Raw genomic sequence first — 72,089 nt, 5'->3', positions numbered from 1 at the left:
GAGCTAAACCATTTCAAACCCCATTCTGTATAAAGACATAGGCCTTGGTAATAAAACGAGAGCTGTCAGGAGATATTTGAGTTATAAAAAGAATTTTGACAAAAAGGAATCCATGAAGGTCATCATTTTGTTCTTCAGTTAAACTTTCTGGAACAGAACGTTATAGGAATGGCTTCTGATATTTGTACAGGCATTAACAGAGTTTAACAGGAATCACTGCAGAGGGTATCTATTTTTGGCATGCTCTTTCTCTGTGCTTTTGTCACTGTTACCACACAGATCCCACAGTTTTCATGTTGTAAAATATTTTTATGTCCTTTGCCACATGGGTTTTTTCTTACAATATGTACAAGTGGGTGTGAACATGATAGATTGGATTGCAATAAGAAACTATGTGCAGTACTCAGTTAAAGGCGAAAAGATGAATTCGCAGAGTTAAAAGCAAGAGTCAATAGAAAGCAGCAGACCAGTCAATGGGCTTACTGGTACCTGTAGGATAGAATTCCAAAAGGCTGCTACCCTCACAAGGACATCAGATCAGTGCATGGCTACCACACTGAAGGAGTGGGGTGAGAAAGGGAAACTACAGAGCACAAGCACCCCTAAAAAGGACTAGATTCTGCCCGGCCCATGTAGGGGGCCGGGCAGAATTGTAGTTCATGTGGTCTGCTCTGCATCTACTTCCCCAGAACGTAAAAAGTATCAGAATATTTGTACAATTATTAAAATTAAAAACAAAACAAATAAAAGTGAAATGCAGCTCTCTAGTGGATGGATCTCCTAGTGTGGAATCCCCAGATAACCCTGGATGACCAAAATATTTTTAGCTAATACTTCAATGTTTCCAGCACACAAGACACACACACTATCTTTCTCCCAGTCCCTCCTCACATCTTGTTCTGCACACTCCCTTGGTTTGAAGTTCGAACACTTTGTAATATATTAATTGGCTATAAGAATATAAGAATGGCCATTCTGAGTCACACCAATGGTCCATCTAGCACAGTATCCTGTCTTCTGACAGTGGCCAATGCCAGATGCCCCAGAGCGAATGAACAGAAAAATCAATCATCAGGTGATCCATCCCCTGTCATCTACTTCCAGCTTCTGGCAGTCAGAGGCTGATGCTTGGAGCTTCATCTCTGACCATGTTGGCTGATAGCCACTGAGGAATCTATCCTCCACGAACTAATCTATTTCTTTTTTGAACACCATTATAGTTTTGGCCTTCAAAACATCCCCTGGCAAGAAGTTCCACAGGTTGATTGTGTGTTGCATGAAGAAGTACTTCCTTATCTTGGTTTTAAGCCTGCTGCCTATAAATTTCTTTGGGTGACCTCTGGTTCTTGTGTTACGTGAAGGAGTAAGTAACACTTCCATATTCATTTTCTCTATGTATGTCATGATTTTATAGACCTCTACCATATCCCTGCCTAGTCGTCTCTTTTCCAGGATGACAAGTCCAAGTCTTTTTAATCTTGCCACATATGGAAGCTATTTTTTTCCTTAATACTTTGTTGTCTTTCTCTGTACTTTTTCCAACTCTAATGTATCTTTTCTTGAGGCAGGGTGACCAGAACTGCGCGTAGTATTCAAGGTGTGGGCGTACTATGATTTATATAGTAGCCTTATGATATTTTCTGTCTTATTATCTATCCATTTCCTAATGGTTCCTAACGTTCTGTTTGCTTTTTTTGACTGCAAGGGCATGCTGAGTAGATGTTTTCAGAGAACTATCCACAATGACTCTAAGAGCTCTTTCTTGAATGGTGAAAGCTAATTTAGATCCCATCATTTTGTCTGTATAGCTGGGAATAGGTTTTCCAATGTGCATTACTCTGTATGTATCAACATTGAATTTCATCTGCCATTTTTTTGCCCAGTTTTGTGAAATCCCTTTGTAACTCTTCACAGTTTGTCTTGAGCAATTTTGTGTTGTGTGCAAATTTTAGCACCTCACTGTTTATCCCTTTTCTCAGATCATTTATGAACATGTTGAACAGCAATGGTCCCAGTACAGATCCCTGCGGAGACATCACTATTTACCAATCTCCATTCTGAAAACTAACCATTTATTTTTAACATTTTTTTTTTGTCTTTTAACCAGTTACTGATCCATAAGAGAAATTCCCTCTTATCCCATGACTGCTTTCTTTGCTTAAGAGGCTTTGGTGAGGGACTTTGTCAAAGTCTTTCTGAAAGTCCAAGTACACTATATCCGATGGCTCACTCTTGTCCAGATGTTTGCTGATCCCCTCAGAACATGTGAGGCATGGTTTCCCATTATAAAATCCATATTTGACTCTTCTCCAACAAATCGTGTCCATCTACATGTCCGATAATTCTCTTCTTTACTATAGTGTCAACCAATTTACCTGGTACTAAAGTTAGGTTTACCAGCCTGTAATTACCAGGATTGCCTCTGGAGCCTTTTTTGAAAGTTGGTGTCGTGTTACTTATCCTCCAGTCATCTGGGACAGAAACAGATTTAAGTGCTGGGTTACATACAACAGTTACACAAGTATATATTTTTCAATGCCGCTACCGTTATCTGGATATATATATAAGAATTAAGAATCAGAGGGATTGGATAGTTCATGGGATTTTACTACGTTATGCAGCCTTTTATCCTAGATAGCTAGTTCAGCTCTGGCTTAGATAAGTAGTAAGCATAAATAGTAAGAAAAAGTTGTCATCCCATAGCAATTTGGTGACCTATATGAAATCAGCTGGAAGTCTCAGTAGTTAACAGTCACTAAACCATGACCGCAATTGGAGCAAGTTTGTAACTATATTATTGAAGATGGAGATTAAGAGCCTTATCTGAAACCCATTAAAGTCAACGGGTGTTTTTCCATTTACTTCAATGGGCATTTGATTAGATCCTGAATGGGGTTGGAAGCAAATGAAATGACACTTATCTTTCTATGGACAAGTTCTCAGGTTTGAGTCACATTAACAGGACATTGTTGAGAAGCTTGCACTAATTCTGTCCATGCTGTAGCTAATCTGTGGATAAATAGAGGACTTCAGTTACCAGAGCTGGAGTCTAGTGCTGGCATGTCAACAGTAATGTCACTAAAAAAAGGAAGGAATTAAAAATCACCCAGGAATATCAGAATGAAGCGTTCAGCTAATTTTGGAATACCTTATTTTCATGATGGATTATCTTCAGTTTTCTCTCCTCAGCTATTTATGTTGTGTGGTGCCTTTACAGCAACTAAAAAGTATTTTCCTTCTGAAAATTTTCTTTCCAGTACATAGCTAATAAAATGAAACAAAAATACAACTGAAAGGCCAACGTTAAAGTGTAAATATTCTTTGTTTTTTATGCTATTTTTTGCAAAACCTGCTCCCACTGGTTCCACATGGGACTTTTAGCATATTAACATTATCTCATCATGTAGAAAATTCAGAAAAAGAGGGTTTTTTATTTTTAAGATGTTTATAGTTGCAGCCAAATCCTAATGCATGTCTGAAGGAAAGGTTAAGTGCAGGCAACATTAATCTCTCTTTTTTTAATCTTCATTGGTGAAAAGTGCCTATTTGTTTTGGGGGAGGATGTCCTTAAGTTCTCTGTTGCTATAGTAAGCTCATAAGTATTTTGAGAAAGACATATTTGCAGTAACCTGGAAAATTTCTTTTAAAGAAAAGTTTCTTTTTATAAAAAGGTGACAGATGTTTCCTACTGATCTCACATTTGCTGGAAATTTAGTTTTTTGTGTCCAGAACACTTTTCATTTACACTTGTTTTAGAAAAACTTTGGTAACATAAAAATACTAGCTTGATCTTTTTCCAGCTATGAAACCTAAAATTACAAAATCAGCCCATGGTACTCCAGCAGATTAAACTGGGTTACATGGGATACTGACATTTCAGATGCTCTTCACCTCCTTCCATTAACTAGTTCTCCTTTTTGAGAGGCAGTGCTGAAAAATGGTATGAATCCTCAAGCCTTTAAATAGCCCCACCCCATCTTTTAAAAGCTGGAAAAACTGATGCCATTTAGAAACTTTGTCTGACACCTCAGTTTTAAGGAAAGCACGGGACTCCTATTTCTGTGTTCCTTTTCTCCAAAAGCTTTTCATTTGTGAGGTAACAAGATAGTCTTTCAAAGACAGAGGACCTGTTCTATATCAGGCCAGAAACGGTGTGCTAGAGAATTGGAGGATCTATATTTCCCGGATGTCCTAGCCAAGTGTATATCCTTTCATAGCTTTTGTAGCCCCAAAAGACTCAGCCTCAGATCAATACGTGACCTGTCACCTAGATCAGAGATATATGTTGTGGTTTCCTGAACCTTACCAGTTTAGATGTTCCACAAACTATGTTGCCTGGATCATCTTGGTGGAGTCTATGAAGCACTCATTTTTCAGATGTGGAGGTTAGTGAGTGGTTTTCTCCCTGAATAACTTCTTTTGTGAACCCCTGCACTGGAGATAATTCAGTTGCTGGCTGGTACTCAGCATTGTTCATAGTATCTGTCAGTTCTTGTCTTTGATATACACATCCCTATTCTGGAATGTTTTTCAAAGAAAGAATTGCAGTAGCTTGGAAAACAGACTAGACAGTGTATAGTACATTGATCTAGTCTTGGAAATAAAGTCAAAGTTTTCCATCTACCATTTCTGGAAATCAGAATGATGGGGTCAGCTCACCACTGACACCTCCTCATGGCCAAGCATGATGAGGCAGCTTTCTCTACTGAGTCTGCTGCTGCTGGCTGCTTTGCCTCTGCAGCAGCCTGCATCTTCTGGTGACTTGGCCCTCTGGTTCGGTCACTTCCATATGCCTCCCCTTCCAGGGAAATCAAGAAACAAAAAAGAAAAGTGAAATTAGCACCAGCTAACTGAGTTAGCAAGAGAATGGAATACCTCCTTCTCAGGGCACATTAGGATCAGGGTTTCCATTCCCTTCCCTTTTGGCAGGTGTCGGGGAAGATCCTGCCTTCCCTTATCCCTTTCCTTGGGAGCTGGGGGTTGAGGGTCTGTTCTCTTCCCTGGTCAGCCCATAAGTGAGCCCTTTTGCATCTATTTTAACTCCTCCTCCAGCTTGTGCATGTTTTGCAGTTAAGGCAGGGCAAGGCAAGGCTAGGCTGGCTGAGGCCAGAGCAGTACCTTAACCCCATCTTGTCCAGTATGAGGCTTGTATGCCTATTACATATTATAGAAGAGGAAAGTAAAAGAAGCATAATTAGAGAAAAGGGTTAGGAATAGGGAGAGCTGTTTTCTATTCTCTCTTCCTGCACTGACGTGCTTTATGACCATGCACAAATCAATGACACTTGTTGTTCTTTTGTTTTCTGATCTGTAAAATGGGGGAAATACTATTTACTCACCTTTGTAACGTGCTTTGAGATACTTGACAGAAAGGTTTGAAGTCAGTGAAAAGCAGTCTTGTTCTTTATTATACAATGTATGACAAATCAGAGCAATTGTTCCTGCAATGACAAAATGTACCTGTAGGGAATCCCAGCAGAAGCAGCACATTGCAAAGAGGACATTGCTAGATGAAGACATTCAGAGGGCTCTTTGATGTAACAGACCAAGGCATAACAAAATCTAAATGCCAGAAGTTGATGCTAGAAACATTCAAGCTGGGAATAAATGATGAGGGCAATTAACCATTAGAATAGATTGCCAAGAAATGTAGTAGATGCTTGATCACTTGGAGAGTTTAAACTAAGACAGGAAGTCTTTCTCAGAGATATGCTCTAGTTCATCTACAAGTTATTGGGCTCACTTCAGGAATTGGTTGGTGAAGTTTTATGGCCAGGAGATCAGAGTAGATAATTAGTGGTCCCTTCTGTCTTTAAAATCTATTAGTCATTGGGGATTTTAACTCTCACCCCAAAACTTTTGGTACATTTGAGATTTTATACCTGCATAAATCAGAAGCAGAGGAAGTTCTGTTCCTGAATTAGAAATCAGTACCATTATAATTTCTTATTTCTTTTAGGAGGTGTCCCCTTTAGGCCCCCTTTTTTTCAGCCCACCTAGCCTTTTTCTCCTCTTGGAGGAATAGTAGGAAAGAATGTGTCTGGTCACATGTAACTTTTATTTCACCCCTTTTATTAAGAGATCTCCTTCTCTGGCCTGTTTTACTATTAGTGAAATGAACTTTTTAATTGTAATATGATAAATGTATCCAGGCAGTAATTACTCTTTATCCATTATTTACATCTATGAGGGGGTGGATGACAGTGCCAGCTCTCTATTTTCCTTGAAGTCATTTCAGCATAACCCTAGGGGACATTCAAGAAGGCAAGTTAATAGTTTAGGATTTCCTTCATAGTTGAAGAATGCTATGTTCACCTTGGCCAAGTGCCAGAAACTAAATCTGAGAAGACATAGTCTGAATTTAGCACCTTCATTACATTTAGCAGTGATTGTAACATCAAGGCACGCCACTTTCATGCCAAACCATAGCTGTGGCTTTATTTAAAAAAACAAAACAAAACAAAAAAAAATCCACAGCCCTTTATTAGTTCATTAGCTCTATTACCAAGACCCAAAGGATAATGGAAAAACAAATGCCTTCAAGGCTGCTTATTTCACAGCTGGTACACTATTTTAATGCCATAATGGGAGATACATAGTTTATACTTTTTCCTCAAGATTTTATCTGTCACCATACAGAAGTGGCAGATTAAAAGAACCAGAGGTCTTGTCTACATAGAAAATTAGAGCACAGCAATGTCACTCTACAGTTCACTAGCTTGCTGCACATTGACTTGCCATGTAGATCTTGCTACCATAAACTAAAAGTTCCACAGTATGTTTTGATACACTTCAAAGAAAAGTGCATAAAAGCATACTACGGAACTTTTGGTGCACAGTTGCACTGTCCACAAATCAAGTTAATGCATGGTAAGTTAGTGTACTGTATATTCATACCATTGCTTGCTGTGCACTAGCTGACCATGTAGACAAGCCCTAAGAACATCAGTCAGTCTTTAAGTGTCCTCCATTAAAATTGTCAAGGTTTTTCCCCCACTTTGAACTTTAGCGTCCAAAAAGTGGGGACCTGCATGATCACTTTTAAGCTTAATTACTAGCTTAAATTTGGTACACTGCCACCAGCCAAAAATATAGTGTTTGGCACACTTCCTGTTCCCCCAAAACCTTCCCTGGGGAACCCAAGACCCAAACCCCTTGGGTCTTAAAACAAGGAGAAATAAACCATCTCCCCTCCTATCCCCCCCCAGACTTTCCCCTCCCTGGGTTGCCTTGGGAAGCTACACAGATCCAAACTCCCTGGATCTTAAAACAAAGAGGAATTAACCATTTCCTTCTTTTTCCCCCCACCAATCCCTGGTGAGTTTAGACTCAATCCCTTGGATTCCAAAACAAGGAAAAATCAATCAGGTTCTTTAAAAGAAAGCTTTAAATTGAAGAAAGAAAAGACAAAAATTATCTCTGTAAAATCAGGATGGAAAATGCTTACAGGGTACTCAGATTCATATAGCCTAGAGGGACTCCGCCTACCTAGCCTGAGATTCAAAGTTACAGCAAACAGGTAAAAATTCTTCCAGCAAAAGACACATTTACAAATTAAGAAAACAAACATAAGACTAATCTGCCTTGCCTGGCTATACTTACAACTTTGAAACATGAAAGACTGATTCAGAAAGATTGGGAACACCTGAGTCCGGTCCCTCTTAGCCCCAAGAGCAAACAAAGAACAAAACAAACAACACAAACAAAGACTTCCTTCCACCAAGATTTGAAAGTATCTTGTCCCCCCATTGGTCCTCTGGTCAGGTGTCAGCCAGGTAAAAGAGACATTAACCCTTAACCATCTGTTTATGACAAAGATCCTTATCAATTCCTATTTAAGTCAGTAGCAAACCTCCCATTGACTTCACAAGTGTTCATAAGCAGTGTGTGCAGTTCTGGTTTAAGAAAGATGAATTCAAACTGGATCAGGTGCAGAGAAAAGTTACTAGGATGATCCAAGGAATGGAAAACTTACCTTATTAAGAGGAGATTCAAAGAGCTTGGCTTGTTTAGCCTAACCAAAAGAAGGCTGGGAGGAGATATGATTACTCTCTGTTAGAGAGAAAAATAGAAGTTAAGTGCCAATGTGAACACAGGAACAAATGGATATAAACTAGACATCAACAAGTTTAGGCTTAAAATTAGACAAAGGTTTCTAACCCATCAGAGGAGTGAATTGTGGAACAGCCTTCCAAGGGGGAGCAGTAGGGGCAAAAAAACTAACTGGCTTCAAGATTGAGCTTGATAAGCTTATGGAGGGGATGGTATGACAAGACTGTTTACAATGGCATGTAGCTGATCTGCAACTGCTAGCAGCAAATATCTCCAGTGGCTGTTGATGGGACACTAGATGGGAGGGCTCTGAGTTACTACAGAGGATTCTTTCCCAGGTGTCTGGCTAGTGGGTCTTGCTCACATGCTCGGGGTCTAACGGATCACCATATGTGGGGTTGAGAAGGAATTTTCCCCCATATCAGAATGGCAGAGACCCCGGCGGGGGGAGGTTGCCTTTCTCTGCAGCGTGGGACATGAATCACTTGCAGGTTTAAATTAGTATAAATGGTGGATTCTCTGTAACTTGAAGTCTTTAAATGGATCTATTGCAGGAGTGGGTGGATGAGGTTCTATGGCCTGCAATGTGCAGGTCAGACAAGATTGGACCCTTCTGACCTTAAAGTCAATGGGTCTAAGTCTCAAATTTAGTCAACAGCAAATTTTTCCCTGCTGAAAATGATGGAAAATATTGCAAGTGCCCTAGTCTAAATCAAGTATTTTCACTAAAAAGATATATTCTCTTTTGAAAAATACATTTGTTTGAATGGAAAACTGGTGGAATTCTAAATCAAGCCACAACATTTTGTTTTTTGACAAAAACTATTAAAATGGAACTTCAACTTTCTGTTTGGTGGCAGTATGCCTTCCCTCACCTCTCAAGCTCCAGTGTTCATGAGAAGTAATTTGAGGGTTCCCTCTTTGGCAAAGTTTTTATAGAAAAATGCTGGAAATGTTTATAAAATTGCCTAAAACTAAATCAGTTTTTGCACACCATGTGCATATTTTCCCTTGTAAAACAGGTTTGCCATAACAAGGAATTATAGAAATGAGAGACAAGCAGGACTTATTAGGGGATCCTGTCATTTCCCTACCAGTGCAGAATTGTTCTGTACTATACAGTATAATTTCAAGTGCCTCGTCCAGTCTAATTATAAAGTACTGACTTAACTTCCTTTTGGAAACAATTCCCTAGACTAGAGATCTCACATTTGGGAAAAAAATTCCTGATATTTAGTCTAACATTTCCTTTAGTCTGTTTAATTTTCTCATCTGTGCCTGGTGTTTATACCTTGCAGTTACTTGTGGACAATACTATGCCTCCATGTATTCCTTGTTTAGACAATCATGTAATTATTTGAATCTTTCTTCATAATTCAGGCCTTTTTGACTTTTAATACTTTTGTAGACGTTCTCTGAATACATAGAGACAGACAAAATACAGAAGAACAATCCCCCTCCAAAAGCAAGCTATATGGTAGGGCACTGAGTACCCAGGCCACTATAGATTAAAGCTGTAAGAACGGAAAACAGCCCAGATACTCCCAGTAGATAGTGTTTTACTGACGGCAATGTGAGTTTGTCTGAATAAAGGCTAAACCCAAACATTATGTTGAAGTCTAGAATATCTGTTGAGTGAGCGTGAAGTGATCGAAATAGCTACAAGCGTAATGGAGAGTTTATTTTCTTTGGAGTATCAGATTCAATCATCATGGATTTGTGGTCTGTTACTATGTAATTTTTAAGTTTTCAACCATTGTTGGCCTTTAAACAATACACCACTTTTGTTGGTCGTTTATTCCCAATGGCTAATCACTCTCGCTTAAAAATTTCTAACTGGTCTGGTTTGAACTATTGTTCCACCTCATTATCTTGATCCAAGTGATTAGATAGCCATGCAGTGGGTCACAACAACATATATGGTCATGCCCGCTCAATACTAAAAGGAAAACATTTTATGAAAAAATAATCTCTTTACCCCGTTCAATTCTCTTCACTGCTGCATGGTTTCCCCTGGTTTCTTGTTGCCATGGATCTCTGCCCATCCAGTCTATAGGTTAAAATGGCAGAGCAGAATCTTGATGTTTTACTGCTGCACCATACTGTATCTCAGTTTAATCAAGAGAAGTGTTTTCTCCCAATGCTCTCAGATTGAATCTCTGTATTGAATTTAGCTCTTGAGAATGATCATTACAAAGTAAATACTTGTATTTTAATAGGGAAACCAGCACTAAACAGGAAATACATTAATTTCCTCCTTTAGAGTTTTAAATGGCTTTATTGGTAATAAGAGCACAGGCAAAATGTGAAGCTTAATACTAGTGAACAATCGTTGACATAGATTTCTTTTACTACATATGCTGACCCTGAAATGCACTTTATTTATCCTCTGCTTCTTACAAGTAAATCCAGCTAAATATTACTCTTTTTATATTAAAGAAGGATAAAATCCATTTTCTTAATGATTCTGAAGCAATTTAATAAGGATCTCTCCCCTCCTTCTGTCCATTCTGCACACAGATAGATAAAAGAGCTTTGGAAAGTTGGAAACCTAGTTTGTATTTAGTTTTCATTTTTCTTCTAAAATTCTCATTATATGGTTGCAGAGCTGTGGCTCTGGTTTGTCTCAAAAAGTGAGGGCAAAAGAATCTCCCTATTGCAAGCAGCAATGTGAATGAAAGAGTGGCAAATTTTTTTTTTCATCAGTAATGACAAATTTGTGGATAGTTCTGTGAAAACATCCTCTCAATGTGCAGCAAGAATCAAAAAAAGCCAACAGAATGTTGGGAATAATTAAGAAATGGATAGATAATAAGACAGAAAATATCATATTGCTTCTATATAAATCCATGGTAGTTCCACATCTTGAATACTGCATGCAGATGTGGTCGTCCCATCTCAAAAAAGATAGATTTGAATTGGAAAAGGTTCAGAAAAGGGCAACAAAAATGATTAGGGATATGGACCAGCTTCTGTATGTGCCAAGATGAAGAAGACTGGTACATTTCATCTTGGAAAAGAGGCGACTAAGGGGGATATGACTGAGGTCTATAAAATCATGACTGGTGTGGAGAATGGAAATAAGGAAGTGTTATTTACTCCTTCTCATAATACAAGAACTAGGGGTCACCAAATTAAATTAATAAGCAGCAGGTTTAAAACAAACAAAAGGCAGTATTTCTTCATACAACACACAATCAACCTGTGGAACTCTTTGCCAGAGGATATTGTGAAGGCCAAGACTATAATAGGGTTCAAAAAAGGGCTAAATAAATTCATGGAGGATAGGTCTATCAATTACTACTAGCCAGGATGGGCAGGAATTGTATCCCTAGTCTGTTTGCCAGACGCTGGAAATGGGCGACAGGATGGATCACTTGATGATTACCTGCTTTGTTCATTCCCTCTCGGGCACCTGGCATTGGCTATTGTTGGAAGACAGGATATAGGCTAGATGGACCTTTGGTCTGATCCAGTATTGCCACTCTTATGTTCTTATGGAATCACTCTTTCAGAACAAGTCACAGATTGTAAATGTTTAACCAGAATTCACTAAATGCCTATGAATTCAGGGAAACTAATTTTCTAGGCATTAAAAAAAGGTTGATTTCAGGTGTAAAATTCCAAATTCCTAAAAAGAAAATTTTTTCTCCACTCAACACAATTAGCCTGTGGAACCTGTAAGATATCACTGAGGCCAAGGCCTTAGCATCAATTAAAAAAGGACTGGACAAGGATAACAAAAATAAGCAGAATTATAAAAGTAAATATTGAAAAAATAAACAAGAGTTTGGGAAAGGATCTAAATTCTCAAGCTTCAGAGCAAACTAACTAATCAGGGTTAGGAGAGGTCTGCTTATCCCTTAACTGCCTAATTCATGTTCCTTTAACTACCTACTCTGGCTGAGATTGGCCACTGTGAGCCATAGGTATATTAGATGGACCCTTGGTAGCATCAAGCCGGGCAATTGTTATATTTCATAGCAATTGAATTATATAGTCCAAGGGTTTAAAAAAAATGGATGCCTAAAGTTAGGCTCCTGCATCCATATTTAAGTGTGTAAATATGTGTCTACACTCTCTTCACTCTCTGGCAACGATGCCCACTTGTTTTTCCTGAGTTGAGAAAGTTAATTTAGAAACCTGCAGCAAATCGTATTGGTATGTATGTATGTACTCCATAGAAAGCAAAGACGGACAAAATAAAGAACAGCCCCCCTCCAAAAGCAAGCTAGTTAGTAGGGCATTGAGTACCCAGGCCTCTATAGACTAAAGCTGTAAAAAAGGAAAACAGCCCAGATACCCCAGTAGATAATGTTTTACTGATGGCAATGTGAGTTTGTCTGAATAAAGGCTAAACCCAAACATTATGCTGAAGTCTAGAATATCTGTTGAGTGAGCGTGAAGTGATCGAAATAGCTACAAGCGTAATGGAGCGCTTTTTTTTCTTTGGAGTATCAGATTCAATCATCATAGATTTGTGGTCTGTTACCATCTAATTTTTAAGGTCTCAACCATTTTTGGCCTTTAAACAAAACAAAATTGTGTGTGTATGTGTTTTATGACTTACACCTGTGAGACAATATGGGCTTTCAGCCACTAATTTTACATATAAGGGGGGAAATTTTCAGCAGGTTTAAACTTGTATAGCACCATTGACGTCACCAACTGAGGATTTAACACTTACACTTCATCTAAAAAAGGAAACCTCCAACATCACAGCATCTCTTAACTGTGGTACCAGTTTAGTGTCGTCTCAAATGAAAAGAACCACATAGTGACTCATCAACACCATTTCCTCAAACATCTAAGTTTTCTTTGGAGGTCTTTCATCCTACTACCTACCCACCTCAAACATGCTTACTGTGGGATTCTACAAAAACCCACGGTGGAATGGCCTATTTATATTATGGAAAAATATGTAAATTCCAGTATATTTTCTGAAGATTTTTACTCTCTAAATCGGGTCACTTGCACTAGTGTTAAGGGTGTATTTTTGACCAGCTTGGCACACCCATGAAATGACAAATAGGAGAACACAGAACAAGGCCTGTAGAAGGTTAGGATTCCTGCAGGGATTTCTCCAGCCACATCCCCCTACACGTAAAAAGTCTACTGTCTGAGCATGTATCAGAAGAATTAATTTAGTCCTCTATATTCCCCAAAGCATTATTGATAGTCCTGCTGGAAACAAACCAGTGGCATCTATAGCATGAGAGTCTCCTGCAAATGGATATTTATGGGCAATGTCAGATGTCCACTAGTTCCAGCATGATTTTTGTGGATTACAATGTACTGGCAGCATTCAACTTTATGACAGGAATTACTCATTGCCATTTTATTATGCAGTCATAGGCTGATAAAGAGGAAAGTTTCTCATCCTGGTAACTTATTGATATATCTTTGCTGTAAATTAAAACACCAGTATTGAACACTTTTATACATATGTTTAGCTTTATTCATGTAAGAAGTCCTACTGTATTCAGTAAAGGATGGAGGCCTTCTAATGTCCCTCTGCAGCATGTATGGACTCGGGTCTCACAAATCGGTAGAGAAACCACTTTTTTGAGCGGAAAGCCCCCAGCTGGGGCTTCTTTATTAGTTTATAGGCTCACAGTCTCACAGAAAGTTCTGCAAGGTACAACTTAAAATGATCTCACATGACTTCTTATTGCTGGTTGTTCATATGGACTCTTAAAAGCTTTCTGCCACTCCTATTCCTTATGCTGGACAACTGGATTCCCACCTCCCCTGGAGTTCCCTGGCAAATGAGGAGCTTAAACAGTCCTTCTCATTCCAAGGTTCAACTCAGGCCAAATAATTATAACCCACCCCACCTTGGCTTCTATCTTCTCCAGGAGATTCTGGCAACAATTTCCAGCCACCCCTGCCTAAACTTCTACTCCAGGCAGTTCTGCCTCTCAGACCCCAAGGATAGCCTGCAAAGAGCTTCCTTTACTCTCCTGAATGCCTCTTCATGCAAAATGCTCTGAGCCCCACCGCAGCTGGGACTGATAGCTCCAACAGAATTAGTCCAAGCTGTACTCAACTAGGCTACACTGGCCCCACTGAGAAGCAGCTACCTTGTTTCAGATAACTAGTCCCAGTCCTTATCAGAAGGAACATGCACCCTGTGACATAGTGAAATGTGGCTATTCACATGAGTAAAGTTAATTTCTTGCATATGTGTTAGCAGGATCAAGGCCAAAGACTGGAGAACTAGAAAGCGCAAACTCCTTCAGTTAATCGACGCCTTTTGGAAATCAAGATATTAATTACTCAAGAAGATTAACTACAAATTACAGGTATCAGTAGGTGTTTTATTGTCAAACAAATATAAACCGGTACTTTCAATCCCTGATTTCTTGTTTTGAATATAAAAGCTTATTTCCTTCATCTTTTTTAAAGTTGTAAATATGGGATTATAAAACAAAACCCAAAATCACAGCAATAAATTAAGATAAAGAAAAGGAAAAAAAGTAAACAAACCACCCAGAATAAGAAGAGTTAGAAGTAACAGCAAAATTCTAAAGTGGATTCAAAGTAAATTTTCCTTTAAAAAGGGATTTTTTTTTTTGCACAGAGAATAAAATAGCAGCAAAGAAGGAAGATAAATACAAGTGCACTCATGTCCCTTTGGAACTTCGTTTTATTAACCAAAACAGTAGTATTCATCAGACTCAATTTTGGAATGTTTGTGCAGGGTCTGTGAGTCCTCTAGAATAGAAGTATCAGTGAACTGTTCCATATCTGAAGGTGTGTGGTGACCTGGGACGTCATCCACCAAAGTGTCCAGGTAACTCCCCACTGATATTCCATCCAGTCCATCACTACAGTCTTGTAAACTGTTATAGCTGCCTTGCAGGGAGGTCTCCTGACTTTCCAGCAAGCTGCAAAGACTTCCACTCAAACTACTATCTCTGCTGATGATGGCTGCCTTCTCTTCAATCACCCACTTGATTGATTCGATGCTTTCGTTGATGATGAGCAGCTGGCGCATGAGCCTGACATCAGTGGCTCGGAGATTAACCTACACAGTAAAACAACAACAAAAATCAATTTTATTGTATTTTTTAAACAAATGGGTGTGAAATCAATTTAAATAATAGCAGGCTGTAACCAAAAGGAGAGGTGAAGAGTAAATGATAGCAGATTTCATGCTTGAAATCCAGATTTGATATTTTTAATAAAGCAGTAGTGAATATTAACTTTTGAGAGATATTATTTCCATGTCAATATTCCACTATCACATACTTACAATCAGTACTTTTGCACTTTGTAATTGTCCTGGGCTATACCAGAATACAGGGCCCAATCCAACTCCAGCTGAAGTCAATGAGATCCTTTCCATTTACTTCAGTGGGAGTTAAGCCCTTATAGACATTTAATAGAAACTAATCTTACTTCATTTTTAAATTAGTCCACTACAGGACTCATCAGAATACTGGTGAAATGTTATTGGAAGAGCCACTATCATTTAAAGGAACGGTATTTTTGAGTGTGTCTTCATTTTCTTCTGGTTTCAAAGAAACAGGACATAAATTCAACCTTTTACCTATAAACACACTAAATGTAGGCCACTTATGATATTACAAAACTTGCATTCTCCTGCACGCTATTTATCCAGAGCCTTTCTTATTGGTACTGTAACAGAGTACTGACTAAGTCCTCAACTGGGCCTAAGTTGTGAGGAAGGCATGCAGCACATTGACACTCAAAGCATATCTGAGTTCAGGTTGCAAGTTTCAGTATCAATATTTCAGTTAAAAAACTGGCTTAGCTGGGCTGCGAATCCTAAATTAATTATGTAATCTCAGTTATTGCCACCAGACATGCACAGAAACACATACATACGCCAAAGACAGTACCGTTCTGTGACTTACAAGCAGACAAACGAGTTTTAAGTTCCGGAAGCCGCAAGAGAATGGAACTAAACAGCTTTGCTGAGTAAAGCAGGAGAGGGAACAAAAATTGAGCAAAGTTTCCTTAGTCTATGAAACTTATCACCAAAAAAGAGACAGTATCACTCATTGGATAGGCCACTGCTACTGGGTCAGGAGTTCAGGTTTTAATTCCTGGCTCTGCCACTGAACTGTTGCATGACTTTGGAGCCTGAAGTCATTTTTCCTCTTTGCCTTTCAGTTTCCCCTCTCACCTTTTGTCTCTTACTACATGTATGTACAGTGCCTAGCAAAATGGTGCCCCAACCAGGGCTGGGGCCTCTAGGCACTACATAACACACACACACAATGCCAAATAAGTAACGGAAAGTAAAATACTTAAATTGCTGGCCTTGCAGATTATTTTTAAAATCAGGTCAAGTGAAGCTTATTTATCCAGCAGCTCACTAGTGATGGATTTAAACAAAGTAAATAAAAAGCCTGCATGGCATCTTATCTATGCTCTGACAACAATTTAACTGTATTGGTTGTCACAAACTATTGAAATGTCCGTGGCTGAAGCACAATGGACTGCTGTACCACTATAGTGGAAATATCAACGGTTAGTTTCTTTGTTTCCTTAAAACCCCATTAAAAGTTACAATTATTGTTTGAATGCAGGAATTTGAGCAATCCAGGGAATTATGATCTAGCACAGGAGTTTGTTGCCTTACCATGAGAGGGGTTGTTAAAAACAAAACTATATTCCTTGCCAGGACTGATCAGAACCAGAATCAGGGTTGCCAAGAACTGCAAGATTCTTCTTCACTTAGAAATAATAAAACCGCAGTTGTCACATGAAACAGATGCACTGAATATGAGGGTCAGAGACGCCAACAAGACTTTAGTCTATTTATCCAGCACCTCTAAATTCACGGGCACCTGACATTATCAGAACTGTCTTTCCTAACTTCATCCAACTGATATTTCCCAGATGATACCATGAAGTTGGCCTATACTGATAAGTAATAATATTCGTGACAGGTCAGGTGGAGGGGGAACAGTATCTGATAGTAACAGTTCCTGGAAATATCAAATATGATAGCAAGGTTTCAGGTTGCAGTAGGGTAGGCTGGCAATTTCAGGGATGCCTACATGCAAAGCAATCCTCGGGTGGGCCAAATTTTCCACTGCCTTACACCCTTTGTAGTTATTTACAATTGTACAAAATGAGAGGACAGTGGTTTTAAAATGCTACTGATCACAATCTATATACACCAGTGAGGTGATTCTCTGCTTCCCTAAAATGTACTACTTGGATTTTGAGCTATCATAGAGACCCTGTCTCCAGCCCAGTATAAGAAAGGTGTCTGGAGGTATAGTTAGGTAAAAATTTCTCTATCCTGATTTTTGGCCTCAGTGTCTGGGTAAGATTGAAATAATTGGTTTGTGTAAAGCACAGAAGTCCTCAGTTTCTCCCAATTCCTGTATTAATGAAATGTAGGCGTGGGCAAACTACAGCCCGTGGGCTGCATCTGGTCTGTCAGACATTTTAATCTGGCCCTTGAGCTCCCGCTGGAGAGCAGGGTCTGGGGCTTGCCCTGTTTCGGTGCTCCAGCCGGAGAGCGGGGTTGGGAGCTTGCTCCGCATAGGCTGTGGCTCTGCGCAGCTCCCAGAAGCAGTGACATGTCCCCCCTCTGGCTCCTACACATAGGGGCAGCCAGGGGACTCTGCACAAGCTACCCATGCCCCAAGTGCCACCCCCACAGCTCCCATTGGCTGGGAACTGTGGCCAATGGGAGCTGCAGGGGCAGCGCCTGGTGCACAGCTGCCTGGCCAGTGCTGCACCTCCATGTAGGAGCTGGAGCGGCGACATGTGCTGCCCCCGCATCTCCTGGAAGCAGCAGCCTGTGGACAGGGCAGCGCACAGAGTCGCCTCAACATGCCACCATGTAGGAGTTGGAGGAGGGACATGCTGCTGCTTCCAAGAGCTGTTTGAGGTAAGCATCACCTAGAGCCTGCACCTTTGACCTCCTCCCATGCCCCAACCCCCTACCCCAGTCCTGATCCCCCTCCTGCACCCCAAACCTCTCATCCCCAGCTCCACCCCGCACCTCAAGCCCTTGCCCCAGCCCAGAGCCCTCTCCCACACCTTCAACTCCTCATTTCTGGCCCCACCCCAGAGTTAGAATCCCCAGTTGGAGCCCTCACCCCCTCCGACACCTCATCGCCCAATTTTGTGAGCATTCATGGCCTGCCATATAATTTCCATACCCAGATGTGGCCCTAGGGCCAAAAATTTTACCCACCCCTGAAGTAATTAATAGTACTTCCCTTGCAAAAAATTAGTATTTCCCTTGTAAAGAAACATACATTCTTAAAACTATATTTTAAAATACTCTTCATATAATATAAAAATATTCTACATATAAAATCACCTCATTTCATGTTGTTATCTGTGAAAGTTTTGTGAGGTTTTGATGGTTCTCAGGATGCCTAGGACTGAGAGTCACTTTGTTACCACCGGCCCTCCACCGTCCCTCCGCTGACACTGCCAGCCCTTCCCAGCCACCCAAACTCTCTTCTCTAGGTTATGCCATCTCTTTCTTTGCCTTGCAGGTTAACAGGTGTATCTCAGTGCCCAAGCCTCTTTGTATTCAAGCCCCTGTAGTATTCAGCCCTTTATCCATGAACACTCACAGAATTACCAGGTCAGCTGTCCCCAAAAGGAACAGTGTACACAACAGCATGGATGCTTTAATTCTGGATCAGCTTCTTGTTCAATATTACGGCATTTAAATATGTTTAAAGTTAAAACAGTAAGTTTATTAACAAAGAACAGAGATTCAAAGATTCAACTGAGTAGGGATAATGGAAGCAGAAGGGTTACATATAAACCAAAATCATAAATTTAATCTCGAGAAAGTGTGTTAAGTTAACAAGCTAACCTTCTATCTAAAAAAGTTTTATCTGACCCCAAATGTCTTTTGCAGAGTTTCCAACCAAGGCTGATTGGAATCCTGTTTTCATGAATGTAAATGCACCATCCATTTACTTCTTTGGTGCAGGATAAAGGGGTATCTTCTTGCCTTCTGCTTACATCCCCAAAGTTCATTATCTTTGCACATAGCCAGACTAACCCCTATGGCTTGTTTCCAGCACTCCACCCTTCCCCCGCACTCCTTTCCTGTTGGCTCCATATGCAAAGGGTGCTTCCACTGTGCTGCTTACAATGCTTATCTGTATGGCTGACATAGAGACAGGTGAATGAACATCCTTTGACCTGAAATCTGTTTGTTAGCTCTGCCTTGGACACAGATTTATTTATGCAACTCCTTAAATATCTTCTGTACATACACCTCACAACAGTTATGGGGATCAATATGATCTAAGATTTTATTCAGAGACCTCACATGACATCGTTTATGGATAAATACCATGGGTGTGGTGTTGTAGGTGTAATGAATTTGCCAGGCTGGCAAAGCTTTGCAGAACAGTGAACCTTTTTCTAGCTGGAACCCATGGGCCTTTGTCAGAGGACTCTTGCAGGTAAAGCACAGATAGACTCTGAGGATCTGGGTTCAGTCCTTGGTTGTGCCACAAACTTCCATGTGACCTTAGAATTTAGGTAACTTGGCTTTCTGTAAAATGCAGAAAATAGAGAATTTCCTTACATGCTGTGAAGATATATTCCTTAATACCTGGGCAGTGCTCAGATTCTACAGTGAATAGGGCCATATAAGTAAATAGATAAATTAAAATTTATTCCTAGATTCCAAGGCCAGAAGGAACCAATGTGATCATCTAGTCCAACCTCTTGTATAAGTCCTACAGGCCATAGAAGTTTGCCAAAATAATTCCCAGAGCATAACTTTTAGAAAAACATCCAGTCTTGATTTAAAATTGCCTGTGGAGAATTCGCCACAACTCTTGATAAATTGTTCAAATAGTTAGTTACTCTTACTGTTAAAACTTTGCATCATTTCCACTCTGAATTTGTCTAGCTTCACTCCTGCCATTGGATCATGTTATACCTTTCACTATTAGGCTGAAGAAGCCATTATTAAATATTTGCTCTCCAGGGAAGTACTTGCAGACTATACTCAAGTTACTTGTTAATTTTCTCTTTGTTAAGCTGAATAGACTGAGCTCATTGAATCAATGACTCCTGGTTTTCTAAAGTTTTCTCATAGCTCTTCTCTGAACACTCTCCAGTTTATCAACATCCTTCTTAAAATGTGGAGCCAGTGGAGATAGTATTCCAGCAGCAGTTATACCAGTGCCAACAACACAGGTAAAATAACCTGTCTACTCCTACAAGAGACTCCCGTTTCTTATGCATCCAAGGATTCCATTAGCCCTTTTGGCCACAGCATTGCACTAGGAGCTGATGTTCAGCTGATTATCCACCACGATTCCCCAAATCTATTTCAGAGTCACTGTTTCCCAGAATAGAGTCCCACATTGTGCAAGCGTGGCCTACATTCTTTGTTCCTAGATGTCATATTACATTTTGCCATACTAAATATATATTGTTTGGTACATAAATGTAAAGTGAGGTTTTCAGAAGCACTCAGCATTGGCCTTACTCTGGTCCCATTGAAGCTGGTCATTCCCATCAGCTACAGTGGGATCAGAGTTAAGGTGAGGTGAAAGCTTCTGAGAATCCCAACCATTGCATATTGCAGATAGAAGATTTGTGTATTTACAGCCATATAGGTCCTTGATTCTGGAAACATATGCATATGTTTAATATTGCACTCACATGTGAGTAGTCTCACTGATTTCAAGTGAACTAGTCATGTGGGCACCAGGGCCATAGTTCATAAAATATAGTAGGCATAAGAATCCCATGCAACAGATAAAAATCTACTAAAAACAAATAAAGGAAAATGTATAAAATATTAGTACATTGATAATAGTCTATATATATAAATTATGTTTGTCACATTGAGTTTAGTATCATTTACCAAATAGGTATATACATGTATATATTTAAAATATTAAGAAATATATTTAGTGAAAATGTACATTTTTATACACTGTAAGTGTGTTTCCTCCATATGATTTAACATGTCAATTTCTGTGATGGTTAATTCTGAAATGATATATACTACTGTCTGTATATGTCCATATTTAAAATAGAGTTTCATTCAACTAAGAAATAAAAAAGAAAATGAATAAAATCTGTCATGCTGGGCAACAGGGATTTTACCTTGTTCTCCAGACTCATAATTTCTGTACAGGAATATCGCATCACCACTGTTAATCCACAACAGCCTGGAAAGGAATCCATACTTTGAGGAATAGAATGCTTTATCTTATTTTTTCAAGGCTACTTTCTGGACTTGATTTTTCCATATATATATTTTTAATTGCAAATCCTTCAAAATATACTAAGTTATATTACCTTGATATACTTGCTCAAAACCCGCCTCTTTCAATAAATCCTTGTTCTGTTAATACAACAGACATTTCAAAAGCTTCTCTAGATCTTATATCCCTGAATTTCAGAGCCTGTTTAACTCTTATGCACTCCTCCCCACCCTCCCCCATCTTAGAATGACTTTTGAATTATCCTCATGGCAGTATCACAAGCATTATTAAGTTAATGGATCTGGGATTCTGCAAGGCAACATTGCCAATCACAACTTTAATCATATTTTCCACCCATCATTATTTTTATGTGATGTTTTGAAATCAGAGATTCATGATTTCCCAGCCCTCCTGCCTAAGCAGTCTCCTCCGCTCCCACCAATAAATCACTGCAAGACATCTGCCTGGACTACTGGGCTGCTATTGTGACAATAGCAAATCACCCCCCATATGCAATGCAAGCTTGTTGAAATGGAGCAAATTTAGGAAAAAGGAATTTCCCTGATGGCTAGTTAAATACAGTGCCAAACAACACAAACATCAATAAAGTTACAAATGTAATGGTTTCTTCCTGATAATTAGAAGATTTATGTATTTCAAAACTAGTTAACAGGAAGCCCGTTGTTGCCATATTTACATCCACAGCTTCAGCATTTGTGCAGAACAGCCTACTTAGTAGCAATTTTTTGTATTCTTGCTGACTTGTACACTCTCCCTACAAACCACCACTTACTCCCAGGTGGCTCATACCAAGGTTGTACTTTTCCCAAAGCAAGCACAAAAGGTGGCCCACACAATACTTTCTTTCCTCAGTGGGGTTTATTTCATCAGATAACAGTGTGCTACCTATGGCATTCTTGCCACTTATATCTATGTTAGTCCAGACAATCACATTAGTTTGTATGCAGTCATGTGGTTTTAGCCAATGTAACTATAGTGGTAAACAAATGAAATGAAAGAAGATTCGATTAATGCGACTAAAGGTAATATAATCTCATCATGTTTGACAGCTCCATTTATTACAACGCTGTAACAGATGCATTTCACAGAGAAACTGAACAGTTTGGATTCATATCTAAAACTACTTTAGAAAAGCTTCTACAGCTGCTCTCACGAGTTAACAGCAGTGCATAGCCCGGGCTGGGAAAAATTCGGATGAGTGGGTACCAGTTTTCTGGCAAACAGTTGTTGTCTTGTCCTCCTCTATAGCATGCAACCAGGGCTATAGGCTGGCCCTTATGCCCTATCACTTAATTTGATGTCATTCCCAGGGAAGGCTCTTCAAATCAGCCAACATCAAAACAGATACATGAGCTGGAGGGAGTAACACAAAATTATGAAAAACAAACAAACAATCTGGTGACTCCCTTCCATTTTCAGTTTAAGCCACTCACATATAAGACTGAAGAAAATCTTTCATTGCAGAACAATGAGAATATATATTTTTAAAGGGTTTATAAAAGAAAACTATTATTTCTGCTGGAAAGTGAGCTACAGTGAGTTAGGGATTGATTCTGATTATATCAGTTTTAAAATCAAGTTCATAATGTCTACAGCTGCTAGAAAAGGCCATTGGCAATCAGTGCTTAGCCTATGGTTTTCTGAATACAGCACACTACAAATTCCCTTCTGTACATGGCATTACTAAATCCTTAGAAATATTTTTGACCTTTTTAATATTCTACCACTCCTTTGTTTTGTTGATGAAGTGATGTGACCCTCTTTGCCAAGAGCAGAGTTACAGTAGTATTAATGGTAGCAATAACTGTACTTTAATTACAAATAATTTTAAAATGTTTAAATAATGTTTAAATTTCACAACACTTGGCTTTATTGTGTGTGCCCTATAGCATGGATGGCAAGTATATAAAACAGGAGATGGGCAAGGAAGTGTGACACCATGTTGCCCTAAAGCCAAATCCTCTGCCCAGAGTGCATCCCAAGTAAATCAGGTGAGTGTTGGGGAACTTTGTAGGGATATAGGGGAAGGAAACACATCACTGGCCTACAGCTGAATAGTACCAGTCCTGTTCCTTATAATTTTGGAGAGACATCCCACATTTTATGAAGGGGGAGGGAAAGATGAGCAAAACATGGTGGCTGGTTAAAAGCAGATCAAAGGGTTGGAGTGTGAGAAGTAGTTCTAGGGAGAAGGATCAGTGGACAGAGGGGTAGGTAAACTGGACACAGATGCAATTTTCTTCCATTTTGAGAAATAGTCCCAGTTCCAATGACATTTCCCATTTTATGTACAGAGAATCTCAAACCAACAGAATCTTTCAAAAATAGAAGCAACATTTTAAATGCAACCACTGTAGTTATCTCAGTTAAAGTATTAGAATTAATTATGGTAGTTTTCTTCTCATATTTTTTCTTTCATGGTGGGTGTAAAATACGTGAGTCTCAACTTTCTTACCCTAATTGTTCTAGTTCCTCTGTTATCCATATTGAACAATTTTCTGGCACCATTTATAGATATCTCCCTCTTTACTTTTTCTACTGGGTTAGCCCTGCTTTCCTTGGAATTGAATCTCAATATATTTCAAGTCTGCCAAGCCTTTAAAAAATATTTTAACAATAAATCAACATTGAAAAAGTTACCTTACTCTGAGCTTTATGAGTCTTCTCCATCTTCTAGCAAAACAATTAAGCATACTCTGTTTTTCCTGATATTAATTTTCCCACTACAAAAATTCTCATGTGGTAGCAATTTAGCGTAGTTTAGTTCATTAAAAGACCAACCACAGACAGCATATCGAACTCACCAACAGCAACACAAGCCAGTCCTTGGCAGACTATGTATATCACAAATTGAATTCTACAGAAATTAATAGACTCAAATTTAGACCCAGTGTATGTGAGTACAATTCTGTTGAAGTCACTGGAGTTACATTTGTTTAGAACAAGGATGAATTTAGCCAATAAATCATGAAACCAGCATTCTTCATTTACAAAGTGACAACCACAAGCATGGCACTAAATCCTGTACTTGTAGGTGAATGGATTCTGTGAGTTATTGTTTAATATATTTATACTACAATAGCGTCCAGAGGCACCGGTCAGGAGAGGTTCCCCATTGTGCTAGGTGCTGTACAAACACAACCACTACATCCTGTACAACTTATAGTGTAGGAGGTCTTACCTACCTTTCACTATTATGATCCAACTGTGATTCTATTACTAATATCTCACTACGTAATATAGTCAGCTGAGTCGCTCCCCTTTCCCCACAGAATGCTGAGTGCATTTGTATAGTACATTACATCTGAGGATCTGAAACCACTTCACTATCTTTAATTAATTTAGCCTCATAATGCTCATGTGAGGTAGAGAAATATTATTATCCCTTTTATTACTTATGAAAAAGGAGGTATGGAGATTTTAAGCATGAAAGTTAGTCCCTTAAGTTAGGGTACCAGGTACATGAGCAACCTGATTTTCAGAGGAGCTCCTGGAACTCCCGGCCACTTGAACACATCAGTAGTCTCATTGACTTTAATGGGACCTTGCTGAATCGAGGTCTTAGTGTTGATTTATGTGCCTAAACTCATACTGCTGCACCGAAATCAGAGGTCTAGATTTTCAGGAACACAGTTCCTTTTTAAAAATATCAGCCCATTATTTAGGTGCCAATATACAAATGAAGGTGCCTAACATCTCACCCTTAAGCTTGAAAATGTTCCCCTTTGCCATCTTCCCAAGATCACACAAGAATTCTCTGTCAGAGGTGCAAACAGAATGTTTCCTGGCTCCTCTTCCTGTGAAAACCAACCTTCCCCACTAAAACTTGAATTGGTGTCATTTAGATAAATTTTGCATTTCTTTCTTCTTGTCTTCTGACCTAATCTATGTTATGTTGCATGGCTAACAGTATTTTTTATTTCCTTATCGCCTTGAGTTTTTTAGATTTACAGTAGATCTTATTTCATTTTTGAGGGCTGTAGTTCATACAAATTACATTTTTAGTGAAAGATGGGTGGGCGTTGGAGCTGCTAATCTCTTGGGCATTGTCCATTATCAACCGTACTTTTAAATAACATTTATAATTACCCATATTTAAAATATTTTGGCAAATCAGAGAAGCATATAATCCTTGCATTTTTTTATTACCTTCTTTTCATGTAGTAAGAATGATTATGGTGAAAAAAATAACAAGAAAATATTGGGAGAAAAAAAGGGAGTGAGCAGCTTCCATTTCTTGCCTTTTAATGCTTCTTTTCTTTTGAGCCCCCAAAGTACCCAAAATAACGTTAGTTGATGTTACCCAGCACATATCACAATCAGTTCTAAGTTGCAGCTCCTTTAAAATGAGCAGTCATTAAAGCTTCACAGTTGCTGTCTGAGCCCTTGACCTTGCTGGTTCAGAGGGAGACCACAGCCTTGTGATGATCTCCTTTCAGTCTGCTGCAGTTCAAGAGAAACTATACATTCAAAGCTCACAACGAATGTTTCTTTAGGACTCTTGTAACATACTGTAGCAACATAATGAAACTTTGCTAAGAGTGGCCTTTAAACACGAGAGAGAGAGACAGCAAATGCTTTGGCTTCAGTTTATTGAGAGATTTCTTTTTTAAACTGTAAGCAGAAACCCACTTAAAGGCAGAATAAGAAAACAGAGCACTTGAAAGTGGCACAGAACCAAGCATCTGTCATTTTTAATGAGGAAGTGTACATGGCAGGTCAGACTGACTACTTTTACACTAAGCAGGCAAAGCAACTTGCTCTATGAAGTGTTCTTAAGTGCTCAAATCATCCCACAAATGGGTCCCAAAACATTTTTGTGGGTGTCTGCAAAATAGTTTTAAGCATGAATATTTTATTAGCATAATTACTCCTGGTTTTGGTACAGTAGATGAGACTACTAAAATGATTTATAGTTGTCTTCATATGCTACAGAAACACAAACAAATTTATAACTTTGTTCATTAAGTGATCCACTTCCGATTCGACAGAAAAGAAACAAACACTCACAATCAAATTGTGCTGCCATCATGTTAGTTTCTCAAGGTCTCTTTTCCTTCTTAAATTATACTTTATTTATTTGGGTTATTTCACTACAACAGGGGCCGGCAACCTTTCAGCACTGCCGGTAATACATTTTAACATTCTTTAGAAGGTCTCTCTCTAAGTCTGTAATATATAACCAAACTACTGTTATATGTAAAGTAAACAAGGTTTTCAAAATGTTTCAGAAGCTTTATTTAAAATTAAATTAAAATGCAGACCTTTTTAGTTTAGTGTGATCCTTGCCCTTGTTTTTCCTTGCTGAGTTTTCCAATGTCTGGTAGCATGTATTTGGATACTTTAAGCTGCACACAGGCTTCGGAGTGATCAGTTGATAACTGGTTGGCAGGAGGTCAGTGGCTGGAACCGCAGATCGGCAACTGCGGTGAGTGGAGCTGGTGGCTGGTAGGGCTGAGCAGGGTCAGATGCCTGGACCCTGTCTGGCAGGGGGCCTGCGCTGGAACTCCAACCATAAGCAAGGCGAGTGGGGCTGCAGAGGGGATCCATCTGGCAAGGGGCCAGCAGACAGAACCCCAGAGCGGCAGCGGGTTGAGCGGGTCAGCCCACCCATGTCTGAGGCTTTAGAGGCTCAGCCCACCCCGCTCTGGGGTTTCGGCCACTGGCTCCTGCCAGCTGGGGTCTCAGCCCACTGCCAGCCTGGGATTCCTTCCCCCAGGCCAGCAGTGGGTTCTGAGTGGGACCCTGGCTGACAAGGGGCCAGCAGTGGGAACCCCAGAGCGGCAGCGGGCTGAGCAGCTCAGCCCGCTGCTGCTCTGGGGTTTGGCGGCTGGCTCCTGCCAGCTGGGGTCTCAACTGCCTGCCAGCCTGGGGTTCCTTTACCCAGGCGCTGAGTGGGATTGGCGGTGGGACCCTGGCTGGCAGGAGCCAGCAGTGGAAAGCCCCAGACTAGTGGCGGGATGAGCGGCTCAGCCCTCAGCTGCTCTGGGGTTTCCACCACGGGATCCTGCCAGCTGGGGCTCAGCCTATGCCAGCCTAGGTTTCCTTCCCCCAGGCCAGCAGAGGCTGCTGTGTGGGGCTGCGGTGGGGGGGACCCCGGCTGGCAGGAGCCGGCGGTGGAAAGCTCCAGAGCGGCAGTGGGCCAAGTGGCTCAGCCTGCCTCGCATGCCATCAAAAATTGGCTCACGTGCCACTTTTGGCACATGTGCCGTAGGTTGCCGACCCCTGTACTACAATCTGCTGTTCTCTTTGCCAATTATTTAGCTATATTTGTGCTACTCACAACATTAACCAGTTGTAGTCCACAGAAAAATAATTCCGTACTAAACCTCCTCAAACAGTGTTCTCTATCTTAAGGTTACATATGACAACAAAAACACACATGACTCAAAGATTCTAACAATTCTCTGTTGTGCAAGAGGAAGAAATAAGAACAGGAAAAAACCTTCACTACGTCTATGACAATTATACTGTATCAGACTGGTATATTCATCTTCTGTTCTATAGCCTAAGAGTGAGCAATGCAAACCACTAGGAGAGTCAGGCAATCTTAGCTATTTTTTCATGCATTCTACAATAGTGGAAATTAATTCCCGTGTAAAAGGTTGAACACATATGGAAATTACCATAAATGAAGGGCTAATTCATCTCTGCAAGACCCAGAATTAAGCCTGATAAAGACAGATGTCTAGCATATGGCACCAGCAAGACCACTGCACCTAGAAGAGACTTAAATGTTTCTTTTTTATGTTCTAGGGAAACAATAGTGTATGGAGGTGAATGGAGTGGAAAGCCTCAGAGCTGTTCTGACTTATTGTAGCCCAGATTTTTCTAAACCCCTTTAAGTATCCAGATGCTGCTGTTTATAAAAACAACTTTTGATGTTACAAATATGTCTCACATCACATAGAGGGGAAACAAAATGTTCAGAAAGTTGATGATGTGAGCCCAAATATGTTGGCAGACATGATAATACAAGTGCAAATATTTAGGTCAACAGCCAGTGGCAAGAAATGGCTGCTAGTGTCAGCAAGTGTTACAGCAGATGGTACAGGACAGAGTTATTATCATATGCTCTGGGCATCTGGCTCAGCAGCAACACACAGCTTCACTTCTCCCCCTCCCTCTCCATCAGATGGCATCCTGGCTCAACAACATAAGTAGTTTTCTTCACTGAATTTCAAAAAGAGCACAGTTAAGTCTCTGCATTATCCATGCCTGTCTTGATTTAATTATGACTCTGAGTAGACAGTATGTACTATAGTGTAGTACTGGGTGCCTGAATGGGAAAACATTTGCTCACTTCTGAGTTTGCTAAGTAAGCGATTATTCCTGTTCTGCTGATCCCTCTTAATCTAATGGGTTTAGATCCAAACACTGTGTACAGTCAAAAACTTAAGAATGCAAAAGAAAAACAATTGAAAGATCATCTTTAGTGTGCAGTATAATTTTATTCAAATCTGAAGCTGTTGCTTGGATGTCACCATGAAAGACCATAGTGTTCCATTTGGTCAAAAGTAACTCCAGCTAAGGCAATTTTTAAAAATATATATATTAAAGAGTATAATATCCATTTCAGAGTCCAAAAGTTAGGATCTGGAATTGGATCCAAATCTCAACTTTCTTGAAGTACTAGTCTGTTCATATTTGATTTCACAGTACAACTAATTAAAAAGATGCATGTGAGAAGCAAAATTCAAATCAGGGTCTGACGTTCCAAAAAGTGCCTATAGGGTGTTTGGCATCCATTTTAAATATAAAAATTATATTGCATTAGACTGTGCTAGTTTTTGATTAAGGTATTTGTGTTTCATAAAGAGAGAGGGAATCAGGCAATTTTTCAAATTCAAAGTTTTTTTTAAGAAACCACAAACTTTTCAGTTTAAAGCCAAAAGTTTCTGGCTTTCAAGTTTTAATTTATTCAGCAGAAACATTTTTTTTTCATTTTTGTTTATATTTTTCCATGGGACAAAATTTCCCCAACCCAGTGCTACTCATCACTCTACCAACTTATTGTCCATGTCACCTGTGTTTCATGGGCTTTGCTCCATGCCATGAGTATTAGTAAACTGGCTCTTCCAGACACCAAGGGGAAGTGAATTTCCTGATCTGAAGGCATTTCTAAACACCTTAGTTGATCTCAGTTGATGTGGTTGAGCACAGATCACCTCTTTCCCTCTCAAACAGCAAGCAGCCAAAGGACATATGGGTTCTTTGGCCAGTGTCTTCACCTTTAATTGCACCCAGAATCAAGTGGGAAGCTAGTTTAATTTTGACAGGCTGATGCAAAATGCTGCCTTAGACCAACACCACAAACCAAGAGAGCTGCTGAATTCTACACTAGCTGTAGCTTTTGAGTGCTCTTCACAGGTACCCCAGAGCTCATTAAAGTAATCCATTCTGGAGGACACAGAAGCATGACTTTCTAGACAAACTCTACATCAGTGAAACACTGTTACAATCATTGTGCCAAGCACAGATTAAAAAAACAAACAAACAAAAAAAACCCAAACACACACACACAACTGGCCAATGACATCTCCTGGGAGACTAGCATCAGCCAAAGATCTTGACGTAATTAGTTTGCTAACTTTTAGGGCACAAGATGAGCACACAGGATAAAGATATCGCCCTTTCTATATTCTCTGGTTGCTTCTGCTAACCCACGAGCATGACACTTTCTTTTCTGGAATACCCCACAGCCAGTTTGCCCTAACCATGCCCCTATCTTAGCAAATGTCATAAGGTGTACCGTCCCTTTATTGGACAATCTTACTCCCAAGCGGTAGCTTTTTATAAAACAGGGTACAAGGAAAGCATGGCCTGGTCCTGGTTCAGCATGTAACATCAACATCATTAGAGATACAGTGTTGTGAAGGATGTTTGGAAATCACAGGCTAGGCTAAAAAATGTAGGGGGAAGGACTGACTTCTGTTTGGATTTTTTGTTTTTCTCTAAGACTCTTGTTGTATTCAGCTGTAGGGCTGAATCCCAAAACACTGTACCAGTCAGGGATGGCTATTGTTGACTCGGGGGAGGGAGGGAGCGGGAGGGATACTGAGGCAGCAGCCGTGTCTCCATTCCAGGGACCAGTGAACTGCTTTTATAGTTAAACACTAAGGCTGCGTCTACACTGCCAACTGAACAACAAAACTTGCCGTTCACAAGTGCTTAAATAACCTCTCGCCCCCGAAGGACAAGTTAGTGGCAGTGTAAATGGCTCATTGTCAGCAGGAGTGCTCTCCTGTCTACAGCACGAACTCCACTCGTAGGGGGTAGAAGTATTTTGTCAGCAAAAGTGCTGAAAAACAGTGTTATACTGCCTGGCTTTTAGCGACACGGCTGTGTCGACATGGCCATGTCACTAAAAGCTGTGTAGTGTAAACAAAAAAAGTCTATGAAAGCACAGACAACACCTTCTAGATTTGACGGAGAATGGGGTGTGAAGTTGTACATTATTTACATGCACTGATTCTACTCTTCTCTTGCCAGTACACAAGAAAGGCTTCCCTTTTCACTCCTGCATTCCTTACAATTTCTCTTTTACCTGAATATTACTATGCACATAGTACCAATTCCAGGGACCCACGCCAAATAGTCTGTTGTGTATTAAATATTTCCACCGGAAGCTGGAATTCTCCCCAGTAGGCCAAGGAGCAAGCTACATAGTCATCGTAGGGAGGCTGATTCACTCTGGTGGCTGAAGTAGCCTTCTGCATGTGCAATGCAGCCCCCTGCCATGAATCAGGAGAACTGGAGGATTCTTGCAGCAGTTCTTCTAGTCTCACTCTATCCTAATTCCACCTGCCCATTTTGTGGGGCTATCCAAGGAGACCCTGTGTGCTGTGCACCCTCTTCCTGTGTAGCTGAACCACACAGATCCAGTTATTAGGAAGACCGCTTTGACCATGGAGTGAGTTGCTGGATTTGCTCCTTCCATAATCCCAAACTATAAAAAAAGCACACACCATCATTCTGTCATCACCCACACCTTGCTCTTAGCACACACATCAGTTGGCTTCATCTTATGGAGATGGTGGACTGCATTAGAACAGTAATTCAAACAGAGAAATAATCATACTTGATACAGAAAGTCAGATGAGGGAGGACAGGAAGGTTGTGAATAGGCCTCCGCCAGGCTATCTTCCAAATGTATTTGTTAGTCTGCACTATTCTCTTCCCAGAGTGCACTTTAACTACCCATTTTTTGTTTGTTTTCTGAGTAGTTAGCAAACTGACGCAGATCCTAATGCTGTTTACATAAAAATGCTTGACTCCCCCCTCCTTATATTACTGGTTTTTCTAGTCACTTCACACTATTGATGCAGTCTCTGTCCAGGAATCAAAATGCAGGAATGCTTTTTCGTACAACTCTGTTTAAAACAAACAAAAAGCCCACAAAAACTTTTTAGTAAGCTACTGCTAATAAAAAAATTGTTTCTGTGCTTGTGTACCTTAAAAATGTATATGCAATACAATAATGACAGATAATTCTTTTGCCCTTATTCAGGCAAAATACTTCCTTATGACAACAGGAGTTTTGCTGGAGTAAGGACTGAGATTTGGCCCACTGATAACAGTAATTAGATTTAGTTGAAAAGTGTTCATAGTTTCTCTTTCCATTTGTGATTCCCTCCCCCTGTCTTTGGGGTCAAAATTTAATACTTTTTGAAAATTTCTAGCCAGTTCTAATAATAAAGAAGACTCTAGAGCCTAGACCCTTCATTACGTATTCATTATTTTGAAATTTTTGGGTGAGAGTGTGTATATATATACACATACATACACATATATGCACACACACACACAGATGTAGATTGGTACTAGTAACTATGCAGGATTAAGTTAAAAATGACACACTCAGGACTCAATTTAGTCATGAATTCAGTCAGACAAGGTGGTTAGGTAATATATTTTATTGGACCAACTTCTGTTAGTGAGAGACACAATTGGTATTCAGTTGGTAATTAAATAGCTCTGTTAATGGAACTATCAATTAATTTGATACAGTGTTTACAGTATAACCTCATGGCATAGGCAGGGTCCACACAGACGTGCTAGTGTCTGTAAGTAATGCTCCACACCAGTTGGTCCCTAGAAATCCAGTCTCCTGCATACCTGATCCTGACTTTTTCCATGCATTCTTTTAGCTCCTTCCCACACTCTGATGGTTCCGGCTCTGCTTGCCACTGCTTTTAGCTTGTTGAAAGACCACCAAGATCTTTATGTTTTAACTTACTAGTACAGTCTTCCCATTCACAAGGCAGGTGCCCTGTATTGTTCCACAATACTTAAGAGTCGATTTTCATCTTCCATTTGTAATCCTTTTTTATTTGCTCACGCCTTTACCAAAACTAATAACTAATAACCCATGATGATGAAAATGCTGCTAGGAGTAAAGTGCTCCTAGTGCAGACACAGCTTCTACCAGCAACACTGCACTTTACTGTTAAAGCCCCATCCAGAGAAATAATCTATACAAGGAAAAGCATAGTTTTGCTTGTATAACTCCATCTACACTAGAGGCTTTTGTGGTCTACGTCAGTCACAAAACACACTTTCTCACACCCAACTGATTAACAAAGCTATGCTGACAAAAGTTTTTTAAGTGGTACACCTGGCCTTAGAGTGAGATTAAATCAAGCCACTTCTATATCATTTGAACTTGAGGCAAAAAACAAAAGCCCCAACTATTTTCCTATATGTTCTAATCAGAAATTTTACACCTCCTAAAACTCAAAAATAGCTCAGGCTAGAAGATTCCATTACAGCCAGTTTTTTAAATTTCATTCAAGACTTAAACATTAAACAAACAACAACAAAACAAACGCTTATAAACTCTGCTAGACAGAGAGCTGCTGGGCTGCGCTGTCTTTAGTACACTTATGCTGTAGTAACCAAATAGCTTTGCAGGTCTTAATTAAAATGCCTGGGAAACTAAATGTAAAACTAGTATTAATCCAAACTGAGGCATGATTCAGAGCATGATTCACATGTTTAAGTCCACAGGTATGTTGGCAATTGGTGAAGGATAGGTGGAGTTTTGGCTCCACCCACCAATATGCAACTGAGTTTGCCTGGAGCTGGAAATTAGGTACCTAAATACATTTTACCATCTCTGCCTCAGCCCCTCTGCCTTCCCTACTCTTGCAGTACTACATTCCTTCTTCTATTATCCCACTTGCCACAGAACAGATGAAGATTCCCCTCTCTCTCTCTTCTAGCTGGTAGGGAGATACTTATGTTACTAATGAGCACTCCCATGATGATTAAGAATGTGCATGATTGTCACCTGGAAATCAGCTAAAGGCTGAAGAGTCTAGGACCTAAAACTCATTTTGTGAGGGTTAGAAGAAGACTCTCTCATTTCCTATCCATCTGAGTTACTATATTTAAAAATAAATTAGTGACATAGCTTACTCCTTCAACCCATCACATTTATTATATATTTGGAGTTTCAGGATAGTTGCAAAGGGTTCTTTTTAGCCCAACTGTGTCAGTCATATCCACCCTGACCAAATTCTGCATCTATGCTGTAGGCAAATTTCCTCAATAAACTGAAAGTCTATTTATTTTGTGACCTCATTTGGGATTTGATAAAAGCCTTTGGGATTCATGCACAAGCTTTAGCGATTGGAGGATAATACATTTTGTGCACAGTATAACATTCCTTTGAATAACCATGGGACTGATAGCAATGAGGGATTAAAACAGCTCTGATGCCAAAATACTTCTTCCACACAGCCAGACAATAATTATCATGGAAGAAAGTCACATGTCTTGATCTATATAAATTGTTTGAAACATTAAACACTGTGGGAACTTCCAGTCCAGTTCAAAGCTACTTTCTTTGGGAGTACAACCAGAATTCAAAGCATGGTGAAGTGCTTGATGTACTCATTTCAATATCAGTATCTAGAAGCATTTCTACCTCAGTTTTGTCATAGTGATGCTATTGGCTAAGGCAGTGGTTCTCAGAACAGCTGATCTAAGGGCTGGAAGCAGGCTGAGAGGTTTGGGTATGCAAGTGGATTTCAGGAATGCTTGTTCATATTGTTCTTTAATAGAGTTTTAGCGGCAACACTAGTCATAAGTGGTAGGGGTGAGGAACTTGACTATGTGGTACAACAAATAGGGTATGTGTGTATGAAATAATGTTTTCTCTGTGGACTATTCTGTGTATTCTTGTCAGATCTGAGGCTCTCTATACCTATTCCCCGAACCTACATACTTTCCACCTCAAGACTACAAATTCCTCATCACAGTTACATTCCTGCTGGCAAAGATGACCCAGACACAATGGAGACAGTATGGGCTAGCAGATAAGATGCTGGTCTGAGAATCAAGAGGTCTATGATTCCATTCCTGCCTTTGTCAGTGACCTACTGTGTGACCTTGGGCAAGTTACTTCACCTCTGTTCCATCTCCCTGTAATACAAATAATTACTAAAACAAAGTGAGTGAGGAAGTATTTTTTTTATTGGACCGACTTTTGTGAGAGACAAGCTTTCGAGCTTATATAGAGCTATTCTTCAGAACCGGAAGCTTGTCTCTCTCACCTACAGAAGTTGGTCTAATAAAAGATATTGCCTCACCGCCCCTCCTTGTCTCAAGACTAACATACTCTGACCAGCACAGCTACAACACTTCAGACCTGAAGAAAAATTCTGTGTAAGCTCAAAAGCTTTTCTCTCTCAGCAACAAAAGTCGTCCAATAAAAAACATATTACCTCACCTTGTCTCGCTAATATCCTTGGACCAACATGGCTACAACAACACTGCATACAAATAATTAACAACAACTCATTGAGGTTGCTTGACCCAGACCTGAGACTGCTTCAGTTGGCTATTCTACCTAAAGTCAAATTTTAACCAAAAAATTCTAATAAGCAATTTAATAGAAAATCAGCTCTTAACTTTGTGATGCTGTGTACACATGTTGGGCCATATCTCCACTGAAGACAATGAAAGTTCTAATTAGCAAACACCATTGTAAAGGGGCTAGACTGTGTCTATAATGAGATGATCAGGGATGTTTCAACTCAGGTTAGCTCAATTTTAAAAAGCACCATTTTTTTTTACTCATTAGACCAACCCTAACTTTGTCCCACTTAGTATGACAATAAGGGACACTAAAGTTGGTGTAATTAATATACTAGATGGGAAAAGTTAAGCAACTAATACAAAGGTGTAACAGGAAAGTTAAAGAAGGTTGGGGGTGGGCTGCTTTATCTTGTCTTAGCTTCTCAACCTGAGAGAAAACAGGAGAAGGAAAGGAGATGGAACTCCAGGAGCAGGAAGGGCTAGGTTATGAAAATGAATATATTCACCTACTGAATTCCAGCAGGTGGCAAGACTAATAGCTCTGCTACATTTGGACTCTGAAATTTTATGTAGGTCTTCCACCATTGCAATTAACTTCATAATTAAAAAAAAAAAATAAACTAGAAGAGAGAATCTCAAACTGTGGTCTGCATACACTATCAGTGGTCTGCAACCCACTTACTAGCTGGGCATGCATGTGCATAGGTTATGCAGCTAATGCCTGTAAGGTCTTACACACCACTTCTGAATGTGCCCCCCCTTCCCCTGTCTGTACTGTCTACAACTCAAATAGTTTATTGGGCAACCACAAAATTCTCTCCACTTCTTTATCCCTTCTTTTCAAAAAGCACTGCATCTTGGGCATCCAGGGTTGGCTGGGGTAAGCTTATAAATGTCAGCCTTAAATAAGACACAAGACACCACTGTTAAGTACAATATACATTCCCAACACTACTAGCCTGTCTTGTCTTCTCCAAAAAAGGCTGGGCCTACTTCCTCTGTAGTGTTCCCTTGAAGAATTAAAAAGGATGCCATGCTTTTACTGATAAATACTGCAGACACAGCCAAGATAAAATACTCCTCATTCTGCCTGGTCTAATTTTTTTTTTTTCTGTTTTGCTTCTAAGATACAAGAAAGTTGCTTCTTGCAGGCTTCCACTAAGAATCTCTTTGCTTATTTTTACTCCTCTCGCACGTTTTAAGATAATGTTTTCCCTGGTTAATTAGGTGTGATTACTGTGAGAAGAAAAACAAGGCTTTTGAGGATAACAATAGTTTATAATTGCTTACAATAGCAGTTAGGGCCTGGGAATGAATCCAGGCTATGATTTACTGCAGTATACTGCTATTGAGGCTATATTTGAAAGGAAAGAAGGCTGAATAATCAAGAGTTAAAAAGTGCCAAGTCAGTATTTAGTGCCTGGCTCTGCCCTTCATTTTGATCTCCTGAACACAGATGCTTTCATTTACCCCCTAGATCATTTGTGTATAGATTACATGGATTACTCCTGTGGGGATGGATGCTCCCTAAACAATATGTTCCTTTAGTGAATGATGTAGAGGGAAACGTCTTCACAGTCCTGGAGATCAAAGCCCTCCAATTAACAGAGCAGGTGATTCATGGACATCAAGCTTCCTCACACTCTCATCAATGTGCCTCATCTCTGATCAGCACAGGCTACCTCTAGTGTGTGAGAAAACAACTCTTTGCCCATAGCCTTAACCAATCCTTGGCCACTTTTCCCAGAGTGTCAACAATAGACAATTTGCAAAGATTACACTGGTTCACTAAGAAGGGGACTGAGATCGCCAGAAGCCACTGATCAGCTATTGTAATAACTTTGTTTAGTACTGATTTGGGATGGATTTGAACCAGCAATGTAACAAAGAAAGTTCTCTTTTTATGTTACCTTATAAGAATAATCGTAGTGTTCAATATGCTTTATATAAAAAGTACAGAGAGCCTCCAAGGAGACATTATACAGGGACGTAAATGGGCCAGAAGATGCCAGTATGCCACAACACTGAAGGAATGATTAGAGGTTAGAGGAGAACAAAGAGAGGACTGTCATGGAAGGCAAGAGAGGCCAAAATTTCAAGAAGAGGAGCATGATCAATTGTGTCAAAGGCAACTGACATGTCAAGGAGGATGAGAATGATATACTGGATCTGACTCTGGCTAGGAAACAGTCATTACAGACTTTGGTGAGAGCAGTTTCAGTGGATGCCGAGGCCCTGGATTGGAGAGAGTCCAGGATGGAACTGGAGGAGACGAACTCCAGACAATGATTGCCGCCTGCATGTTCAATGAACGCAGACATGAAGGGGTGATGGCCAGTAACAGAAGAGGCAAGGGGGTCAAGGTTTTTTTTGTTTGTTTGTTTTGTTTTTAAAGGGAGAGATTAAAGCATGTTTGTATTGTGAGGGGGAAAAGTCAGGAGAGTGAGAGGTGAAGCAGAAGAATTAGAGGGAATGAGAGCAGGCATAAGAAAAAGAGCAGGGGAGGGGACTGAATGGGGGCCAGTGGACAAGCAGAGGGGTTAGAGAAGGAGAACCCTGTGTGTGTTTGTGACAGAACAGATGCTGGAACTAGTGGTTCCTGCTGCACCCCCTGGCTTGAAGTGGTTTCCATTATATACAGGATTTACAGTTTGGTTCAATGGCTCTCAGCACCCTCACTAAACAAACTGTTCCAGCACCCCTGTACGACAGGGGAGAAGGGGAAGGGGATGGTCACAAATGTATCTCACCCCACTATCTGGCCCTATTCATGCTACTAGGCAGGAGTATTTTCATAGCCATGCACCAGCACTCACTAATGCCAAATTAGTTTCCTCTGTTCTCTGTAACCTACTCATCACTTTATCTTGCTCTAACACAGCACATACATCACTCCATAACTGTGGTGTGCTAGACTGAAACTTTAAGTGCCACATAACAAACTTAATGAACAGCTAAAGCAACTCCTACCTCCATGCTGGGATCACAACTGCAGAATGTCACCAAAGTGGCAGCGAGAACATTGCTCACCTGCTAAAGAGGCTTTCCAGTTGCATGACTTTCAGGATATATGTACCTCATACTGTTAGCTGGCAGAATAAAGAAAACTGACAGCCATGATATTTAGGTAGATTTTACTCCTCTGAGTGATAACTTCTGATGTCTAGGATATGATAGCATATTGTTAAACATTTAAGATAATGCCCTGGATTCTATTTATTGTAAATCTATACAAATTTTAATATGATTTATACTTTTCTAAAAGGATATGAAGCCTTTAATCCTAAAAATTGTCCTGCCATCAATCATTCAGCTTATAAAACTAAACTTCTGAGATCTGTTTATTTCTAAATTGAGTATACTGGAATCTCTGAATGCTTCCATAAAAACACCATTTATAATTTGGCAGAGTGGCTGTTTGTCTATGGTCTGCCATTGGACCATGTGATATTCATATTTTAACTCACCACTTTTTCAAATGGTCCAGCTATATTATGCTAGGTGCTGTGTACTCGGTTATGTCTGTTTTTCATTAGAAGACCAACTCTGTTATGTGACTGATTATAAGTAAAAATGCAGGTTTCACTTAAAATAGGCTGTCCCACCATGAATTTTTGTTTACTGCCCATGACCTGTCCATGACTTTTACTAAAAATATGCATGACTGAAACATAAGTAGCAGAGCCCCAAGTTATTTATGCAACTCATCCCAAATGAGAGCCCACAAAGCCTTCATATCACACCACACTATCGGCTACTACAGAGTTTACATTAAAACTGTATCAGAAGTGCTATAGAGAGTTACTACAAAATGTATTGGTACTATTTTCATATGCCTGTAAAGCCAGGTTCCCTTAATACCGGCTACCTACACACTTCTGAGTTACTCTGCACTTACATTGATGTAACAGAGATCAGCATCTGGCTACTAGCAGTAATGCATGCTGCTCACCAGGTGCTCACTGAGCACCTTGAGTCTATCACTATGGTTCCAAAAGGGGCCATATTCACATGGGATTAGGAAACCAGCAATGAAGTGTGTAAAGGGAGTGGCTAGACCTTGCTAAAGATTCCAGTTGAAAGATATTAGTGGCTCCCTTTATATAAAGGAAGCCGGGAATGTATTTAGTGCTCTCCTTTGGCCTAGCCAGAACAGGGTTGTTTCCAGAATTGGTTGTGTGTGCGTGGGCAGCGATGGAAATTAATTTCACAGGGGCCCAGAGATCAGCAGCACTTCTCCCTACCGGGAAATACTGTTGGGGAGAGGGGGGGTATTCAGCAAAGTATGTGGAGTAGCTCATACCGGATTGCATTTGTTTACCAGAACTGAAGGGGTGACAGGGCAGGGATATGAGTTGTCAGTTAGTTAAGTCTTAACTGTAAGGTATGTCAAGGGCCACCAAGGGAACACGCGTTATTTCGCGCCGTCTATAATCCACCCAAAGCGCCACCCACCCGTGTGCAATGCAGCGGTTCCGCCGGCTCTCTCCGCCGCTTGTCAGCACAGCGGAGGTGTGCGGGTGAGGAAGGAGACAGTCACTGCCTCCCACACACACTGCGCACATCTCCCCGGCCGCCGAAGAGGGAATGGTGGCCGAGCAAAGTCCAGGGTGGGCAGCGCGGGTTAGCCTGCCAGCCGCTCGCACGGGCGGAGGCGGAGCCCCGAGCGGCAGCAGAAGCAGAGGGGAAGAAGGCTCCAGCCGCCCGATCCCCCTCCCGCTGTGTGCAGCGCGCACCCCCGGGCGCCGTGCCAGACTCACCATCTCCTGCTTGAGGAGGTGAAGTTTGGTCTCCAGTCTGGCCAGGGCACTGTGGCTGCTGCTGCTGCTGAGCCGGGTGCCCCCAGGGGCTGAAGCAGGGCAGAAGCCGCTGCCCCCTCCGCCGCTCCGGTCCCGGGCAGCGGGCTCCTCCCCGCGCAGGGAGCGCGCCAGGCTCTCGGGCACTTTGCGCCCCAGCTTCAGCTCGATGTCTCGCAGGTCTGGCAGGGGCCCCTCTTCCATGGCTGGTGCGCAGCGAGGCTTTCCGGGCCGAGGCGCAGCGGACGAGCCAGCACTAGCCGCAGTGGCCCCGGCTCACCATGTCAGCCGCGTCTCTGTGCTCCACCGCAGCAGCGCCGAGAGGGGCGGACAAGCCAGACAGGTGACCCGCTGCAGGAGACATGAGGAGTAGCTGGTGGCCAGCAGCATTGTTTGATTTGCAAAGCGCTCCTGTCTCTCTCCCTCCCCTTTTCCCCGGACGCACCCGCTGGCACCAGCCGCAAAGCAAGAAATTGTTTCGGAAGCAAAGTAGCTATTTGCCCAGCAGAGAGGCTGCGCCCTTCCTCCCTTCGCTCGCTGCTTTTGTTGCGTTAGCTGGTGAATTGCGCCGGGCTGTTCATTGCATAGGATCGGGCCTTCTGGAAGGAGTCAAGACCAGATGCAGCAGACTCCTAGGCTGGCTGTTTTTTCTCCCCCCATGTAGTCATGTGTCTGCTTCTCCCTTAGTATCCTGGGCTTGTAGGAGACACGCTGAGCAGTTTACAGCCTGTCATGTGCGTGCCTACGGAGATGTCTCTCCGTGTTCTCCCAATATAACTACTGTTTATCCACTTCCCTGATATAATCAGGCTTTCCCTCCAGGCAGTTTGATCCAAGTCATTGTATTTCCCGATGCGCTGAAACTTTAAACCCCAGTGGCAGGTGGACCAGATGAGGGCCAACCCTTTACCGTAATGCACAGAGAAGAGACTCACTCTGATTGCCCAGCCCAGTCACTTAATGATGCATGCATGCTGTCGCTTTTAGACTAAGGAGGGAGGGGGGCACACACTAGATTTTTGTGCATTGATTTCATGTCTCCGCTGTTGAAATACTTACCATATATTATATTCAGAGGACAAAGTCCTTAAGGTTCTGACAGGAGCTAATGAAAGCAAGGAAGTTCAAAGTAAAGGGACATTAAAGAACTCTCCATTGTTCATAAAACTTCACTGGAAACAAATCTGCTTATTGATGTGTTCAATGTATGTGTATATAAACGTGATATATAGTTATTCATGTTTATATACACTAGGATTTTTTAAATCATACAACTGCTGATATGTGCAGGTTTGCAAGCTCTGAATTGCTTTTAAAGAAAAAAATGGAAGCATTCAAAAGTTGACAATCACATGAATTTTGAACAAAAGAAAAAGGTCAGTCAAATTTGGGGCCCAGCAAGAGTGGCAATGCCATCTTGCTCTTTGCTGCTAGGTATAGCAGCACACATGTGCCTTGATTTGGAAAGGCTTTTGGACACAGATCCACCACAATAACAAACAAGCTAGGGAAATGCAATCTAGATTAAAATAATATAAGGTGAGTGCACAACTGGTTGAAAGAACATACTTAGAGAGTAGTTATCGAACTGAGAGGGTGGATCTAGTGGGGTCCCACAGGGGTCAGTCATGGGACCAGTACTATTCAATATTTCCATTAATAACTTGGATAACAAAGTGATGAATATGCTTATAAAATTTGCAGCTGGGGGGTTTTACAAGCACTTTGGATGATTAAATTAAAATTCTAAACTACCTTGGCACATACTATTGACCTGAAAATTCAAGGCCGTTATCATTCATAATGGAAAACTGTATTTGAATATTTTACCATACAATATGTATCCAATAAAAGGTAAAGGACTTTAAACGATATTCCACTTTGTTTTTAAATGGTTTGTTCTCCATTTGTGTCTAATAATACATAAATCTCCTGGACACTAGTAGGAGCTGTGTACATTAATTTGGGTGTAGACCCCATAGTATATATCTAATAATTGTTTAGCCTTGAAATCCTTTAGGTTTGGAAATGGTTTGTAATGGCAGCTTCTCTCATGTCTGCCACAAATGTGTATATAACTCCCATGCAGAAGTCTTCATATATGCAGAGAAGACATTTATAAATTTAAACAAGTTACCAAGGTTAGTAGCCTGCGAGTTATCAACAGGAATAAAAAAGTCAGTTTTAGTTTTATGAGAATATAAAAATAAATTGCTACTGACCAGTCTATATTAATTATCCTCCACAATTTTGGAGAACTGATCTGCCTATAGTAAGTGTCAGGCTGGAGGATATTTTCTGAAAATTATCCATGTCAGCAAGTAGTCTTTAATAAGAGTGTGACACGACTTTAAGTGTAGCATTGCTGGTATAATATTTTTGTATTTGAAATTTTAATTTGGCCCACAGAAAGTAGTTTCATTATGATGTCTTCACACATGACACTGCATAGGCTATCATGCTTCAGCATCACATTCAACCTGTTTTTATATAAAATAAGAAAAATCAAATCTTAAAACTGGCCAGTTTAAATTTGCCTTCATATTAGGTTCCAAAGAAGTAATTTTTTAAACAAACCTAGGATCAATATAAATATTCACAAACTTCTGTCAATTCCAAATTAAGCAGTTTAGGAAAGACAGAAACAAATAAACATTCCTGCACAAGTTTGCCTTTCAAACACTGCTGCCAATTGATAAAAGTGAAACCATCTCTTTTCATTGTCCAAACTGAGTGAAATGCAGAAAGTAAACAAGCCACATAAATAAAGGTAAATTTGTTATTTAGATTATTAAAACTGAAAATCTTTAAGTGTCATTCATATATACATAAACATGATTAAGGAAATGTAGGGGAGTTTTTCAAATTATAATGGGCCTTACACTGAGGTAAAACCGGTGAGAGATCAGAATAACTTCACAGAAGTCAATGGAGTTACTCCTCAACTACCCTGATGCAAGTAATAAAAGAAAAAAGCTTCACAAGAAAATAGTTTATTCCTTAATTAAGGAACAATAATACATGCAGGCTAAGAGAAGCATTTTTGCTACATTTAAATTATCTGTGTTATATTTTTCCCATGAGAGGTTCCTTTATGCTATTTTCAGAGACTAGTGGATTGGCCCATTTTGTCCACCTTCTTCTGCTCCCCTAGCTTTGAACCATCCACACCTGACGCTTAATCCCAAACCCCGTAAACTAACTGAAGAGACTCCCATTAGCTTCAGTGGCCTTGGGATCAGGCCCCTGGGGCCTCACTTTGCAGTCAAAATTTTTCTTACTACAGGTAGAACTAACAAGACTTTTTTCAGAGCCTGTCAGTGCCACTCCTTGTTTGGCAAAGGGATTGTTGTTGAATGACACATAGCACTGTCCCCACCCCAAAGTCTCAGACAACAATCCTAAAAGTGCGGAGTCCTTTCAACTCTATTGAAGAAAGTGGGAGTTGAGGGCACTCAGTACCTCACAGGAATGCTCAATACCTTGCAAGACTGAGCTCTGCATGATCATCATTTCTGGGTTTCTGTCTGTACTGGGTCTGAGGAGTGAGTGGCTGGGAGCAGGAAGTTTCCCTGTATTACCATACAAAGTGGTACCACTAGGCCACCATGAACAGAACCAACCACTCTAACATATGATCCCTTCTCTAATTATTTTAAGTGTACTGGAGTTATTATAATAAGCTGTTCTACTCACGGTTTTCTTTGGTGCCCTAGCAACCTACTCAGATCTGGAACATGATATTGCCTTTGTCACAGAGGATAGCATAGTTGTAAACAAAGACATCATGAGGCTGCTAGTCCCTTTATATAACTGAGACCTGGATGTTCACAGATCACATTGTCAAAGTGATTTAAAATGTTTAAGGCACATAATTTAGCAAACTCACAACTCTTTATCCCTTAAGAAAACTATCAACAGATTAAAGGGGTTATCTTCAACTTTGGCTCTTAAATGATTGCTCAAGCTAATCTTGCAGGAGATATATGGGTACAAATCATTAGACTAAGAGGAGGACAATTATTGACAGTGGAGCACAGATATTCACACACTCCCAGCAGACTTTGCACAGAAGAGGGTTGTTAAGCAAGAAGGGATTGAAAGAGGATTGCAGCAAATGAAAGGCAAAAAGAACCCTACCCCACCCCCAGTATAGCACAACAGCAATGAAATTTTCTGCAAAAGACTTTAATTTGTATAATAAATAACATACCATACTATCAAAATGTTAATAGCAGTATGAGAATTCCAGTTATTCTAAGTTTCTCTCACCAATGAAATCCAATCATTAAAAAAAACAATCTTAGAGGCTGAATTTGCAAGCACTTCCTGTTGGTGACAGACTAATGGGTAATCCCACTTACTACTCAATATGTTACTCCAGGTGGGAATGTTTGCAAGATTGGACCCTTACACATGTAGGGCTTGATACCACAAGTTACAAATCTGTAGCATTCTTGTTGAAGTCAGGTAGAGTTCCATGCAAAGAGGGTTTGTAAGATCAGGCCCTGCCTTAGTCCAGTGAGGCAATACTTCTATTGAGGTCAATGGGAGTTTTCTCCATATAATGATGACTAAGGGACTGGTCCAAAGCCAACTGAAGTCAATATAAAGACTGTGCATTTTGAATGCTTAATCATATTGAATAAGGTGCTCCAAATTAAATTAAATCTTCATTGGTTCTTGTCTGTACTAATGGGACTGGAAGAATATCCTGACATATGCCAGCAGGTACACAAGTCCCCAGAAGTCTCTCTGTTGCCTTAATCTGGTTTTTGGTTTTAGATGGATTCCTATGGCATTGGGGTCAAAGATTCCTTAAAAGAAAGATTTTAGTTGCTATTTAACCTGACATTACATCATGCTGAATTGTGTATGAGTAGGGATTTAAAAAAAGGTTTGACGACTTTCGGGAAGGCACTCCATGTTTTGTAAGGATTAAGTTTCATGATATAACAGAAAAGCTTTGGGTTTTTTTGTTTTTTTTTATGATGAAGCTATTCCTGATTACATAAGTGTACTCTTCTTCAAATACAAGTTAGAGACAAAATATACTCACATAGTTTATATTCAGCGAGTAGGGATAGACACACGGAGTCTGAGTGATGAATAAGTTGAAACATCTGAAGTTTCAGTTACCTAGGTCCTGACAGATCCTGCAATTCCTATTTAAGGAAATAATCCTGACACAAGTAATATCTTTAAAGTAAAAGAGTCTGCCAATGACAGTAAAGGCAGCAGGACTGGGCCTTTAATGTTCTCTTTAAATATTGTGGGAATATTTAAGAAGTTTCAGGTACAGTAAAAAAGAGTGGAGCAGAAAAGAGCCCTATATTCAAGTAGTCACCTCACTGATAAATACTCCCATTAAAGCTTCTGGCAGAGGATGGCAACATTACCTGTTTACCCAAACCAGCTACCAGTATTGACCAGAGATGGGAGAGGCAGTTTAAATTATGGAGGTTACTTGGGTAGCTAATTCTTGGGGCCAGATTATCACCCTTACTCATGTTTCATAGTGTCTAACTTGCACAGCCTCATTAAATGAATGAAGATACTCTAGGAATAAGAAACTACTGAACCTGAGTAAGGTGGTTTGGGTAGAATGAAGCCATTAGCAATCACATGATCAAGACAACCATATTACTCTCTCAAGCTCTTTGATATGACAAAATTCCTGCTTGCCCAAGGGGTTTTTGTTATTCTGTTCTCTGTTGTTCTCTATTTTGGGTCAGAGACACTCCTATTAGCGACAGGAAGAGATAATTCACCAGACAGTAGGCTCTCTTTCATCCATACAGTAAAGAGAACTGCAAAGCTTTGCACAACTCAGTCATGAAATGCACCTAGAGCTCAAGCATAATTGCTGTCATCATAGCAGTTGAAATACTGGTCCACTGTATTTTTCCATGCCCATAGCTTTGTACATTCTGAAGCATGCGTGGCAGAGAGAGTATCATATTTCTGTCACTTGTGACACATGGCATCAGAAGTGCTTTCTGAAAGTGCTTGATTGCATCATTTCCCTCGCTCACTGCCAGGTGATGGAGAGAACAAAAGAGGAACATATTCAAACAGAGTTTTGTTTTGTTAGGTTAGTTTGTGAAGGGAGCCGGTGGGAATGGCAGACAGTAGGTGCTGGCACTATTTTACAAAAATCAAAATCTACACTTATATAGAAAAGGCCCAGTTGTGTAGTAATACTAACTCACACCAGAAGTCCCTCTGGCTTCAGGGAGACCACACATATGAATAAATATTACTCACTGTAAGTCAGGACTGCAGTACTGTGCCTTACACACAGGGGTGGCTCCAGGCACCAGCATGCCAAGCATGTTCCTGGGGCGGCAAGCCACTGGGGGTGCTCTGCCGGTCACCGTGAGGGCAGCAGGCAGGCTGCCTTCTGCGGCTTGCCTGCAGAGGGTCCGCTGGTCCCACGGCTTCAGCGGACATCCCACAGGCGTGCTGCTGAAGGCAGCCTGCCTGCTGTGCTTGGAGCGGCAAAATGCCTAGAGCCGCCCCTGCTTACACGATAGTCTTTTTTTCCAGATACCCAACCACTGCTGCTATGCAGCTGCCCCTGTTGCTGCTGCCTGCTCTTCTGGTTTATTCAGTTTTAGAGCCCAATGCAGAAACCAGGGACACTGCTCACGTAAACTGGGCTCTGGTCGTACCTCTGTAATAAAAGGACACAACCAGTATTTGCAATGGAAATTCACTGAACAAAAGAACCTGTGGATAAACTTCAATATAAATAGCTGGAAGACTATGACTAAGTGTGTATGAGTCTCCTAGGACATGCTGCATCAGGTAATGATGGTATACAGACTGAGGCCTGACCTATACTCACAAGGGGTTGCCAGTGCAGCTATATTAGCAAACCTTCTTAGTGGAGGTACAGCTTTATACCAGCTCCCTCCATAACAAGGCTATATTGGCAAAAGTACTTTACTGTACACACATTTATACAGTCAAAGCGTTTGCAGCACAGCTGTCAGTTAGGCTGTAGATTTTTTCCACACTGCTCACTGACATAGCTGTGCCAGCAACATTTTTTTAAGTGTAGAGTAGGCCTGAGGCTGGGATCTAGCACTTCCTGGATAAAAATTCAAGGAGTCCTGTGGAAGGTTAGGTGATAAGGGAGCAGCAGTTTCTAACAGGATAACTATTAATCGTGTTCATCCATTGCTGGTCTAACGGGTTCTCAGAGGAAGGGTGAGATTTACCTGGGAAAGTTCAACTTCTTCAGTCCTCCTTTCCTCCCACAACAAGGAGGCTTTCGTCCTGATTCCCACTCCCTATGAGGCCACTGCTTCTCTCACGTTCCTCCCCTCCCCCTTCCTATTTAAAATAAATATTTTTTGTCATGCCACTCATGCTTTGGCTCCCAAGGAGACCCCATATTATTCACTCCTCAGGAGGAAGGGTTGTATGATGAAGAGTCAAGCATCATCACTTTTTTTAGTGTCCATACGCACCACACCAGTCTGAATTTTACTCAGCGTTGTTATCCCAATGGCACCACCGCATGCAACATTTCTAGTGTGCTAGTTTTTCTGCATCACTAGAAGAAAATCCATACGAAGGCAATTTGCACTGGGTGCCACACAAAAGTCAGGCTGAAACTGGAGAGATGCCTGGTGACCTTCCTCCTGAAATGGAACAGGAAGGGAAGAAATAAGATGAACTAGTCTAAAAAATACAATGGAAAAGTAAGGGTGCAACAATGGCCTTGTGGTTAAGGTATTGAATGGGGCTTCAGAAAACCTAGGTTCAATTTCTGGCTCTGCCACAGACTTTTTGCATGGACTCTGACAAATTACTTAACCCTTTATGCCTCAGTTCCCCATCTGTAAAATGGGAAGCATAGCAATTCTTTTGTTTATATAGATTGCAAGTGCTTGAGTGTCTTTCACTGCTTGTGACACTGGTAGCACACTGGTGCCCTAATCTTGGGTGGGGCATCTAGGCATGACCACAACAATAAAAATAATGGTGAGGCATGGTAGTGCCCCAAAATCTGAGCCTGACACTAAGTAGTAGGAGTACAGACTGAAGCCAAAATGCCCTTTTTTATTAAAGCGTGCGGGGGGGGGGAAGGGAAGGAGAGCTACACGGTTTGGGATCCTATGGGTCATCCCCTTGTAAGCTCAGTTGTTTTAAACTGTTTTTCAGCTAGCAATCTAGCTGCACTTTATTGAGGACTTGGACCTTTGCCTTCTGTGAATAAACTTGCTTTTGAAATAAAGCGATGGAGGTTTAAAAAGGCTGTTGTCAGCATATTTCAGTGAGGTCTGAGCAAAGCCCTAGGAGCTAGGAAACCTTGGCTTGTAATCCCACTTCTTACACTGGCTGCCTAATGACAAAGTGAGTCACAGTAATACCTTTCCTCTCTGCAGAAGCAGGGATAGTAGTACAGAGGATTCCTCAGTTCCATGGCCAAGGAGCTTCTTAGAAAAAAAACAAAAACCTCCTCTTGCTGTGGAATCAAGAACATAGGAATTGACATATCGGATTGGGACAGTGATAGATGTAATCTCATATCCCATCTGACAGTGGCCAGTAACACCTTCCCTTGAAGCAGCTGCAAGAAGCCCTGCCATAGGTTCAAGTATGGATCAAAACGTAAGCTTTCATTTAATATTGCAGCCCTCAGGATAGGCCATACTTGGAAACTTATTGTCAAAGTGTAACCTAACAAAGTGTCACCATCTAGAAACAATAGCTCTAAGGAGGGTTAAATACATCTTCATCTTAATTGGATGTTTATTCAAACGTATTGATGACAACATACATTTTAACATTAACTGTTTCTCTAATGATCACATTAGTAAAGACATCCATCTAAAGTTCTTATCTATAGGGACAGCCTAACATAGCGGATATGGGGTGAAGGAGTGAAGCAGCTGATTGCTGTCAAAATTTACTGGGGGAAGAGAAGTGCATAACCCCAAAAGATATTAAGTCCCCTCACCCCTTCCCATAATGGAGATAGTTGCAGGAGATATTTCCCCTTCACATTGCCAGAAGACTCAACCACCTTCTGGGAGCCCAAACCCACACTTTCCTTGGTATCAAAAGCCCCAGATACACCCTACTCAGGGCCAAGACCGCTCCTTCTCCAGCATGTACAGTACAAAGTATATTGCTTTCAATATAAAATTGTATGGCAAGTCACGGAGTATGCAAAACAGGAAACGGAAGCACCACTGCTTATTCTCTACAAGAATTTTTTTATTGCAGTGATCATCAGTGAACATGCCGAGACTTCTCTTAACAACATTGAAACTGGGCACACTCACCATCTCTCACAGGGCTGCAGACCCACTACTCCTACTCTGTAGCTTGGTTTCCTAGTGTGGCTTCTTCTCAGATGGCTACTGAGGAGCTTCCTCTCACCCAGTCCTCTTAGAACTGGGTTCTAAATCAGGCCCTCAGCCAGCCTCTCTTCCAGCTGGGCCTTTCCCCAAAATCAGCCCTCTCACTTTTAGGTGTGGAAAGTTGGGCAGGCAGATCTTCTCCTGCTAGTATATCCCTTATTATGAGGACAGAGGAAGTATATATGCTGGTCCCTTTCCCAAACCTTATCCCAATTAGCTGGGAGAGTGGGGAGCATTGACTCACCATTCTGAAAGGCTTCTGGTTCCAGATCCTTAAAGAAAGAGTAACCCCCCTCAACCTTCCCAACACTACTTATTCCTAGGAGCACTCCTTCTCTACCAGTATCTCCTATTTCCCTGGGTACTTTCATCACCCAACCTATACACAAAATCTGAAAGGGCCACACCACGGGACAGGGGTGGGCTGACCCCTAGGCTGTACTACCAATAAAGGGACTGATTAACCCGGTCACAAACATGCTGGAGTATGGGGAGGGAGGAAGACTACTGAGAAAGAATCAGTTGGAAAGTAATTAAATGATGGCATGTCCCTAGATCAGAGGAGAGAATTATCACTCTAATGGCAGATGAAAGCCTGCATTGACAGCATAGCAAAGGTCTCTGTTCTCTATCTCCATTATCCAGTTTCCTCCGGTGAACCACATCACACTTTTATGAGGTGAGGGAAAGAGAACAAAGAAAGCAACAATAAAGTAACAATTGTGTGGACTTCCCTGAATTCTTTATTGTTATCGCCTCTTAAGGTGGTGCATTCTTATTTCCCCTTTCTCTTGTAGTGATGCTGTAGTTTACATACAGCACATACAACATAGTGTAAGGCTTCTCTGTGCATGAAGTTATTCAGGAATAGCTATTCCAGAATACCTCCATGGATGGACACTCTTATATGGTATTAAGAGAGTTTTATTCTATGGAAGTGGATTACACTAAACCAGAAAAAGACATTTTTATTCCAGAATAAAAGGGTCCACACAAAGTTATTCTGCAATAGCTATTACACTTTAAATTCATACCCTGTCTTATTCTGGAATAACTTCCGTATGTAAACAGGCCCTAAATCAGATTTCAAAAACATGCACCGGTGGCTTGTGGCCTGCAAAACAATGCATTATCACTAGGCAGCATCTTTGTTATGTGGTGCTGTGTGGGAGTGGTGTTCTGCCATTCACATGGCAGAAATATTTACAGTAATGTATTTGGCTAAGAAGGATTTGAGATGATCTTGTTTGTGATAGCCCAGAACACAGGTTGCAAGAGAATGAATCTTTCAAGCTGTACGGTTAACTAACAATTTATGATAAAAGTTCAAAGGGTAACATTGCATAACAAGAACAATAAAAACCCTCTACTGTATCACTGACTCTCCATCTCATTCCAGAATCTTAACTCAAAATATATCTTTTCTCCTTTTGCCTATTACTCTTTAATTGTAGTCACTGGGTTTGCATGAAGTGTAAGGGAAGAATTTAGTCCTGTAAATCTTACTACTGCATATGGTTTATTTTTGTAGGAGACGTGTTCTGATCATATTACACACACAAAAACCTCTTAAAAGAACATTATTAAGGTTGCAAAGTCAAGCACTAAAAAATTAGGAAACTCCAAAATTAACATACTCTGTACAACCTTAATCTGACCCTCCTGTGCATATATATTATGATATAATCTAATTTCATGATCACATATTATTTATTTCCACCCAAGTTTGATCCCATCTGCCCCATCTCTTCCCACCTAGCCACATCCCAGGCCTGCCTCTTCCCCAGCCTCAGCTCTTTATCCCAGTCCCTTTTTCCTTGCGTACCTCATTCCAGTCTCCACTCCTCAGGCTTCTCATCCCAGGTCTCCTCATCCGAACTGTCTCTCTCTTCCACTGGCTCCCAGTCCTAATCTTCCTCTCCAGGTTCCTCATCCAATTTCAGTCTCCACCAACCCCCTCCCTGGCTCCTTGTCCCAATTTTTTTGTCCAGCCAGTTCACATTCTCCTCCCTTTCCCCGGCTCCTGATCTGATCTCAATGTTTTTTCTCCCCCAGCTGCCTGGTTATTAATCTTTCCCCCATTTCGCTCACCAGCTCCCAGTCTTATTTTCCAAGTACATCTCTACCCTGATATAATGTAACCCGATATAACATGAATTCGGCTATAACGCGGTAAAGCAGTGCTTGAGGGGAGCGGGGCTGTGCACTCCAGTGGATCAAAGCAAGATCGATATAACGTGGTTTTACCTATAACGCAGTAAGATATTTTGGCTCCCGAGGACAGCGTTCTATCAAGGTAGAGGTGTAGTTAAATCCTTCCTTGCCAGGTAGCTCCTTGTCTCTGTCTCCTTACTAAGCCAGTCCCAATTTCCTCTCTTCCTCCCCTCCCCAACCCCCAAATCCTCCATGCTATCTCAGTGCCAGCAGGAGATCATTAAGAGCACAGGAAATGCAGACTCCCTGTTCGCAGTTCCAGTGCCTGGCACAGAGCAGCTGGGAGGAGCCATTAAGGAAAAAGTCTGGCTTTGTCCCAGTAGCTCTCGGCTGGAGCATCCTCAGTTGTTCTGTAGGGGTGGTACATGTACAGTCCAATCACTGGTTGGAGCTGTGAGAGCATCGAGTATGCTCAGTTGCCCTATGGAATGGTGCATGTGCTATCTAGTCTCCAGTGGGAGAGGCTTGAGCAAGCTCAGTGAACACAGAATCTTTGGAGATTTTAGTTACTAAAAATCAAAGAAGTTCTATTAAAAATATGAGCTACACTTTTTCAAAGGCTTAGAACTTGGCCAAGATTGTCATGGGGACAGCAAAAGGCACACCCCTAGCACAAAAGCCACCCCTTGCCAAATTTTGAGTCCCTCCTCCAAAGCATAGGAGCACTAGAGAATTTCAAAGAAAAGGTCTCCACCTTTTTTTTTTTTTTTTTAACGTGAGCAAAACAATGTATTTTCTTCTACCTTCTCCTAGAAATGGCTGAACCATTTTAGATGAAATTTTCCAGAAAAGTTCAACTTTAGGCAGACACCTGATCTTGAAAATAACAGTCCAAAGGATTAAAGTATCACAAAGTTATAAGCAACTGAAAACAGTATTTTATAATGGGAAGTGTCAGGCAACTTTAATAATAGGCATTCCAGCTCCAACAATAATAAAGCCACAGAACAGAAGGAAGCTGAAAAGCCACAACCTGAGCTTAAGGCTAAATAACAAAAAAGCCAACAGCAGAACACTATATTCAAGCTCCTTAACAATGGGGAAGTTCTGATCTGGATCCCAGACTCCACAGTTCAAGTCCATCTTTAGATAATGGATCTGAACCAGAACATTGACTTCAAAGTCTTTGAAGTCTAAGGGAATCCAGATCTATATCTACATTTCATGGCTTGGCCTTACTTCTGGTATAAATTAATGAGAACTAAGATCGACTGATGAGCTTAATTAAAAAATTTCAAAGTGCACATTTGAGTTTTGTAACTATTAGGCTATAGTCTTCTTGTAAAGTTGTTTTCATAAATGGGGAATAACTTGTTGATATACTACAGATTACACTGTACCATAACAAAAAGGGAACTGCCTTCTAGTCACCAGCATTTGAACAAAGACCCTGCTTACTTTAACCTGTGCAAAAATATCGGTATTAAATAGAGAAGCAAAATCATAACTACACTAAAGACTAAGCATCAATGAATTGTAGCTAGTAAAATGTGCATTATATATAGGTCCATAATGTTGATGTTAAGCAACAGAATTGCATGCTAAGTGTATGTATTGTACATGGCAGCTGATATACTATAACTCAAATGTCTAACATATTTCAAACACCACCTCTGTTTGCTCCTTCCTAATCTGGATAAGCACCCAAAACTTCACATGTATATTCAAGCTCTCCAAATCTACTGAGTCAAATTCACCTCTGGTCTCAATGCCATTAATTGAAGTATAGTTATGCCAGGAATGAATTTGTTCCATAGGTTCTGCAAAATTAGATCGCATGAGAACAAACTGCCATGTAAGACTTCTTACTTTTGACTGGGCTGCAAATACTGATGCTGTTCTGTTATATCTGCTTCCAAAAGTGGCTGAAATATAGAAGTGCAGCAGTGTGAAAAATGGAAAAACAACAAGGAACAGAAAAAGCTAACAAACGTTTTCCAAACTCCAATGAAAATTTTTTTCCCGCAAGTTTGTGGGGAAGACTTGGCTTGGTTCTTATTTCATCAAGCCCAGTTCACTCATCCCTAGGAATTTAATGCTCTCTTCCCTTACTTATTTCAATGGCTGCTCCATCATTCTATCTTGCCACAAAGCAGTTTCCGTCTGTAATTGGATGATGAGCTGCACAGTTTTGGCTGAGGATGCTGTCATTGGAATGTGCTAAGTGGGCCAAAAGGGTGTTTTGATGCTATGACTGATACTCCTCTTGGCTTCCTTGTGAGCCGAATTATATTACACCTTTGGAGCACGGATTAATCTTGTATAGATCTCAATCTTATTCCAGATCCCAGTCCTGCTCACAGAAATTTCCAGCCATCTGGTTGACTCATTGTTCCTCATGTTTGGAAGCAGTTTACATATGCAACAGATATATTTATGCAAATAAAAACCCCTGTGATGTTTTATCATTCACAGCTTAATAAGCTTATGTATTTCTGTGGCCAATTTGTGTCAGTTAGGCACCAGCTCACATTGTGGACAAAACTTCCAGAGCTTCTCAGCGTGCAGAGTCCTGGGACTATGCTCACGGCACTACAGTTTTGGAGGTTAGAGACTGTGCTCCCACCAATGTCTAGCCAGCTTCTTTGGCTAAAGTGGCGGAGATTGAGACCATAGGAATCACATGTAGTGACCAGGCACAATCTGGCCTATTGGGTTACAGAAGTGTAAGGATATGCACAGTGGGCTAGATTCATAAGAGAATTTATGCACCTAATTGTTACTGTGGGCACCTAAATCCCAGACTCAGACCCCACTGGGATTCACAAAATCCCCACTCAACCACTGTCAAACTCTATAGTTGCCTAAGGTCATTCAGTGCCTTAAATTTTGCAGTAAAAGTTCTTTAGGCTCCTATTTTTCTGCCTCTGTGCATGTGCACTACAGCCATATACCAGTCATCCAGACACCTACCAGATCAGGCCCCTATAGGCAAGTTTCTACAAAAGAGCTGTGGTGGGTGGTTGGGGGGAGGACGACAGCTTCCCTCACAAATTATAGCATAAGTAGTTAGAGTATGCACCTGGGCTGTGGGAGACCCATGGTTCAAGTCCCATCTCTATCTGACAGGGCAAAGGGATTTGAACTGTGATCTGCCACCTGGAGGGTGGCTCTGGATGGTGCTCCAACTGGGCTGTGGGGCTCCCTCAGTCCCTCCTGTTGACTGCATTCTACTGGGCATAAAAAATGAAAATAATCATTGGGTCAGAGAGAGAGAATGAGAATGACTGTAGCTTCAAGCTTAGGGCACACATTTGGAAGTGGCAAATCCTAGTCTGAATCTCTTCTCCCCCGTGATCTGGACTGGGGACCTGAACCATGGTCTTTCACATTCCAAGTGAGTATCTTAACTACGAGGCTAAACTTTTGAGGATCATCCCCCCCACCCCTAGCTTCTTGCTAAAACAGCATAGGCAACTAATCCCAAGAGATGGATTTCAGTTGAGAATCCCACACAGAGGGAGGCACCTCCCTCCATCCCAGACTTCAGTTAGAGATGGAAACTACTTTAAGGCAAGACAGAATTATGGTACAGCCTCTGAATTAAGTAAGGGAAGAGAGGATTAAACTCTTCACAATGAGTGAACTGGGCCTGAGAAGCAAATTGGTTGCCTCCATTTTCTACCTTGACAATAGAATTGCACAAAGCACTGTCGAGTTTTGTGGTAAAACTGTGCTTGATGACCTAAGGCCAACATACCTGGGTATCATTCTTGACCTCACATTGACCTTTCATGACCATCTCAAGCCTCTACAGTGAAGACTCACATCAACATTGTTCAAGAATTAGTGGGAAGAAGTTGGGGATCAACTGCCCCACTGCTACAACGATCCACCTTGGCCCTGCGGTACTCAATTGCAGAGTACTGTGCCCCGATGTGGACAAGAAGCTCTCATACCCAACTCTTGGGTAGGCAGCTGAATCAGACCATGCAAATCATCACAAGAACTTTAAAATCAATACCTCTAAAGTGTCTTTCTGTATTAATAAATATCGAACCTTCAGCTATCCATTAAGATATAGCCACAGTATGAGAACTTAAGTGTGCGAAGGACTAACCAGAACTTCCTATCTGGCAGGTTACATACCCCATAGCATGGTTAACATACCCCAACAATGCCTGAAATTGAGAAAACCCACTATGGACCACACATGACCACCCCATGTCTATGGATCTGGCCAGGGAATGGCAAGTGTCTGGATCTCATCTACTGTTCCAAACAAGCACATTCTTTCTGATCCAACAAGCCACTCTCCCGGTTTCAACCTTCCACACAGACCTTGGACTGCATTAAACCGCATCCGAAAAAACCATGGAAGATGTGGCTACTTGATGCACAAGTGGAAAATCAAAGAATCGCCTTGTGCAACACTGGTGAGAACATCCAAACCATCAAACATCATAACTCAGTGCCCCAAGTATGGATTCAAAGGTAAATTGGATGATATCCACAGCATCGCAGAGGAGGCCTGGAAATGTTATGGACCTACAACTGCATCTCTAGAATTTTGCTCTGAAGATACCATACACACAAGACAAGGAGACCTATCTCTGTGGGAAGAGTGAGGCTTAGCACACATCCCTTGGCTTGGCATCTGCAACTGGCCAGTTTAGGTGAGAAGCAGCCTAATGTTCTGTCTTTTGTGAATCCATCTCTCCTCATTTAATGGGTAGGAAGCCCAGGTGCTGAACTCAGGTTTTGTGAATCCCAGTGATTTTCTAGCCACCTAAAATATTGTCATGGTGACACTGAGTATTGCCACGTCTAAGTTTCTTTGTGAATCTAGTGCTATATGCCTTTAGCCTTCATTTAAGGGCTGGATAGAAATGCATTGTTAAGGCTGTCTCTGGGGATGCAGTATGTGTACTTCGGAGTGGGTAGCAAACTAGTAAAATTCACTCTGAAGTAAGAGAAGAAGAAAGAAGGCCTGGGAAGTGAGATAATTAATGCATAGAATGGCCACAATAATAGCATATACAACAATGCCAATCCAGAGTAGTGTATGATATCATTTATTGCACTGATTCATAATGAACTCATGACTTACTTTTAAAGTCATTCAAGTTTCTTCTGGTTAAGCTTGTCTGGACAGAGGAGACTTTCTGGCTTTGTAAGCCAATTGTGATTCATTACTCACTGGCACCATAAAAGGTATTCAGCATTCCTGAAACTTTTGCATCACATGAAAGTGAGTAACGTGAAAGGGTATATTTTTAGTTACAGTTACAGCACAGGAATCAAACTGCACATTCTCATTTTTTTGCTATCCCAGCACTGTGGGTGTGATATTTATTTCACGATAGTATCACATTAAAATAAATGCAAAGGAAGAGGATACATTCTGCTGAAAGATAGCCCTTGCTCCACAATACATCAAAGTACTTGTAGTCATCAACACTGAAGAATATTAGGATCAATCTTTTTTAGATTTCATAATAAAACCCAGTTTGGCTACATTGCTATTTGTAGTTATCATCAAGGCATGTCATTTGCAGTTATCTCAAAAAGATATCCCAGAGTTAGTTGTTGGTTCCCTTTACATGTAGTAGTTATTGAGGGCCAAGTCCTCTGGCCTATGCAAGGACCATGGAAAGTTCTGAGTGTAGCGGAACCATTATGACTCCTCTTTGCAAGGAAGGTCAGGGTTCAGAGTACATGGTGCCTCTGGACCAGGTGCCACAGGCCACGCTTTGGCAGTAGGGTAGGTGGTATGAACTAGCAGAGGAGAATGGCATGGCAAATGGGATCAATGATTTCATGGAACCACCTGGTGGTGATAGAGAGATGTGGGAGTGGTGATGGGTGGGACACAGAGACCACAAAAGACAAACTACAGTGTCTCCTCTGCCATGCTGCAGCCTGGTGGTGATGGTGGGGGGGGGGGGGTTGGCCCGTATCATCCATGACAAAGCACCCATGTTGCAAAATGCACTTTTACTTGGTCTTTGCTTTGGGGACAATATTTGTCCCTTAACAATGCAGAGGTGTTTAGATTTTCCAAAAGCTGCATGTTTGTGTGTTGAGCCAATCATATTCTTGTTATAGATTTTAATGGGGAAATAATGTATACAGTTATTTTTGTTCCTTTTAGATTTAATTTCAGGAACTTGAATACAAGTACACAGGCAAGAAACAGTTTAGGAGATTGACCTGAAAAAAGGAGCATTTATGTCCTTACACATCTATGTTATACCATAATTCCACAGGGCAAAGCTTAAAGAATCCTTTCATATTAACTAACAGCAGAGCTTATGACATTTCAGAAGGTAGTTGTACATCCTCTTTCAAATGTCTTCCTAAATCTAAAAATAACTCCTGTATTTTATTCACTTGCGTTATTGTCATAGCATTCTTTCTCAAATTTGAACCTTAGAGTCCAGGAATGAGATACTAGCATGAATTTCCCTAAGCTTAATTACCAGCTTAGATCTGATAGGCTGCCACCACCCAAAAATATAGTGTTTTGGGGCACTCTGACCTCCCCAACCTTCCCTGGGGACCCCAAGAACCCAGATCCCTTGGGTTCTTAAAACAAGGAGAAATAAACCATTTCCCAACCTTTCCCCCTCCCAGAACTTCCCTCCCTGGGCTATCCTGAGATACTGATCTAACCTCTTAAATCACCATACAGAGAAGTATCTCCCTTCCCTTCCACAAAGAGGCAAACAGATTCAAGGACAACAGAGAGAGATTTTATCACTCCCTCCTCCCGTCTCCCCCACCCGTCCTGGTGAGTTATCCCAATCCCCTGGAATAACACAAGGGAAACAAAAAAAAAATCAATTAGGTTCTCTAAAAAGAAATCTTTTAATAAAAGAAAAGAAAAAGTAAAGAATTATCTCTGTAACTTCAAGATGTAAATATTACAGGGTCTTATAGCTTACAGACACCAGAAAGAGACCTTCCCCCCAGTACCAATACAAATCAAAATATTCCCAGCAACTACACATATAAAAGTTAACCAGCCAGATCCACAAATGCAAATAGTGTAAAACAATTAAAAAGCCTAAACAGCTTGTTTTACTTACTATATGAAAAGAAACTTAGAGAGCCTGTAGTAATGTCTGGTCTCTCTCAGACCCTCCGAGAGAAGAACAAAGAACTCACACAAAAACTTCCCTCCACCCAGCTTTGAAAGTATCTTGTCTCCTGATTGGTCCTCTGGTCAGGTGTCCAATTCCCTGTGTGTAACCCTTTTCAGGTATAAGAGACATTAACCCTTAACACTCTGTTTATGACAGTTATAAATGCAAATGAATGAAGGGAGCTGCTATATTTTTTCTTTATGACCATGGGTCAGGTTCATCCTTGGTTAACTCCACTAAATTCAGCTACCAGAGAGCAACATACCTACATACACAAGAGCAGATCTGGTGCTCTGTCCAGCCAAGGGCAGAAATACACATATGAGCAATGACCAGTACATTGCAATAGTGTTTTGAACAGGATTTCATTCAAAGATTTGTGTTACAAGTTTCCCTTACATTAACAACATCATGTTATATGTACAGTACAGCCAAGGATTTTCAATTTACTAGCAGGAAAACAGTTTTGTTTTCGAAGCTGGGAAAGCAATGCTCACACATAACATAGCTACTAGCTCTTAAATCAGCCCCGAAGAGCGTGCTGTGAATAAACTTGTATGACAGACAAGACACAGGTGGGCATCATTGGCGCTGGCCTCCACTGAGTGTAGGACAGACTCTAATGACTCCAGCAGGATCTCCAAAATTCAAAGCACAAGACTTCTGGGCTCTCCTGAACAAGGAGCGCACATTCACTGTTACAACTCTTGAGAGGATATAGTGCTTCTCTCCATGGACCTCCATTTCTGCTGCCTGGGGGAGGAAAGGGAAGTGTCTGTATGTGCAGAGGTCATGACTTTGCTCTGCTTTTTGTCCTATTGTTAAAAGGTTTGACTTGCTCTTAAAGAAAGTGGTGCCTTGCAACCTCTAATCCCTTTCCCCCTGCCCACCAGCTAAATCTGCAATAGCTTTTGTTCATTCAACAAAGGATATAAAGTAGAATGTTTACTCACTACAGTAGCAGAATTGCACAGACAGGCCTAACCATGTCGCAATTGAGGTGGGATGTGTGTATACCTCTTTACTGATGTAAAGTGTTGCCATCTATCTTGTGGTACTGTGAGAGTGGTGTTGAAGGCTGTTCCTGTTCATTATAGAAGGTGAACTGTATTATCAGAGCTGCCAGGTGGGGAAGGCTCATTTATACAGACAGCTTTGATATTTTTAAAAGGAATATAAAAATAAAATGTTTAATTATTGCCAGAAACGCCTTCCCTCTCCAGCATAATTATTTTTAGTGCTGAGAAGAGTGGAAATACCTTCACGTTTTAAATATCTCTACATCATTCAGACCATTAAAATGGATTTTAATTGGAAAATATTACAGATGGAACAAGACAATGGAATGGATCATCCTTTAAAAAAAAAGAAAAACTACACCACCAAAAACAATTGTATGCTCACTAACAAATTTATAAGCCAGGGCAGGAGAATCAGTAGGCATTTTCTCACTAATTGAGGCAAGTACCGCATTTTGGCTGAGGTAATGTGTGTTTTTAGCCTAGTTGCACAACATTTTACAAAGCAGTAAAGTTAGGTTAGTATGGATGAATAAAATAATATGGGCACAATCCAGAGCCCATAGAAGTCAATAGAAATATGCTCATTAACAAAGGATGTTCAATTTGGTCCTAAACATGGATCTAATTCTGAAGGTTATTACTCTGTCAACACGAATAGTGAGAACACTGTCACTGTTATGACACCTCCAATGAAACTAATGCCTATCAGCCACAGGCTACATTTAGGGCTGTAGCTTTTGAGGGATGGTGTTAGGATTAGGACCAAACCCTAGCCTCAGGCCTCCCTGGGTGGTCCCAACCCTAACCTCAATCCTAATCTTTGCCCAAGGACCTCTGCAAATGTTACCACAAATTGTAGCCTAGGGCCTTCTGCCGATGCAAACCCTAACCCCAGGTAAGAAAGCTAATGTTATACCTATATTGTAAAAAGGGCATGTGACCCAGCTAATGTTAGGCCTGTCAGCCTGACATTGATCCTGAGCAAAACTAATGGAATGGTTGATACATGACTTGACTAATAATTAAAGGAGAATAATGTAATTGATTCCATAAACACATGTTGATAGGTAACTAGAGCCTGTCAAAGGATCTTTTTGTTGGGTTACAAATTTGATTGATAAAGGCAATAGTGTTGATTAATACATTTTGACTTCAGGAAGGCATTTAACTTAGTTTCACTCAACAATTTGATTAAAAGTATAAAAAATTAACATGGCACACCTTATATGGATTAAAAATTAGCTGGCTAATTGACAGGTCTCAACATGTAATTATAAATTGGGAATAGTCACTGAAATACAACAGCTCTATTGGGGTCCTGCAGGGTTTGGTTCTGGCTCTGTTATCGAACATTTTTATCAATGAGCTGGAATAAAACAAAATCACTACTGATAAAGTTCACAGATTACAAAGATTGGGGTAGTGGTAAATAATGAAGAGGACAGGTCACTGATACAAAATGATCTGGATCATTCAGTAAGCTGGATTCAAGCAAAAAAATACTTGTTTTTAATACTGCTAAATGTAAATGTATATATACCTTGGGGAAAAAATGTGTAATCCATTATATACCCCTTTTGATCAGTACAGTCCTGTTTTCAGATGTTTTAGTGTCCTGTGAATTTCCTTCAAAACACCCAGGAAAAAAAAATCTGTTTTTCATGTCATTATTGAAAACTTATTTTTTTGTAGTAACTACAAATGGTTCTGTGGAAGGTTGGACTAGCACGCTCCCTTATAGCAGAGTATGGCATAGCAGGCTCTTTTACTCTAGCACACCCAGCTCACAGTTACTCTTGTCCTGTGGAGCATTGCCTCTTCATGCCTGTCAGTCCTCCAGCCAGGTCATGTTTTAGTTTACCTCTTCCAGGGTAAGAATTGCAACCAAAAATCCCTATTCTTACATTCAGTCTTTGGCCATCAACTCTGGGTTCTACGGTCCTTACACTCCTTTGCTCAGGGCTTTCAGTTATCCTAGTCCCTTTCTGAGAAGCCTCACACCACCCCTCAGCAGCTACTATGGAACTCCAGCCCTCTCATTGCACCAGGTTCCACTCCAGTCTAGGGATACAGTAACCAGCAGCCACAGTCTGCTCCCTCAGACTCCTGGCTGTCAACTCCCTAGACTTCTTCCTACTACAGCCTTTTTTCAGACCACCCCCAACCTCACATTTCCCCAGATTCCTGTAATAAGCAACACTACTCAGAGCTTCTCCCTAGCGCCCGCTTTAGCATGTTCAGTCATCATAACTCTCTGTGTTAACTCCTACCAGTTCATTCACTCCCCACTACTAAGACAGTGACTACTAAATTCTTCCATCTCTCCCTAGAGCACTCTCTGCTCCACACTGCCTGCCTTTATAGCACCATCTAGTTCATCTCTGCCTGTGCTTAATCTTTAATTAGGCATGCATCACCCTCCAGGTGCAATGGTTATTGTCTCTCAGGGAGCAGGCCACGTTAACCCTGTTAGAGCCAGGAGGAGGTTTACATCTCATCACAGTTTGTTTGAAATGTATTGCTACACTGAATAGAATTTGCTCTGTATTAACCAGGAGGAAACAGTGCTGTTGCTGCAGTGGAATGAATATATTCAGTGTAATGAACCATGTTTGGAGTGAAGAGAAACATGGAATGAGTGTAGACTCTATCAAAGCTATTCTTTTGCTCAAGGTGAACATAACTATACTTAGTGTTTCATGACATTCATTCAGAACACTAAATTATTGGAAAAATCCTCCATTCAGACTGATTCTGTTGAGTCAGAAGCTGGCAATATTTCCTTTTTTAAAAAACATGCAGCCTTGTCTGTTCTATGACTATTTTGTGGCTCTTAAGGGAGTGACATCACATTTGAAAATATGGTCATCTTAGAAGTACAAAATCTTCCTCTCTAAAAGAGGTGCAGGTCCAGAAGCAGATTTAATGTGGATTGAAAATGTATTAATTTAAGCATAGAGACTCATTCAAATATCTGCATTTGTGGAGGGAAAGATTCTCTGTACAGTAGCTCCTCCCTCGCCCACCCCTAATACCACTTCCCCAAAATGAATCTCTACAACGAACCCATAGAGGGACTTCGCTGGGGTTCTCAAGAAGGGGGATGCTGTCAAAAAGTTTAGGTTCGGATTATACCTCCTTTAAAACTCCTGTTATTTGGTGATTGATAATATCCTCACTCTTGTTTTCTTGGACATGCTATCTGTACCTGGGAAATTAAAACAGCAACAAAGCAATAACATATCTTTACATAGGACCTGAAGTATTTGTGCTCTGCTTCTGTGGAGGCAGCACAAGTTAGTTGAGAAAACAAACCTCTTAGCATTGGTGCACAAGCAATTGAAAGGGGTGAGGAGGGACAAAATTTCATTGTTTCAAACACGCAATAAGTACATACAATAAATACACACAAAAAGTGTTGTAAAATAGTATAATCTTTGTGCATTGGGTGCGTCTAGATATAGGAGTAATGGTCTGAAATACTGCCATCTTGTGGTAGTTGGGGTTATGACATCTATCTGAACAGAGAATAAATAAAGGATTTGAGCCTTCATGGTGTTGAGTGCCCTCAAACCCCATTGATATCATTAGGAGTTAAGGGCACTCAGAACCTCTAATGAGAGCTCAGTCCCTTACAGAATGAAGACCAAAAAGCAGATGTAGCCTTAGAATGATGTGGGTGTCATCCTGAGTTCTCTGGACTTTCTTGAACAGTTATGGATCAAAGCGTACCGACATTGCCTTGCCCTCTCATTTTCATAGCTTTTCCCTGAGATTTTAGAAAAGGGAGGGAAGAGGTCATTAAATCTTCCTTGTGTGTGTGAACATTTAGTATATGTTTGAAAACATTTCAGAAAAGACAGCAACATTTTTTATCTGCAGGCGGGGATGCTGTCAAGAGATTGAATGTGTAAGGCTCAAACAATTAAAGGGGGCTTGCCATGGTATGGATATTTTGGAGAGAAGCTCTTTTTTGAGAGATTACCTCCTAAAAGAAACAAGACAAATGAATGTAGAGATATTGAGGATTGGGTAGTTTGAATCAGCGAGCCAACAAAATATGGAAGAAGGTAAGGGCCACATAAGAGCTGGGTCACATCTGGTATTTTCCAAATTTTCTGCAAAAGAAATAAAAATCAATTTGGGGGTTTCCATCTTTCTCATTTTTGCTTTCCTTCCCCCTTTTCCTTTTCTAACTTCCACTAGCAAAAGTTAAATTTAAGTTTTTTTAATGCAAACTAAAACCATTCTGTCAAATGAAAATTTTCATGGGAAAATCTTTGTTATTATGAAAAAACATTTTTGTCAGAAAAATGGTTTTATAAAAACTTTCCACAAAGTGTAGGTGAAATTCAGAGGGCATGCATGAAGCCCATGCAATCAATAATATACGGCCTTTTAAAATTATCTTCCAAGTACTCAAGTGGAGATAAGACTTTGGGCTTTCCTTCTGCATAGGGGTGAATGTTGCCTGATTGAAGAACTAGCAATAATTAACTTAATGATTTTACCTCCTTTTCCTGATAGTAGAGTGTCTGCAAGCATATCCTTATTTCTCAGAATTTATTTATTATTCAAATTTATTTGGCTAATATCTTTCTCACAGTTTTCAGAGTATAGACTTGTCACATGTATTTTAAAACCAAGCAGTGTTGCTTGCTTCTAGTTGGTCAGATCAGTTACATGGCACTGTTTGTGTTCCCTTATCAGGCAAGATTGTGGCCAGCTGGTACATGCATACTTAAAGGTGTCTTCTATTCCTATGCCCCTATAGAGGGCTGTAACCACCAAGACTCTATAAAAGCCATTGCACTTCCCCAAAGTCAGCTTGTGGTTGTGCTCTCACACCTGCTAGCCTTTCCAAAAGGGTCTAGGAAGAAGCTGTGCCATGGTCCTATCTCCTCTCATCTCTGGCTAGCAGAGCTTACTGGCCTAAGAAAGGACCACATGCTGCGCCTTCTTAAGTAGTATCTGTGCTCCACAGGAGCTCTGGGATGCAGAATGTAGCCACGAAAGCACAGCACAGCCCATAGAAACTGGACTTCCTTGTAGTCATTCCATGTAGCCAGTGGTGTAACTGAGAACAAATTTTGGACCTATCTTTACAAATATTCACAAGTGACTTTGCTCCTTTACATCATTTTAATTCAATTTCATGACTGATATGACATGGGCTTTATACCTTCTACTATTGCACTGACATCTAGAAAGTAAAAGCCACAGTGAACATTTACACCTACTGATTTCCTCTCTATTTTTCCATAGTGGTTCTCAGTCATTAACATTTTCTTCCAGAAGGACACCTTAATGTCTATGAAAATGTAAATGAATAAACCTAAGAAAGCAAATAATTGTCATGAAAGGAAATTTGTAGAAGGAGTTAAAGTGATAGCTCTCTAACACTCATTGGATTAAAGATAGCATGTGTGAATAAAACTCTTTATTCAGAAAATATGAATGAAACAAACATGGTTAAATCTGTTTTCTGAATTTCTATTTGTAATTTTAGCCTGCAGCAACATCTCCTGATGTTTCAGTTAACAAATATCTACTGCACAGTTATGATTTGTATAATGCTTTGAGCTTTCTTTATTCCTTTCCTTGGTTTTAGTCTTACTTTTGGCTCAAGAATGATTCCTCAATGGTATAGGTTTGTACCTCACAATCCCTGCGCAAAGGGCAGAACGGGGTAGGCTGGGAGCAGAAAGAAGTATGTCCAGAACATACTGTGTTCCAACTACTGTGTGTGGCTGAGTGACTCTTCAGGGAGCCTCACAGGCTGTGTAATTTAAAACAGTCCCTGGGTTGCTGTACACCTGGCTGTCTTCAAGTGTCTGGAAGCTCAAACCAAACCGCCCATATCAAACCTCAGCAAGAGCCCAAATTCAAGACCCGGTTCCCTAGTTTCTGATAGAATTAAACAGAATGTCTTGGATATCCAGCCACTTCATCCTAGTTGTCTGTAATGTCGAGCATCTTAATTCTTAATATGTAGAAGTAGTAATGTTTCACCCAGAAGATGCTGCTGTTGCTACTATAGCTGCTGATTTATCTTCTGATGCTGCTAAGTGGAAGTATTAGAAGCTACAACATTAATAAGAAAACTTCAGATAATAAATCTCTAATATCAGGACCTAGCAGCCCGGTATCTCCTTCTGATTCTTACATGCTGGGATAAAAAGAAAGCATTATACTAATTTACTACCTCTTACTATTTAATGTATTTAAAACCAAGTTTAAGATTTTATTTTTGCTATCCCTATTAAATTAATTTTCTTTGCATTGGTGGACTGGTGATTACAGATCAAACAGGATCTTAAAGGAATATTTACTACACATTTTAAGATATTTATTACTGGTTTAAGGAATTCTAGTTTTTAATAAAGAAAGAACATATGAACCAGAATAAACAATTTATCATACAAACAGTGCCCCCAGAAAGAAAAAAGAATCACTGAACAATAGGATTGGAAATCCAGCAATGCAAATTAGAAAGCCCTTTTTCTCTTCTCAGAATGAAAAATTATATTCCCTCTGTCTGAAAGTTGAAAAAACTTCAGTAGATAATTAAAGAGGAAATAAACTGCACACCACCTGAACATATTCCATGATTCATTGTGTTAGAAGAAAACAAGCTGAAATGTGCTCAAAAATGCCATCTTGTGGTAATAAGTTAAATATAGATATAATTATGTAATGACAGCTTAAATCTAAAAATGATTGAAGGAACAGTTATCTGAGATACCCGATACCAAACTGTTGATATGTGTATCAACCTGATTGTTAAGGAGGTCAGTTCAGGAGCAAAATGAAATGGGAATTATATTATTTGAAAGATGATACTTCTCTGTTTTATGTTCACTCAAATTATACAATTAATTTTTCTTTTGAACACAACATATGACTCCTCTGTGTGTGTTTTGGCAGAGGAAGGGATTTCTGTATAATAAAGAAAAATATTTAGTAAAGGCTATTAGAGTTTTGTGCTCCATTTGAAATAAACATCTTGACTATAGGCTCATGAAGCCCACTAGTCATTAATCATACGATCTTATTGTTATCTTCCTTTCTTTTCAATTTGTTGCACTCTCTTCTGTGCCTTGTCTTTAATTATACTGCAAACTCTCTGTGGCAATCATATCTGCTTATATGCTTGTACAGCCCCTTGAATAATGGAGTTAGCATTCTCTCTGGAAGCCTTAGGTGCTACTGTAACATAAACAAACATTTTCTTCCTGCATTTGCCTTTAGAAAATAAAATGTAGTTTCTATTTTTGTTGGCTCAACTCAAACTAAACAGCTGTCATTAAAGCTTTTTATTCTATGAAGTTTTTCCCATGCAGTGCCTGATACTACAATCAGAACAGAGAGTGGTAAATTTCATCCCCAGAACTTCATTCTGCTTTTAAATTGTCTTAAAATAAGGATAAGCTTCATGCAATGAAAAAATCGCGGCTTACAAAAATCAATGTTATAACAGGAAATGGAGAATACTTATAACAGGAGTTACAGCAATAGTATGATTGGTACATGGAGCAATAAGACTAGAGGATGATGTGTTTCATTCAGATGATGCTTGTTTACTTCACAGAAAATAAGATTGATATTTCCATTATTATGTATGTAGCAAAGATGAATGAACTAATTCAGATAAAGAAAGAATATTCTTTACTAAGTAAAGCTTCTATAACATAACATAACCAGGTGATGCCTAACGATGCCTGTTATTAACCATTCAGAATAGAGGACCAGTGAATGTTTCATTAATGATAATAGCTAGAAAATGGCACCAAGGAATAAAAACTATAGTTAGGACTCCTATAATCAGTTCTGTCCCTTATATTAGGGACATCTCATTCACCATATTGCAGCTATGTACATGTGCAGTTCCCTAGCTCAACAGGAATAACCACTGAAGTCAATGGAAACTCTCCTGATGACTTTCAAAGGTCCCAAAGGATCAGGACCTTTCTCACACTCTTTTTATTTTTTCTCCCTAAGATTATATATATAATAATATAATGTAATGAATTAGGAGCTAAGGAATCCCTCAACCTTCCTTGGACAAACCTACAGAAGGTAAAAAATTACTCTTTGATCTGTCACTTAGGTATGTCAGAGGCCTCGTCCCATAAGGCCAGTGGTTTGCCGGCCTATGGAGGGGGCACACAGCATGATCCACAATAGACTAGATATCTCAAGCCCTGCAGGGAAGTCTTCACAGGCTGAGATTCACGTTAGCTGGAGTTCTGCTACTTTACTCTCCTCCATCCTGCACAGTAGAAGGGATTTTCTGGCCATTTTACAACTGATTCCTCCCAACATTTTCAAAAAGAAATGTCAAAATGAACTGTACATATAAGCCCAAAATTTTTGTTTTGAATTGACATTTTTACTTGAACAACATTATAATAAGATTTTAAGTCAAAGTGTCAGTTTGAAAAGAAATATTTAGTTTCAAATTGGCATCCTGAAGCTAAACATTTGAGTTCGAATGATAATATTTTCTTTCAAAGTGTCACTTTGAAACAATTATTAAAGTAGTAAAAAGAAATAGTCATTTTCCCGCTGATTTTAACAAAACTACATTTTCAAATAAAAAAAATTGTTGGAAACTTTTTGACCAGCTCTAATTAAAGCTCAGAGAACGATATAATTATTTAGGCACTGTAGAGTTAACTCAAACCAGTGTTAACCAAAACTGATTTTCATTCCTTCCATAAATCTAGCAGGGGAGAATTCAAATGTTAAAATCTATTAGCATATATAAGAATTAGCCATTAAGATAACAGACATGATTTTAATGCCTAAAGTTAAAGGGAGAGTTTCAAAGGCACAAATGGGAGTTAGGCACCTAAGCTCTCCTGCGTTTGAAAATCTCTCCCTTAATGACAAAAGCAATTCTATTTTTAAGACCTAATTCTGCTACCCTGACTCCTCCTCCTAATAATACCAAGCTATGATTTCTTTTTAAGGGAAGCATCATGCCTAAGGTTACTCAACATGTCAGTGGTAGAGCTGGGAAGAGATCTCAGGTCTCCTAAGTCCTAGTTCAGGGCCATATCCATTGGACCACACTGCCTTACTCCAGTTGGCTAAGGGGATTGACTTGTGGAGTAAGTTAGTATTCAGTATGACTAAGAATGGCAGAATCAGGCCCTACATTCATTCAGGTACACCTATGAAAAGGCTTCTACACAGAATACAGGAAAGGCAAGTTGTTACTCCCAGTTACTGATACTGGACAATTTAGAAAATCACTACACTTATTCAGGAATATGGATAATGGAAGCTATAAGGTGAGGGTTGGGAAATTAGTGAGAGTCTATCAAGATAAGCCCTTGATATTTCAGAGGTGATATACTGGTCCTGGAGTGTGATGAAAGAGGAGATTGGAGTTGAAGCAAATATATCAATACAATTGACACTTTTTGTGCTTTATTTTAGGGCAGATCAGTTATTGGCATTTATAAAATACAGCAGAAGAAACAGATTCTGTTAGATGCAGGTAGAAAAAACCCATCTCTTCAAACCACAGACTGGCTTGGGGTTGGTATGCTATCATAATCATCTGAATACCGATCATACTGGTCAGTGAGAAGAGGCTGATGCAGTTCATCCTTGTTTTTCCTAGCGTGCACAATACATGTAGTACCAGCAAAAATAATTGCAACCAGAATCAATGCAGTCACTATTGCAATAGTTATGATCTCTGTGACCTGCAGAGCCCGGCCTAGTGGAAAGGAAGCAGGAAGACAGAGAGAGAGAGAAAAAAAAGTTAAGCCTCAAGAAATGCAGCTAAAGATTAGATCAAATCTCAATATCCATCATTATTTAACAAAATGCTTAAGGTCAGGTCCACTTCAGTGTCTTTCATTATAGACTTAAGATGGGCTCAAGCTACAAAGACATTTTTTTTGCAATCTGATTTATGTAGGCAGACCCATGAGTCCATGCAGAACCAACTGACCTTACTGGAATTCCACACAGGCATAAAGGTTTACTTGTGTGTGGATCAGGGCTAAAGTATGGCTCCAGATCAGAACTTCCTCAAAGCTTGGGGATGTCCAAATTTAGATCTTTGGTTCAGGCCCATCTCTGTTTATAATTAATTGCATGCACAGGGTATAATAGTATGGTACAATAGTCCAAATATGAATCCTTTAAAAGCCAACTTTGGACAGGTAAACAACCTTTTGAAATGGTGTTAGATTAAAATTTCTGAAATTTGAAATCAGCTTTGCTAAATGACCCACATACGCACAAGAAATGAAAAGAGGATGACACAATGACAGTAAAGTGAAGCTTTTAACTACTTACTTGGCCATTGAACATCATAACTGTAGCCCAGGTTTTCTGGTGCAGTAACAAACATCTCATTATTGGTAACTGGAGGCCAGAATGGCACCATGTTATACTGCCGGTTATGTCCAATAGGGGCATTCTCCAGTGGGTATATTGAAATATCTAAATTGGAAAATAAATAAATAAATAAATAAAAATGAAAGCGATTCAAATTCTATTCAGAGCATTCTGAGAACACTTGTCTAAAAACAGGCAGAGAGGACAAAATATTTAAGGAATCCTTCCTTTATTTCACAGTGGCAAAATTACATTTGAAGAGACTGAAGAACTGCATGAAACAAAGTATTATTCAAATGTATATTTTCAGAAGTGACTAGTGATTTTGGGTCCCAACTTTAGATACGGTCTGATTTTTCAGAAAGTGGCTGCTCAGCTCTGGCTTTAAAGTCAGATCCTTTAAAACGTCTCAAGTTGGTATCCCAAATCACTAATCTCTTCTGAAAGTGTAGGCCTATGTTTACGGAACTAGTGATCGATCTCTTCAAGAAGAGATATGAGCAGATAGATGGATGTCTGGGGCCATGATCTAGACCTTTTACTACAGTAATGAACAGTTCTGTTATGGCATTTGATGTTACTCTGAACGTTGAATGTTACTGTAAGATTTTGAAAGGTTAGCTGTTATAGCACAGTAAGTGCACAATCTTGTTCCAAATTTATGTAGCTGGGGCCTTGAATTTGTCACCTGCTGCATTAGGATAGCAGTGTGTGATCTTCCTAGTCAAGTTTTAAAAAGGTCAGTTGGAGTCAGTTTTTATAGTTGGAGCAGTTCTTTTTTTTGTCATGGGAAATGTTACAAGATCTTGGGGTAAATTTTTTAATCACTTTGTACCATCAAGATGTAGAATAGCTTTTCTCAAAACATGTATGGAAAATTATCTCTCACTTCTTGGGAAGCAGCACAAAAAGGGCTCTGTTGTGTGGCTGCAACAGATCCCTGTGTAAGGAGTAATGGAGGGCTGCATTGCCCCAAGTGAAGCACAATCTCCTATTTTGTGTAGATGGAGATGAATGCATTCTGCACTGTCCATTAGGGTGGCACAGATTTGTTTCCTGGTGCACTGGCCCCAGTCTTGCCTACTTTGTTGCTACCCCTTTCTGGCTCATTTGCTCCCTGAAGGGAGTAGGCACAGCAATTGTAAATTGGCCCTTACGTGAGTCATGAAGGGTGGGTGGGTTGTCTTTGCATGTCTTTCTTGAACATCCATGAAACAGCAGATCACAATGTAACTCAATATGAATAGCTAGGCTGTGCACTGAGGTATTCTTTGGGCAGACAAGAAGAAATTCTTTGTTCCAGGCCACAGAATGATTGCGGAACCCTGAGGCTTCAGCAGATTCCATGATTCATCTGCCTGCATTCTCTGAGATACAACGTATTTGCAAAAGTTTCTTGCCTGACCTACCCCAGCCACATTCCTCCACACACATAAAGGGTGGAGGCTCAATGTGGGGTAAGATTCCCTCCTTAACAAGCAGCTTTTACTAAAAATATCCCAATGTTGTTGAAAGCAATTGAATCCACCAGCAAGTGACCCATGCCCCACGCTGCAGAGGAAGGCAAAAAATCTCCAGGGCCTCTGCCAATCTGCCCCAGAGGAAAATTCTTTCCCGACCCCAAATATGGCGATCAGCTAAACCCTGAGCATGTGGGCAAGAGTCACCAGCCAGCACTCAGGAAAGAATTCTCTGCAGTAACTCAGATCCCATCCCATCTAACATCCCATCACAGACCACTGGGCATACTTACCTGCTGATAATCAAAGATCAGTTGCCAAAATTAAGCTATCCCATCATACCATTCCTTCCATAAACTTATCAAGCTTAGTCTTAAAGCCAGATATATCTTTTGCCCCCACTACTCCCCTTGGAAGGCTGTTCCAGAACTTCACTCCTCTAATGGTTAGAAACCTTCGTCTAATTTCAAGTCTAAACTTCCTAGTGTCCAGTTTATATCCATTTGCTCTTGTGTCTACATTGGTACTAAGCTTAAATAATTCCTTTCCCTCCCTAATATTAATCCCTCTGATATATTCATAAAGAGCAAGCATAAATATATGCATCTCACCAGGATTATGTCTCCTTAGCCATTCATCAAAAACAGCGTCAGTAAACGTGTGCAAGAAGACAA

The 72,089-nt window shown here is 40.4% G+C and overlaps 2 protein-coding genes across 2 annotated transcripts in view; both read right to left on the bottom strand.

The window, feature by feature from the left end:
• Window positions 1-14,351: 14,351 nt before the first annotated feature.
• On the bottom strand, window positions 14,352-41,713 carry LURAP1L (leucine rich adaptor protein 1 like). The gene is made up of 2 exons (XM_030566816.1): window positions 39,854-41,713; window positions 14,352-15,082 (listed from the first exon to the last, which is right to left on the bottom strand). The coding sequence occupies exons 1-2, from the start codon at window positions 40,091-40,093 to the stop codon at window positions 14,705-14,707; spliced, it is 618 nt and encodes a 205-aa protein (XP_030422676.1). The 5' UTR covers window positions 40,094-41,713; the 3' UTR covers window positions 14,352-14,704.
• A 25,840-nt stretch (window positions 41,714-67,553) lies between these two features.
• TYRP1 (tyrosinase related protein 1) overlaps window positions 67,554-72,089 on the bottom strand; it is a 15,045-nt gene continuing 10,509 nt past the window's right edge. The window contains 3 exon segments of the mRNA XM_030567867.1: window positions 67,554-69,326; window positions 69,914-70,060; window positions 72,027-72,089. The exon segment at window positions 72,027-72,089 is cut by the window's right edge and continues 117 nt beyond it. Coding sequence (XP_030423727.1) covers window positions 69,121-69,326; window positions 69,914-70,060; window positions 72,027-72,089 — 416 coding nt within the window. The 3' untranslated portion in view covers window positions 67,554-69,120.

Source organism: Gopherus evgoodei, chromosome 6 (assembly GCF_007399415.2).
Source record: "Gopherus evgoodei ecotype Sinaloan lineage chromosome 6, rGopEvg1_v1.p, whole genome shotgun sequence".
NCBI classification, from domain to species: Eukaryota; Metazoa; Chordata; order Testudines; family Testudinidae; genus Gopherus; species Gopherus evgoodei.
The sequence above is the reverse complement of the archived record's forward strand: the minus strand, read 5'-3'. Positions and strand labels throughout refer to the sequence as shown.

Bases quoted from the DNA above. Each gene is read 5' to 3' on its own strand.
- LURAP1L (XM_030566816.1), bottom strand. From the start codon at position 40,093: ATGGAAGAGGGGCCCCTGCCAGACCTGCGAGACATCGAGCTGAAGCTG. The intron at 15,083-39,853 runs GTGAGTCTGGCA...TTTACTGTGTAG, and splicing joins ACCTCCTCAAGCAGGAGATG to GTTAATCTCCGAGCCACTGA.